Raw genomic sequence first — 71,823 nt, forward strand, 5'->3', positions numbered from 1 at the left:
GAATCTCCACTCCAGCTTAATCACCCTAACCTAACCTACCTGTAATTACCTAAAGAATCTCCATCGCAGCTTAATTACCCTAACCTAATCTAACCTAACTGTGGATCATCTGAAGAATCATCACCCCAGTTTAATTAACATAACCTAACCTCACGACCCTGGCAGGTTAATTAGCACCTGTGGCTTAAACAACACCTAAGCTTCTCCAGATTATTCATCATCTGTATCTAAGCTTATTCATGATGTTTATAAGCTTCACACTGTTGATGCCCTATATCTCAGCTTATTCATGATGTTTATAAGCTTCTGTACTGTTCATGGTCTATATATCAGCTTATTGTGTATTTAAGCTTCTCCAGACTGTTCATGACCTGTATTTAAGCTTTTCCAGGCAGTATACTTTTACATAAGACAGTCAGGTCACTAGTCATGCCCCACATACAGTCAGGTCACTAGTCATGCCCCACATACAGTCAGGTCACTAGTCATGCCCCACATACAGTCAGGTCACTAGTCATGCCCCACATACAGTCAGGTCACTAGTCATGCCCCACATACAGTCAGGTCACTAGTCATGCCCCACAAACAGTCAGGTCACTAGTCATGCCCCACAAACAGTCAGGTCACTAGTCATGCCCCACAGTCAGGTCACTAGTCATGCCCCACAGTCAGGTCACTAGTCATGCCCCACAAACAGTCAGGTCACCAGGTACTATGTTGGTAAGGTCACACGGTTTATATTTCAAGGATAATAAATAAAGTGTTACAATAATTTTATGTATTTGAAAATTATCTACATATCCCGTCATATATACAAGAATATATACATGTTAATTGGTGAAGGACACACACACATTTATCTTAATATACAAACATATACAGTATATATAAATCTATCTATGGGTATTTGAACTTGTTATTCAAATCCACGACTTAAAATCTACTCACCGAAGATCAACACAAAACTTTCATTTTAAAAAATTTACAAAATATATCTATTAAAAAACCGGACAGTTACAGTTCTTGTCTGAGAAGAGAAACACGCACATAACAATTCGCTTATTACATCTTTACCTGCGTTATGTAAGTCATAATAATTATCTTTGACAAATTAAATAAAAATATAAGGCCCTACCGTGAGCATGGCCTAACACACTTTGATATGCATGAGCAACTTGTAAAGGCCCGTTATGGTGCAGAGGAACGACTGAATAGAATAACTCAACATTATACGTTGGTCCGTCATCACCGGCAACGTCCACATCACCATCAGAATTAATGTACACGTATCTACTTATTTTGTTATATATACCCATTAATGTGAAGATAAAACACCGCCTTAAGTTTATAGTGTAGTGTTAAACCATCGCTAACACAGATTTTGAAGATTAAACCCTCAATTAGTGCATATTTAAGAAGTATATTGAAGAACGGTAAAACTATGCATTTATTGACATTATTGGAACCTGTGGTCAATAATGGTTTCCTCCCACACTCTTCATGCCATAATCTACCCCAGTAGCTTTGTTTACAAGGTGCAGTACTGTATATACGTGACATTTACACGCGTTACCTTTCTGCGTCACTCCTTTAGTAAATTGAAAAGTAAATACAAAATTGTTTTCGTCACAGATACATTTGTACGGTTATAAAAGGACGTCTTTATATTGTATCCGAGTGAAGGACTTGTTGAACGTGGTCATCTTTCACCTCACACACCCGTCCTCTCGTTAACAACTTGGTCCCTCCACAAACCATCAAGAAGGCACTGGGTTGCGGCACTGTTTAGATACATGGTATTAACTCTCACTCAAGGCTCAACACTGTCTCCCCGTGTCAAGTATTTAAATAAAATAAGAATTCACGTTTTCAACATAAATGAATATACATATTCCCATGTACAATGTGAAGTGTTCAATAGGGGTGAGAACCAGTCACTTCAGCTGCGAAGTTAGAAATTATATGTGTCAGTGTAAGAGCTGCCTGTCCGTGGTTCTCAAGGTGAACCGTATACTGTACAGTGAGGACGCAGGTCACACAACTCCGTCACCGTATACGGTACCGGACGGGAGCTCCAATAGTCTACTTTACTACCCACTACAACTGTCTTCTGTGACTGTAGACAACAGCCATCAGTGAGCTCTCACAAGTCATCTCATGCACTAGAGTAAAAATGTCGTATATTGAGAGGTGTTGGTGTTTCCAAGAGGGAGGTTGTGGCACTGCACTGTGAGGTGAGGCCTCTTGAACACCGAGCGGCGGGGATAATGTATACAACAGTCATTTGCTCGCAACACAGTAACATCTGACCCTTATATCTCTTTAAAGTCTTTATATTTTTACTGGATTCATTCCTCTTCATAAGAGATATTTTTCTCTAACGCCACCCTTCCCTATCTATCATCGAAGAACCTATATGCGTGAGAAGCGGCTGCGGCGGCGGCGGCGGCAGCAGCAGGTGCAGCCAGTGATCTGGTGAGGTGCTCAATCTTCAGTATAGATGATGTTTCTGGTAAAGGTCCAGTTTCCTTCAGAGGAGAGTTGCCAGTGGCTCGTCCACCACCGCCTGATGTGTGAGTCTTGGATGTGGTGGCTTGGGAAGAACTAGACGTAGAGGCCGATGGCAGCGATGTAGACTTGGAAACATTGTTGTTGTTACGAGCTTCAGAATGATGCCTCAGAAAGGACGGGTTAGGAATCTGTCGAACAGAGGCATTAGCGGGAGACTTGGCCACAGCGATCCTATTGTTAGATGCTGGTCGCTTAGTGATGGAGACCGTGTTGGTGTTGGTAGAACCAAGCTTCATCGATCCTAGTGTGTTTTTCCCTGTTCCCGTAGTCGAGGTAGAGGAGGAGGTCGAGGCGGGTGTATTGGGAAGTTTGGTGATGGTAACTTCAGGTGTAGGTGGTGATATTGTAGGTGCAGATGAAGTGTCGGCAGAACGTGCCATTTTGGATGATGGGGATCTGGAGGTGCTGGAAGGGGTTGTCTTGGTGCTGGTGGACACAGCAGCAGTGGAGGTGTGAGCACGACCATTGGTCAGTGGTGTTTGTGGCGCAGCTTTAGACGTGGGTGAGAGGTCCATGGGGGTGGGGTCCGATTGACGAGGTAGTGTCTCTGCTGCCTTCACCATGGCAGCGAGGTTGAACTCCCGGATGCAAGCAGCCGTCTGGCTTAGTGTGATGAGATTTCTCATAGCAGTTACATCCGTGAGGGCTGAAGGGTCACCATAAGCTGAGGCCATATAAGCTGCTGCTGCCAGTGCTGGCGGGACCAGTCCTCCGCTCATGGTATTTGGATACATGGGTGAGTTGGGGGCTGTGCTCGTGAAGGCCTGGTGTGTTGAACCAATGTTAGTGGTATTGGTTATGGTGTTATTTGTGGTTGTTGGTGGCGCCATAGTACGTTGTTGTAACTGCCGACTAGCGAGAGACTGAGCTATACTGAGAATGTTGGGAGAGCCGGTGTTGCCACGGCCTCGTCCTGGGGACTTGGGTGAGGCCTTCACTCCTGCAGTAGACTGAGTTTTGCCGGGAGGGCCTTTGGCACTTGAGTTAGTAGGAGTGGAGCGTGCTTGTGTAAAGGTCACACTAGGCTTGGACCCAGCTGACTTTCCGCTAGACACAGTATTATTCGCTGTACTTTGTCCAGCACCAGTGTTAGAATTCGCCATTGGACTGGAAACTGGCACCATCTCTCTGTTACTTGGTGTAAATGAGACAGTGGGCGTTGAAGGCGAAGACGATGTGGTCCTGGGTGAAGGTGTTGATCTTGGCGAGGGTGTGGACCCACCAACTGATGTTGTTACTGTGTTGTGTGAACGAGGGGTCATGTTACCAGCCTGCTTCTGTGGCGCTGGACTGCTTGACTGTCTGTGAGGTGCTGGGCTAGGTGGCTGTCTGTGAGGTGCTGGGCTAGGTGGCTGTCTGTGAGGTGCTGGGCTAGGTGGCTGTCTGTGAGGTGCTGGGCTAGGTGGCTGTCTGTGAGGTGCTGGGCTAGGTGGCTGTCTGTGAGGGGCTGGACTAGGTGGCTGTCTATGAGGTGCTGGGCTAGGTGGCTGTCTGTGAGGTGCTGGGCTAGGTGGCTGTCTGTGAGGTGCTGGGCTAGGTGGCTGTCTGTGAGGTGATGGACTGGCTGGCTGTCTGTGAGGTGCTGGACTACCAGGTGGGCGTGCAGAGGCAGGTGCAGTGGAGCCCTGGGATATGGAGTTAACGGGTGATCTCTGGCCTAGTGAGACGCCTGTTGGCCGTAGTGCATTAACAGTATTGGTAAGACGTTGATTGACGGGTTTTTGCATAGTGTTGCCAGCTGAGAAGTTTTGAGCACTCTGGTTACCTGATGGCCGCTGGTTGGCTTTGGTGTTGGGAGGCTGTTGAGTCACCTGTGGGCCTGGATGCCGTTGGTTGGCTTGGGTATTAGGGGACTGGTGACTAATATTGGTGACGGGTCGCTGATTGGCTTGAACACCAGGAGAACGCTGATTGGTCTGAGTGCCAGATACTCGTTGATTGGCCTGAGTTCCAGGGGGTCGCTGAGCAACGAGAGTCCCAGGAGAACGTTGATTGGTCTGAGCGGCTGCAGCAGAACGCTGATTAGCCTGAGAACCAGGTGGACGTTGATTGACCTGAGAATTGGGTCGTTGATTGGCTTGAGAAACAGGTCTTTGAGTGGCCTGGGTGGTGGCACGCTGAGTGGGTGTAGTTCCCTGCAGCCGTTGAGCGGTCTGGTTTTCAGAAGGTTGGCCAGCCTGTGTGGTAGCAGTCTGCTGCACTTTTTGCACATTAGAGTTTCCCTGAGCAGTTTGAGTGTCAAGTGGGGTGACAGATGCTTCAGGCTCCTGGGCAGCTGGTGTGGCAGGACTACTGCTGGGAGTACAGGGAGCAGACTGCTTGCTTGTGGGGCACTGGGTAGTCTGTGAGACTTGTGTGGTTGTGGACACGTTAGCTGTTGAACACGGAAGTTGGGCTTTTGTAGCTTGTTCTTCTGGCTGATTAAGAGTCTGTCCACTATCTTTGAGCGCATCATTTGATCTCTTTACGGACACCTTGGTAGCACCCAGCTTAACAGGCGGCCCGCTGATGCTGCTCAGACGACTCTGTACAGTCAGACTGGCAGACACCATCTGGTTGCCCCGAGAACCTGCACCTCCTGATGGGGAGAGTTTCTTCCCCGCTGTTAGTGGTGGACGTGGATTACGCACGTCTCCCAACCTTGGGGTTGGCGGCTTCATGGAAGCGGCAGTTATGCGAGACGAATTTGGCGGTCGTCCCAATCGAGGGCGTGTAGGTATAATTGGTTGTGGCATTTTGTTCGGGTATGATCCTGATGTGCACACTGACTTGAGTGCTGCAGTCTCTGTTGTGTTGCTTATATTAGAGTGTGGCATCTGCATCCTTGCACCTGTGGTTGATGTAGTACTGGGACAAGTGTGTGAGGTAGTCATAGTGGTACTAGTCATGGTGAGTGATGGGGTGATGGTGGTGTGTGAGGTCATGACAGGTTCACTTATAGGTACAGGAACAGAAGCATTTGGAAGGGGGTTGACAGGTGAAGGTATGCGTGTTAGAGCTACTCTAGGTGTAGTTGTTGCTGGAGTTGTGGTAGTAAGAGCAGGTCGACCCCTGGTGGGACCAGAGACACCACTACTACAGCTCTTACCAACAAGACTTGTGTTAGAAAAACTTGGGAGGGTCTGTGGACACACAGATAATGCTGCTGGAGTCACATTCACAGTACTTGAGATATTATTAACAACAGTATTTGAGGTACTAAAAGGTTCCTCAACCTGGTTTGGTACATCTACCTCCATTTTCAGGTCACCAGTTTTAACCGTGGCCAGTGCTGATCCCTCGCTGTCATCTTGTCCTTTGGGTGGTGCCTGAAGGTGGGCTGTGTGGTTAACACCAGGACCCTGAGTTCTGGCAATCTTGGGGGCAGGAGCTTCAGGGTCAACAGTAATTGAAGCTCGAGTGCCATTTAGTCGAGGTCTCTTGCGCGACTGAGGAATAGCAGTTACTGTGTACATCAAGCGGAGGGGAGCATCCTCTGTCCACTTATACATGTATACTACATCTAGTAGAGTTAACTCACCAACCAAACAGTCACCACCGTGCATGATGTCAACCTGTGGGACCAAAGAAATATATTGTTTAATGAAGGAAAGTAAGAAAATCGATAAACAAATAATAATCATACACACATTACCTTCACCAGATATGGGAAAAGTTATTTACCTTATGAGTTATTGTTGCCAAACTGTACTTGAGGCGTATGAACTTCTCAAGGTGGGACACCTGCACAGCTGCTGGGCATCTCAGGTACCTTTTGTGCACCATCTGAACAAGACAACCATGATACAAGTTAATATAGGGAACATTACATTAAATCCTCCCAGTCATTAATACCTTCAAGAGTTCCACTTATAATTTAGGCTTAACATTACGTCTTCATCAACTTTGCTTTCACATGTCCATCTCTGTTAAATATCTAAATTACTTCACAACTTAGAGCTTCTCTCCATTTACTTTAAGACTGTCCTTCCCTCTCACGCTGGTAGAGTTCATACAGGGACACACACTTACCTTGACACCTTTCACTTCCTGTTCGTCACCTCCGTTGTCCTTCTTTATTTCCATCTTTCCCGTGAGTCCATCCTTGTCTTCCTCACCCCCCGCCTTCTGTTGCTTCTCCTGCTGGCCGTTATTAACCTTCAGGGGCTTCATAATGTGAGAGTGGACGTGGGAATGAGAGAGTGAAGGGGTCGAGTGAAGGTACTCTAGCGACAGGGAGATCTGGTCATCCACGTGGAAGAAGTGACGACGTTCTCTCAAACTTTGTTCCGTCTTGTCACCGCCTAAAGTGACAAACATAACTTACTGTACAAGATTGTTATAATACAGTATATCATTAACCATTATTTATGAATATGGGTTAATTCTCAGTTGTTATTAAAGTTAAAAATATTACAGTGCATATTATAAAAAAACAAGATTATATAATGAGCTGTATAACGAGGTGAAGACGACTCACCAGCTTCAGGATGTTCTTTATAAAAGCAAAATCGTCTGTTCATCTCAGAGTGAAACAGTCCAGGAACCAACTTAAACACAACATCCTGTAGTGTTCGGTCCTCACGCAGGGACATGAGTGGCTTAGTCTTGTGAACCTGTACAAAAAAAAACCCAATTAAAGAGACTTACATCATTATGGTAAATAGTTTTAAATTATTCACTTTCTGTACACTTTGAAGGATAATATTACACGTTCAAATAGTAAGACTGACCTGTACATCACAAATGGGACAGAATGATGAAGTCTGGAGGTAGCGAACGATGCATGTCTTGCAGAAGGTGTGTAGGCACTCGATAATGGTGGTGGCATCAACGAAGTACCCAGAGCACAGTACACACACTAAGTGGGCATTTAACTCAGTCAGCTTGACACGTCTTAGGGGAGCCATCATTGTTCAGCTGGTGACACTTGCCAGACTTAATTAGATGATGTCACACACCTGCTCTTGCCATCTGTGACGCCCATGAACACCTGTACTGGAGATGATGTCACACACCTGCTCTTGCCATCTGTGACGCCCATGAACACCTGTACTGGAGGAAGACACCGAGTAATGACTTTATTACACTAATAACTTTTATGATCACAATAATATAACTACTTTAGTTTCTTTATGTTAATTACAGTGTGTGTGTGTGTGTGTGTGTGTGTGTGTGTGTGTGTGTATATGTGTGTGTATGATCTGTGTGTGTGTGTGTGTGTGTATGATCTGTGTGTGTGTGTGTGTGTGTGTGTGTATGATCTGTGTGTGTGTGTGTGTGATCTGTGTGTGTGTGTGTATGATCTGTGTGATGTGTGTGTGTGTATGATCTGTGTGTGTGTGTGTGTATGATCTGTGTGATGTGTGTGTGTCTGTCTGTGTGTGTGTGTGTGTGTGTATCTGTGTGTGTGTGTGTGTGTATGATCTGTGTGTGTGTGTATGATCTGTGTGTGTGTGTGTCTGTGTGTGTGTGTGTGTGTGTGTGTCTGTGTGTGTGTGTGTGTGTGTATCTGTGTGTGTGTGTGTGTGTATGATCTGTGTGTGTGTGTGTGTGTGTGTGTGTGTATCTGTGTGTGTGTGTGTGTGTGTGTGTATGATCTGTGTGTGTGTGTGTGTGTGTATGATCTGTGTGTGTGTGTGTATGATCTGTGTGTGTGTGTGTGTGTGTGTGTGTGATCTGTGTGTGTGTGTGATCTGTGTGTGTGTGTATGATCTGTGTGTGTATGATCTGTGTGTGTGTGTATGATCTGTGTGTGTGTGTGTGTATGATCTGTGTGATGTGTGTGTGTGTATGATCTGTGTGTGTGTGTATGATCTGTGTGTGTGTGTGTATGATCTGTGTGTGTGTGTATGTGTGTGTGTGTGTGTGTGTATGATCTGTGTGTGTGTGTGTGTGTATGATCTGTGTGATGTGTGTGTGTGTGTGTGTGTGTGTATCTGTGTGTGTGTGTGTGTATGATCTGTGTGATGTGTGTATGATCTGTGTGTGTGTGTGATGTGTGTGTGTGTGTGTGATCTGTGTGTGTGTATGATCTGTGTGTGTGTATGATCTGTGTGTGTGTGTATGATCTGTGTGTGTGTGTGTGTGTGTGTGTGTATGATCTGTGTGATGTGTGTGTGTGTGTGTGTGTGTGTGTGTGTGTGTGTGTGTGTATGATCTGTGTTGTGTGTGTGTGTGTTCTCGTCCTCACACCAACAAGTAAATCACTCCGTCCCAGCCACATTATCTCCAGCATTAACCCCCAATACTTCCTGGCCTTAACCTTTTACTCTGCAGTCTATCTTTTTTTAATCATCCATCTACCGTTTTAATCCCTCCAACACGATGACTTAACCCCTCTGTTGATGCCATCTTACTCGAGGATTAAGTCATCGTACACAAGAGGATTAAGTCATCGTACTCGAGAATTAAATCATCGTATTCAAGGAGTTAAGTTATTTTTGACTCGGTTGATCTATTGTGCTGAGGTGTAGTCTATTGAGTGTGGCACCGTAGTTAAAGGTTAATGTGTATGGTCTGGTATGGTGTAGTGTGTGGTGTGGTGTGGTGTATGGTGTGGTGTGGGTGTTAACGTGCGGGCTCGTGATAGTGGCGGGGAAACAGAGTGCTCGTAGAATGAGTCGGTGGCGCCAAGTAACGGAACCTTCACCAGTCCGCTATACTGACGACGCTGCCTCCCAGAGCTCATACGCTCATCTCTGCCAGATGCTCCTCACACACCCCCCCCCCCTCCCCTATCTCACATTCCTCACACCTGTATCAGTTAAGATACTTTCCCTTACCTTGCCATAGCTCTAAGACTGAAGTTAACTCTGACAAAATATTCCTGTTTGGCAAGGTTAGGTTAGGTTAGGTTTGGCAAGGTTAGGTTAGGTTAGGTTTGGCAAGGTTAGGTTAGGTTAGGTTTGGCAAGGTTAGGTTAGGTTTGGCAAGGTTAGGTTAGGTTTGGATAAGGGTAGGTTAGGTTAATTGGCTGTAGCTAATATATATAAATTAATAGTGACCAGCAATTTAATTTATATTCTCAAATTCTGACTCACATACATTGTTTATATACAAGTCACGAGTGATTACTGCTTCCCTGTCAAATATTTGTGCATTGTGGTTAAGAGGAACTACTACCTTAACAGTTCCTCTACAGCAGCTAAACATAACACTGAGGACTCGATATAGTGGACATCTCCCCCCCCCCTAAAAAAAAAAACTTCGTTACAGTGGACACCCAGAAAAACTGACGACAAAAGACAAAATATGAAAAAAAAATCCTCGACTGTGTTGAACGTTTGTCAGTGTGAGTCTCAGGTAACGAGGGAGAACGTGGGTGTACAGTACCATAGACAATTACACCTGTACCTGTGTGTTACCTTGTGATCACCTGTATCGAGTAAGACTTCCATACTAGACCAATGTTTATATCTGATCTGTACATTTATTTTTTTATTTTTTAAGGTCATTTTATCTCAAATGTTTCCTCCAACACACACCACCCTCCCTCTCTCTCTCTCCAACACACACCACCACCCTCCCTCTCTCTCTCTCCAACACACACCACCATCCTCCCTCTCTCCTCCAACACACACCACCACTCCTCCTCTCTCTCTCTAACACATACCACCACTCCCTCTCTCTCTCTCCAACACACACCACCATCCTCCTCTCCTCCACCTCCAACACACACCACCACCCTCCCTCTCTCTCTCCAACTCTCTCCAACACACACCACCACCCTCCCTCTCTCCAACACACCACCACCTTTCCTCTCTCTCTCTAACACACACCACCACCCTCCCTCTCTCTCTCTCCAACACACACCACCACCCTCCCTCCTCACACCTCCAACACACACCACCACCCTCCCTCTCTCTCTCCAACACACACACCACCCTCCCTCTCTCCTCACACCTCCAACACACACCACCACCCTCCCTCTCTCTCTCCAACACACACCACCACCCTCCTCTCCTCACACCTCCACACACACCCACCCCTCCTCTCTCTCCAACACACACCACCACCCTCCTCTCTCTCTCCAACACACCACCATCCTCCCTCTCTCCTCACACTACCTCCAACCACCACTCTCTCTAACACACACCACCCCCTCTCTCTCTCCAACACACACCACCATCCTCCCTCTCTCTCTCTCCAACACACACCACCACCCTCCCCTCTCTCCTCACACCTCCAACACACACCACCACCCTCCTCTCTCTCTCCAACACACACCACCACCTCCCTCTCTCTCTCTCCAACACACACCACCATCCTCCCTCTCTCCTCACACCTCCTCCAACACATACCATCATCCTCCCTCTCTCTCTACACACCACCACCCTCCCTCTCTCTCCAACACACACCACCACCCTCCCTCTCTCTCCCTCCTCCCTCTCTCTCTCTCCAACACACACCACCACCCTCTCTCTCTCTCTCCAACACACACCACCATCCTCCCTCTCTCCTCACACCTCCTCCAACACATACCATCATCCTCCCTCTCCTCCCCGCACCACTCTACACCTGGCGGGTCAAAGGACAATGCGTGGGAACTTTTTATGTGAGAGGAAGAGTTACAGTGAGACCAGGTTGAGGTGGATGAGGAGAGTGGTAGTGGATGACGGAGGGAGAACAGCAGTATCATCCACCACCAGGAACTACAGTAGGCGCTGGTCACTCAACGGCAGGAACACACGAAGATGAACCATATACCTCCAGGGGCCGACATATGACTGGTGAGATAAGTAGGGGAGGAAAATAATAACTTACAAGCGAAATAATAAGGGTTGTGAGGGTATGTGTGGGTTAGGTTATAGTAGTGTGGGTTAGGTTATAGTAGTGTGGGTTAGGTTATAGTAGTGTGGGTTAGGTTATAGTAGTGTGGGTTTAGATTATAGTAGTGTGGGTTGGAGTTATAATCAAAGTGTGGGTTAGGTTATAGTAGTATGGGTTAGGTTATAGTAGTGTGGGTTAGGTTATAGTAGTGTAGGTTAGAGTTATAGTAGTGTGGGTTAGGTTATAGTAGTGTGGAGTTGGGTTATAGTAGTGTGGGTTGGGTTATAGTAATTATTGGGTTGGGTTATAGTAGTGTGGGTTGCGTTATAGTAGTGTGGGTTAGGTTATAGTAGTGTGGGTTAGGTTATAGTAGTGTGGGTTAGGTTATAGTAGTGTGGATTTGGTAACTTAACTAGTGAGTGGCGTCAGTAACTGTAATAAGAGTAGACAGTAGCGATGTGTGATGATAGCGGCCACCACCTCACTCTAGCGGCCACCACCTCACTCTAGCGGCCACCACCTCACTCTAGCGGCCACCACCTCACTCTAGCGGCCACCACCTCTGGCTCTGGCAGCCACCACCTCCTCTGTGTACCACCTCACTCCTGGCAGCCACCACCTCGCTCTAGCGGCCACCACCTCACTCTAGCGGCCACCACCTCACTCTAGCGGCCACCACCTCAGTTAATGTTTTATACTAAGGCAGCCACCCGTGAACACCACCGTGTAAAATGTAAACAACTTAATTTACACATTAATCACTTGTCTGACAGTACTATTCACCATTAAGGGATATTATCGTACTCACGTAAATATAGTATATATCTCAAGTAGTTTTAGTGGTTAAGCATTTTCATCTCCCTACTTGTCCCGTCTGCCGACTTCTTACTCGATGTACAAACAAATGGTCGAGTTGATGATGTATATTTATATGACTTTCGCTTCTATGTACCACTAAGACGTAGATTAGTCAAAAAAAAGTTGTCGTCTTCAATGCGTTATGAACCTATGATTGTATTGCCCCCTGTACCTACGTGGGCAGGTAGGCGCGTGGTGGTGAACCTTATCCCCCTCCTCTTAATAAGTTACCTCTTATACCTGTTATTCTGATGATAGTAAGCTGTAGTCTCGGATCTTAAATATAGGGACAATATTTTCAGTATATATATAAAGTTGGGTCGCACTTCTCACTAGCTTGATACACACTACTGTACACTGCGTCTGCCACACCGGCGAGAGAGTCTCTGTGTGAGGTGTATGGATTAGGAACGAAACCTTCTACCATTTGCTGACGTGTAAATAAATAATTAACTGCAAGAAGTCACGCACAACTTGTAAACCAAAATGTCTGTTTCCTCATATTTACGTGTCCAGAGCAAATGTTTGGTGAAGCGGAGTGAACGCGGGAACACAGCGATGAGGGTAAACACAAAGTGACGTTATGTTGTCTGCCAAAATATTTTACCTTTATCCAAACTTTTTAAACCTTTACGTTGGTGTGAAGAGACAAATAACTAGATATAATGCAGAGTGTGTGTGTGTGTGTGTGTGTGTGTGTGTGGCGTGTGTGTGTGTGTGTGTGTGTGTGTGTACCAGTAAATAAACAGGTGATTTACTGTATCCCTTTATTGAACTATACATTGTTTCTGGGTGATAGCTAACTAACCCCCTGTACGTGATGGGTGACAGCTAAGAACACGCACTGTACGTGGTAGATGACAGCTTAGCACACGTACAGTATAGCCTAAGGTGACCAAGACGAGCTTTCTCACCACGTAAGTACATGGGTAACTTATTAGCGTCGAGAACAGAGGATTACGTTCGCTTGTGTGGGTTAGCGAGCGTGTGGGAAGGCTCACACTTTTCCAGGTGATCAGGTGACAATGAACGGGTCAGTCGAGTGTCGAGATAATATACCTGTACCTGGCGCTAATTACAGGTAGTCCTCGTATCTCCCACGTCTTGGTGATGATTAAGTTGTCTGTACAGTTAATGCCTGAAAATCCTCACTGGGTTTCTTGTTTAACTAAAATAATAAATAAAAACCTTGTGGCAAATACGGACTCTGATAACATTCCGCACTTATGGTCTCTCTCTCTCTCGCGCACACACACACACACACGCACACACACACACACTAAATCTGTAATAAAGAGAATAAAGGTCAAATTTATGTCCAGAAACGTTTCACTGTTACCATCACACATACGAACCTTAGGTCATGTCAGAGACGCCCAGTTGACCCCACCAGCTGTCAGGGAGGCTTAAACACCTTGTACCAATTCCCTAATCTAACCTAACTTAACCCAGCATGACCTAACCTAATCTAACCCATCGTAACCTAATCTAACCCAACCAAACCCAAGTGTATTGTTTATGACACTTTCCTCTCTCCCGTGTAACACTTTCCCACTTTCGACTTATTACATGTGATCAGGGGTGCGTGGCGATGATCAGGGTACGTGGCAGTGACGTGGCGGTGATCAGTGATCAGGAGTACGTGGCAGTGATCAGGGGGTGCGTGGCGGTGATCGGGGTACGTGGCGGTGATCAGGGGAGTACGTGGCAGTGATCAGGGGTACGTGGTGATCGGGGTACGTGGCGGTGATCATGCGTGGCGGTGATCACGTGGCGGTGATCATGGCGGTGATCAGGGGTGCGTGGCGGTGATCAGGGGTACGTGGCGGTGATCAGTGATCAGGGGTACGTGGCGGTGATGGGTGGGTGATACGTGGCAGTGATCAGGGGTACGTGGCAGTGATCAGGGAGTACGTGGCAGTGATCAGGGGTACGTGGCAGTGATCAGGGGTACGTGGCAGTGATCAGGGAGTACGTGGCAGTGATCAGGGGTACGTGGCAGTGATCAGGGGTACGTGGATGGATGTATGTATGTATGTATGTATGTATATATGTTTACATGTACAGTATGTATACTGTCCAACGTAAGACACTTTCCATTACATATATTAATCTATTACGTATCGAGATGGCACTTTCTTACAAAATTAAATCATGGCACTTCCTTTCACGTAACTTAGTATGGCACTTCCTTATTTTTTGGTAAGACGTTTGTATTGGGGCACTTACGGACAGTACCTAATGCGGGCCTCCAGTACTGTCATCCACGTCACCCCCTTGTGTATATCCCGATTATAGGTACTTCCTCTTATACCGCACGACAGTACTCCTGTGTGACACTTCCCATGTTATTGTGTGGCACTTTATAATGACACTTTCCTGAATCATAACATTATGGCACTTCCTTCATTGACACTTCTTTGTACCCATTACCTTTGTCACTTCCATCACATATACTTTCCAGGGTTATAGACTGTACTATATCGTGAAACAGCCATTGACACTTCCGACACACTTTGACACTTTCTTTTATCGTTACATGACACTTTCCATATTGACACTTCTTATATCAGTGCTATAATACTTTCCGTTATATTTTCATATATTGTTATACTGTGACACTTTCTAATATGGTTATAACACTTAAAGACACTCGTTGACACATTATCTAACACTATATTATGGCACTTCTAATATGGTTGTGTCACTTTCTGCCATTGTCACTTTGTTATTAAGGTTGACACTTCCTTCGGCGGGGAACTTCCTGATTGCATACGACACTTTCTTGGGTGGTGTACTCCCTTACACGGTAATTTCCTTATATTGGGCACTTGCTAATTCCATACGTGGGGCACTTTCTTTAAGACCCCTCCCGATGTGCTTTATGACACTTCCTGTATGCGGAGCACTTTCTCAGTATGACACTTCCTGATGTAAGGCACTTTATTTATATGACACTTCCTGCTCGTGGAACACTTTTTAATGACACTTTATTTGTATGACACTTCCTGTATATGAAGCACTTTCAATGACATTTTCTGGTGTAAGGCACTTTCTTTATGGCACTTCCTGATGTAAGGCACTTTTTTGCTTGACACTTCCTGTATATGGAGCACTTTTTAATGACACTTCCTGATTTGGGACACTTTCTTAGTATGACACTTCCTGTATGTAGGGCACTTTCTTTGTGTAACACTTCCTGCACGTGAAACATTTTTAATGACAGTTCCTGATGTAGGACACTTGCTTATTAAGACACTTTCTGTATGTGGAACACTTTCCTAATAAGACACTTCCTGTATGTGGAACACTTTCTTAATATAACACTTCCGGATGTAGGGCACTTTCTTTGTATAACACTTCCTGCACGTGAAACATTTTTAATGACAGTTCCTGATGTAGGACACTTGCTTATTAAGACACTTTCTGTATGTGGAACACTTTCCTAATAAGACACTTCCTGTATGTGGAACACTTTCTTAATATAACACTCCCGGATGTAGGGCACTTTCTTATACTGTAGATTTCGTACGTAACACCACCTTATTCAGTGTCAGGTATATTTCCTGATTCACTGGGACACTTCACTTTGTGGGGCACTTCCTTAGGACACTTCACTTTGGGGTACTTCCTTAGTATACTTCTCTTTGTGGGGCACTTCCTTAGTACACTTCAAACACTGTCACTACACTACCAAGATGCACAAGTCACTTTCCCCTTCACCACGAGAGGATAAGTCACACCTCAAATCATCAGTTTCACTTAGATTCACCATTGACCAAGACAGCACAGTAGTTTGGGATCCCACTTCAAAAATCAAGACTTTTCAACGTTTTCAGGGTATTTGTGTCATTGTTATGCTTATATGTAGTGGGATTTAAAAGGTCATATTGTAAACAAACTTACCGTTGTGTTGTGTTCCATCGTGTTTTTACGGGAGGAAATTGAAACTGAAAGGACAGATGGTAAGCTGGAGACAGACATTGTAGACGGGTGTAGTAACAGGCGAAGAGACGGTAAGCTGAAGGCTGACACACACACAGTAGACGGAGTGTAATGGCAGGCGAAGAGACGGTAAGCTGGAAACACACACACACACACACACATTAGACGGGTGTAGTGACAGAGGGAAAGACGTGTAGTACAGTACAAGGTGAATTTTAGCGGGAGTTTCATTGCCACAAGTCACCATCAACGCCAACCTTCCCTCCCCGCTGCCGTCCACGATCCGCCCATCGGTGAGACGAGTTCTCCCCCTCCCCCTCGGTTCTCAGTCCTCACATGAGCGTCTCCCTCCACGTTAAGACACGGATTTAAAACATTACTATTTACAGTTTATATTACAGGTGATTTACATTTCAAGAATCGATTTATTTTTTATTTATATTTTTAAAGCGTTTTTTCTGAAATAAATTCATCACCAAGACGGATTTTTTAACTACCAGGAATAGAGGAGCAACAAACCCCCTAACCTAACCCCATGTACAGTACCCCCCATCCTCTCTACCAGCTCAGCAACGCTCCCACTATCTCAACTACTGCCTCCGGGATTACCAGTTTCACATGCTTATCACGCTGGTTGTATTGCCGCGCCGCGTACACAACACGCGGTAACCTGTCAACACTCTCTCTCGCTTTAAACTTCCTTCATTGTTCCCCGAGTCAGAAACATTTGGACCGCATTACTGCCTCATGTACGGGGGAGAGCGCCAGAGTCTGTTTAAAAAATAAAACTTGTGTGAATTTAACGATTTGTTTTGACTTTTTGTGAACAATATGTCAGTATAAATTGTTCTGTTGCCTGAAGACCCTCGGATTGTACCAGTAAGGTATAGTCCACCTGAACAACAGTCCCTTGGTCTGCTTCAGTCAACTATTTTATCGTATATGGTTGATGAAGTTGATGGCTGGACTTGTGTAGGCTTGGTTTGAGCTCCACCATTCTCGTCACCAGCAAGTTACGGAGCTCCATTCCCGTCCCCAGGCAGTCTATTCCACGATGGTGGTCGGTCGCGCATTTTCGTGTTGATAATCACTACCTGGCCACTTTTGTCAGTAACGTTTCTGGGTTTTTGTCAAATATTTTTCCACTTTGTGTCTTTACTATAACACCAACTGATGACCACACACATTAAATATCAACGTACTATATAGCCAGAGTTGACACGACATCTTGTGAACGTTAAAACATTAACTGGCAAATCCAAGCCAACGATAACATACAGGTCGGGGTGAGGGGAGGAGGAGGAGGATGATCCACGGTGTTCGTTTACAACCCTTGGCTTCAACTAACACTCATGACCAACACACACACGTTACTACACTACACACCAACTAACACTAATACCATTTATATAATAGAGATAAAACACTCACTAACGTTCACTCAAAAGGGAAAATAAGAGTAAATTAATAATGAAACACGTTAGTGCATTCGCGTTCAGGTGTTGAGACATTATTCGAAAGACATTATTCCTATGCTATAGATTTTTCGCATTTGGGTCACTAAGAGAGGATTGTGAGCCGTGAGCATTATAACTCATGGTAAATAAATGTTGTTTAGGCATAATAAGAACCTTAGCGGAGACCTTTAGTAAAGCTCAAGCCACGACGTATGCAGTAGGATGTGTAGCAAGGGCGTGAGGGGGTGTGACGTATGGGTGACCGGGGGGAGGGGAGACGCCTCTAAGTCAGCTCATGTTTTGAATGTCTGAATACCACCACACGCCCATGACTAGTGATGACATGGCTTGAGGACCCTGCAGTTTATTATGGTCACCTGTTGGTTAGGCACCCTAGTTTATTTCACCTGTTGGTTAGGCACCCTAGTTTATCTCACCTGATGATTAGGCACCTTAGTTCACCTGTTGATTAGGCACCCTAGTTCACCTGTTGATTAGGTACCCTAGTTTATCTCACCTGTTGGTTAGGCACCCTAGTTTATCTCACCTGTTGGTTAGGTACCTTAGTTTATCTCACCTGTTGGTTAGGCACCCTAGTTTATATCACCTGTTGGTTAGGCACCCTAGTTTATCTCACCTGTTGGTTAGGCACCCTAGTTCACCTGTTGGTTAGGCACCCTAGTTTATTTCACCTGGTTAGGCACCTAGTTTATCTCACCTGTTGGTTGCACCTAGTTTATCTCACCTGTTGGTTAGGCACCCTAGTTTATATCACCTGTTGGTTAGGCACCCCTAGTTTATCTCACCTGTTGTTAGGCACCCTAGTTTATCTCACCTGTTGATTAGCACCTAGTTTCTACCTGTTGATTAGGCACCCTAGTTTTATATCACCTGTTGGTTAGGCACCCTAGTTTATTTCACCTGTTGATTTAGGCACCCTAGTGTTGATTCTAGCCTGTTGATTAGGCACCCTGTTTATATCACACCTGTTGGTTAGGCACCCTAGTTTATATCACCTGTTGGTTAGGCACCTTAGTTTATATCACCTGTTGGTTAGGCACCCTAGTTTATATCACCTGTTGGTTAGGCACCTTAGTTTATATCACCTGTTGGTTAGGCACCCTAGTTTATCTCACCTGTTGGTTAGGCACCTTAGTTTATCTCACCTGTTGGTTAGGCACCCTAGTTTATATCACCTGTTGGTTAGGCACCCTAGTTTATCTCACCTGTTGGTTAGGCACCCTAGTTCACCTGTTGGTTAGGCACCCTAGTTTATTTCACCTGATGATTCAACACCCTAACGCTACCCGTGGAAAGATGGAAAACAAAGGAGAAAAAACTGAAAATAAAGGAGGAAAGGAGAAAAAATAAAGGAGTGAAGAAATCAGGAGACAAAATTACACCTTTTCTTCCCTGGGGTCTTGTCTGTCCTTGGAGTCTTATGCTTTGACTGATCTCAAGACCCACCTCTCTCCATTGTCCTCCTCCTGAACGTGATGATTGTTATCTCTCTCTCTCCACTCTATCCATCCATCCATCTTTCTATCCATTCATCAATCTTTCTATCTATCCATCCATATTTCTGTCTCTCTAGAGCATCAAGAACGTGATGATTGTTATCTCTCTCTCTCTATCCATCCATCCATCTTTCTATCCATCCATCCATCTTTCTATCCATTCATCAATCTTTCTATCCATTCATCAATCTTTCTACCTATCCATCCATATTTCTCTCTTTAGATCATCAAGCATTGAATATTTTTCTTGATACCAAAGTTGAGTTAATTTAGGTTAGGTTAATGTTGGGAGTAGGTTAAATTAATGCTATTTTAGGGTAGGCAAGGTTAATGTTGAATTGAATCAGTATATTTAGCCAGAAAAACACAGATACAGAGTGGATAATAATAACAATATTAACATGGCTGAGCCAGTTGAGAACCTGAGCTCTCTTTGAGGCACCTGATATATACTATACATTTATCTCAAGGAAGTATTATGTAACATTTAGTATCATCTGGAATAGCATGGTGGTAATAAGAACATCTCATATGTTACCACAGTTATCACTTCAATATTTATATATTTTATTTATTTATTATTTTTTTTTTATAAGTCTGTGCATAAATTTCAGTGGAAATGAAAAATATAAGTAAAATTAATGGGGGAGCAGTACAACCTGGGTTGTACAGTAATAATGTTGAACAAGAGGACAGAGCTGTCAGGATTACGTCTAGTTGGCAAATATGTTTATTGCAATGTTAATTTCTTATGTATTTACATGATAATTTCAGCTAAAACGGTTTTGATGGTATAATAAAAGCAGGTACTGTAAATATAGTAGGTGTTACAAGAAATATTAATACTTAGAAATTAGATGTTTTTTAAGAGATGATTTAAAGAGACGGAGCGTACAGTAGTCTTTGCTCGGGTAAGTTGTTCCACGCCTTCACAAAGAGGGCACAGCAGTAGGTGTTAATATCTTCGAATTTTAACATTTTCAATTTTGCAAATTTTTCGTTTGTGTGATCTGTTTTTTTCAAGTAGGCCATTGTCCGTAAAACTCTCCTTTGTGCAGTAACCAGGGATTGTGTTTTTGAAGAGCCAGAGGCCCCCCATAGTGTGTGACAGTGTATAAAGGTGTTGGTAAACAAGATGATAGATTTTTCATTGCTGTGAGAGTGAGTGACTGTCGAGTGTGATACATGATACCGCACTGTTTATTGACTTTACTGTCAATGACTTGTATGTGGTTTCTCCAGTTAAGTTTCTCACCAACAATAACTCCGAGGACTGTATTACCAAGGTACAGGGGGTCCAAGTCTGGGGGTAAGGTTTTCCTTATGTGAAAGATCGTGTAGTGGGTTTTCTCAAGGTTTAAAGTTAGTTTATTACGTATTACCCAGGTCCTGACTTTAGTTAATTCAGTGTTCATAGTTCTCATCAAGGAATGGAGGTCTGAGTTGCTGGCATAGAGATTACTATCGTATGCAAATAAGTTGTATTTTATGAGTGAGCTGGCGTGGACTATGTCGTTTATGTACAACAAAAACAGTACTGGACCGAGAATTGAACCTTAGGGGACGCCATACAAGATTGGCGAGGAGTCAGATTGGTGATTATTACAGCAGACATACTGCATCCTGTTGGAGAGGTGTGAGGTAAACCAACTGTGGGATAAGCCCCTAACGCCGTAATGTTCAAGCTTTGAAAGGAGGATGGTATGGCCGACAGTATCGAAGGCTTTAGAGAGGTTAAGTTAATGTCAGGGATAGGTTAATGTTGTTAGGAGTAGGTTAAGTTAATGTTATGTTAGGGTAGGTTAAATTAACGTTAGGTTAAAGGCATTGACTAACTTAAATTTTTTGACTGGTGGACTGTCAGTTGACTGTTTTATGACACACTTAACATTATATCGCTATCAACAACTCGTTTACCTAATGACAAATGAAGTAATTCAGTTACTTTAGTGTTCTATGTTAATTGAAGGTGAGATACAGGTAGACGGTATAAGGAGACAGACAGGTAGGACGGGGATAATTAGACAGTTAATGACGGGGATAATTAGACAGTTAACTTTGACGGGGGTAATTACAGTTAATGTTACGTGTTAAATTAATAGGCTAATAAAAAGACCTATAAGGTTAATGATGCACGTGTTATTACTCAGGTTAGGGGTCCAGTTATTACCCTGTGAGGTTAGTTTAGGTTAAGTTAGGGGTCCAGTTATTACCCTGTGAGGTTATGGGGTCCAGTTATTACCCTATGAGGTTATGGGGTCCAGTAAATACCCTGTGAGGTTATGGGGTCCAGTTAACACCCTGTGAGGTTATGGGGTCCAGTTAATACCCTGTGAGGTTATGGGGTCCAGTTAATACCCTGTGAGGTTATGGGGTCATTATTACCCTGTGAGGTTATGGGGGTCCAGTAAATCCTGTGAGGTTAAGGGTCCAGTTAATACCCTGTGAGGTTATGGGTTCAGTTAATACCTGTGAGGTTATGGGGTCCAGTTAATACCCTGTGAGGTTATGGGGTCAATTAATACCCTGTGAGGTTATGGGGTCCAGTTAATACCCTGTGAGGTTATGGGTCCAGTTAATAAACCCTGTGAGGTTATGGGGTCCAGTTAATACCCTGAGGTTAAGGGGGTCCATACACCTGTGAGGTTATGGGGTCCAGTTATTACCCTGTGAGGTTAGGTTATGGGGTCCAGTTATTACCCTGTGAGGTTAGGGTTACAACTGAAATGCCCTGTGAGGTTAGTTATGGGGGTCCAGTTATTACCCCTGTGAGGTTAGGGTTATGGGGGTCCAGTTATTCCTGTGAGGAGGATGGGGTGCAGTTATTACCCTGAGGTTAGGTTATGGGGGTCCAGTTATTACCCTGTGAGGTTAGGTTATGGGGGTCCATATACCCCTGTGAGGTTAGGGTTATGGTCCAGTTATTACCCTGTGAGGTTGGGTTATGGGGGTCCAGTTATTACCCTGTGAGGTTAGGTTATGGGGTCCAGTTATTACCCTGTGAGGTTAGGGTTATGGGTCCAGTTACCCCTGTGAGGTTAGGTTATGGGGGTCCAGTTATTACCCTGTGAGGTTAGGTTATGGGGGTCCAGTTATTACCCTGTGAGGTTAGGTCCATGACATCCCTGTGAGGTTAGGGAGGGTCCAGTTATTACCCTGTGAGGTTAGGTTATGGGGTCCATGTTACCCTGTGAGGTTAGGTTATGGGGTCCAGTTATTACCCCTGTGAGGTTAGGGTTATGGGGGTCCATTATTACCCTGTGAGGTTAGGGTTATGGGGTCCAGTTATTACCCTGTGAGGTTAGGTTATGTCCAGTTATTACCCCTGTGAGGTTAGGTTATGGGGGTCCAGTTATTACCCTGTGAGGTTAGTTATGGGGGTCCAGTTATTACCCTGTGAGGTTAGGTTATGGGGGTCCAGTTATTACCCTGTGAGGTTAGGTTATGGGGGTCCAGTTATTACCCCAGTATGCTGCAGGTTCCTGTAGTCGTATTTACTGAGATGGATCTGAGGTCTGAACGGGGGAAGGGAGAGAGGGGGAAGGTAGAATTGAATTGTAACAGTTTATTTAGCCAGAAAAACACAGATACAGAGGGAAAATAATAACAATATTAACATGGCTGAGAAACCAGAGTTTTTGGCACCTGATATATACTATACATTTATCTCAAGGAAGGGATGAGGAAAGGAGGAAAAGGAAGGGTAGGAAGGGGAATGGGAGGAGGAGGTGGGGGAATTTAATAGATAAGAAAGAAGAATTTAAGAAAGTTACAAAGAATGTGAAATAATAAGCGGAAATGACATGTCTTGTGGGCGTGTGACAGCAGGGATGGGCGTGTGACAGTAGTAGGGATGGGTGGAGTGGGAATGTAGTCAAGGAGTGGGGTTGATGTGGGAGGAATGTTATCAAGGAGGTTGGCTGTGGAGGAATGTTATCATCAAGGAGGGGGGTTGGCTGTGGAGGAATGTTATCAAGAGGGGGTTGTGGAGGAATGTTATCAAGGAGTGGGGTTGGCTGTGGAGGGAATGTTATCATCAAGGAGTGGGTTGGCTGTGGAGGGAATGTTATCAGGAGTGGGCGTGAGGAATGTTATCAAGGAGTGGGGTTGTGTCGTGGGAAAGTTTATGAATTGAAGATGGGAAGGGAGAGAGTGAGGTGGGGTAAAAGAGGATGAGAGGGCGAGAGAGGGGAGGGGTTGAACTAGCGGAAAGATACGGATGTGTGATAGAGCGGGCGGAAAGGTTTGGTATGGTGGGTGAGAGGAGGGTGTGGTGGGTGGAGAGGAGGGTGGGGGTGAGAGGAGGGGTGTGGTGGGTGGGAGAGGAGGTGTGGTGGGTGAGAGGAGGATGTGGTGGGTGAGAGGAGGATGTGGTGGGTGAGAGGAGGGGTGGTGGGGTGAGAGAGGAGGGGTGGTGGGTAGGAGGAGGGTGGTGGGTGAGAGGGTGTGGGTGGGTGAGAGGAGGGGTGGTGGGTGAGAGGAGGGTGTGGTGGGTGAGGAGGGGTGGTGGGTGAGAGGAGGAGGGAGGGAGGGAGGGGTGAGAGAGAGAAGGGAGAGGTGGAAGAGATGAGAGGGGAGAAGGGATGGTGAGGGAGGAAGAGCGTAAAACAGAGAAGGGAGGCGGAACGTGTGGGGTGAGGGAGGGAAGGAGTGGTGAGCGGCGGTGGGGGGTAGGCAGCATGTGGCTGGTGAGGGGGGGGGAGAGGGAGAGCGAGCGGGAGTTTGGTGTTGAGGGAGAGGGCCCAAGGGGTGGGAGAGGCGAGCAGCTAAGGGTCTGCCGGGGCTGACGGAGGGGGAAGGAAGACTGCTGGGGAGAAACGACCGGGGAGGGGAAGGACCATGTGGTGTAGTGGTGGAGGGAGGGGGGGGGGTGGAGGGGTAGGTGAGAGTCCGGGGTGAGGCGAAGGGAAAGAGAGAAAGAGGGAGGGGGGGGAGGTGTAACGGTAGGAACAGCTGATGTCTGATAGCCATAGGTGTCTCCCTTGCCGTGTTACCTGCCTCACCTGGTGTCAACAAATAATTAATCAAGAAACACAGGTAAAAGTTTCTTCTGCCATGAGCTGTTCACCTCACGACCCGTCATTAGTGAGCGAGGGGTAAACACGCCGTAAGGAATGTGCCTTTCATCCCCGCACGCCATCTCTCCCCGCTGAGCCCAGAATTCTTCAATATCTCCGTAACTTTGGGAGGTTTAATACGTGTACACTGTGTAACATCATCGCTACAGTGTGTACAAACTGACTGTAGCGCCGAAACACTCATTAGAAGGTAATTAAGTCTGTTAAATGAGTTAAAACACTAATACGGGACATGAGCATTATTTTCAACAAGGGAGCAAACTTACAATAATTAAAATTAACTACGAACGTTACTTGTAAATTTACTAAATAACTTATGTAACAACAACCTGAAACCCAAAAGATTAACAACCTGAGGCCATTAGAAACATAGACAAACGAGTTTTGACGTAAATTAAAGAAAATCAATGAAAAGTCGCACTGCGCTAGGAAGCAGAGTGCAGACTGTCCGCCATTTTCTTGTCAGAGGTCACGACAGAGAGGAGATATATTTCAGACATATTTACCGTTATACTTACCTCTACGTCTACGGCTTATATATAAAAACTACTCGGGTACCAAAACATTATCAATATAAGTGTGTGTAGAACTCAAACTTACCTGACAAATGAATAATCCAAAGTTAAATCCCGAGAACAACACAGTACACCACCACCACCAAGCTCCGGGAGCACACTGAAGCAGACGACGTCAACCAGGCCTTGTGCTGCCTCGGCTCTCAGCTGCCGAGTTTTATTAAATAACCATAAATCTATATTTACTGTAACTTATCAATTGACAAAAAATATAACGTAGTGATATTTTCTCTGCACTTTATTCAAGTTTATAATATATTAGTGAATGAAGGATGAAATATCACGCTAAAGAAAGTTTCTTTTATCACGTGATCAAATGGATGTTATATGGCAGAATTTGGCTCTCGGCTTATGAATGTTTTCCTGTAAACTGTTCTAGAATAACTAATACCATTTTACGTATTTAATGTTACTGAAAATAATAATAAGCAATATGGTTAAAAGTCTATCGGGAACGATGGCTTTTATTTGATGTGACAGACTTTGGACTTCATTTAAGCGGGGTCCATTGCCCCCCCTCCCTCCTCTCCTCCCATGATTGTCTTTTTAAATGCGAACTTCCTTTAGTCGTTTATAAAGCTCATTCCTTTGTCATCTTATAATTTGTTAAACATTAATTTCTACCACTTATTGCGTAGTACTTGAGGAAACCACAAAAAATGGTGTGGTATTATTCAGACAACACATCAAGCCTTGGCAAGTGACAGTTGCTAGGTCCCATCCTCAGATTTATGTACGATAATGAAGAAGATTTTACCCTTAATTGTATGTTAATGTAGGGTTGAATAATATAGATATGTATATAGATATAATATAATGTATGAGTGATATATATTAGTAATAATATATGAAGTAAAAGACGTTAGTAAGTGTGTTAAAATATTGAATTATAATGGTAATTGATCTCTAACGGAAGTTGATAGGTAGAGTTCCCACAGGTTTGAGGGGACCCTGTGTGAGGCTAGCCCGACCCAGCCGTTGTGTACCCAGGGCTGCCAACACTATGGGCTATTTAAAAACCATAGTAACTTTTTATAAGCGTTAATTGTGAATTTTGTTCATTAAAAAGTAATAGTGGTATTTTGTTGTTAATATATGTTAAACCTAATGAAATTATTTGATCAAATACGGCTAAGCATTTATTTGTTAGTTAAAAAACACGCGGGTTGTGGGAGTGTTGGCTGCCCTATGAATTAATTGCGAGAAAAGGCAGGAAACCCACTCAATACAACACAAGACTGATGACGCACTTATTACACCCGACGGACACTCTTTATCTACACTGTCTAACCAGGTGTATACATTACTTACTAATAATCAGACTAAGTCCAACATAAACAATATAACTAAAATAATTAAATATAATAAAAAGTAAAATGGATGGTGGCATCTCCCCACCCACGTTTAGCGGCTGACAAATCTGTCATTTAAGAATGAGCGAGAGAGCGGGGGTGAGTGAGGCATTTGTTGCTATTATTACTACACATTGTGCTACTGACAATCTCCAGTCCACACTAATATTAATCATTCCAACCCATTATAGTTATTAATATGTAGAGAAAACGAAATATTTATGATGTGACTTTAAACACACATTTACAGACATTTAACCGGTTATTTAATTCCACACGTAGCAACTGTCACACTGAGGCGCGGGAAATTAGTGAAAAATAAACAGACCCTGACAAGAGGGGGCGCCGACCTGACTGACCTATTGAACCTTTAAACCATATCTTGTTCACATACACGGGATATTGTCTTATCTTCAGTGATGATGATTAAAGCAGAGTTCACTAACACTTGATAATTACCATGTTTATACACAACACACTGTTACTGTGTGATACAAATTAACCTACGGTAAATTTTTCACACTTTTGAGAAATGCAACTCTCCCTCTTGAAACGCTTTGTGTGTACTCATAAATACTATTGATGGTACAGTAAAACATTATTATTATTATTATTATCATTATTATTATTATTATTATTATTATTATTATTATTATTATTATTATTATTATTATTATTGTTGTTGTTTATTATTATTATTATTATTATTTATTATTATTGTTGTTTATTATTATTATTATTATTATTATTATTGTTGTTGTTATTGTTGTTGTTGTTGTTGTTGTTGATATTGTTTATTATTATTATACAGTATAATCGTAGGTAAAAGTAGAGTGTAGTCTTAACTTGGTGATTAAGGTGTTGTTGTATAAGATTTATTCCAAGTTCCTGACAGAGCCTTGAGGTGAACGGGTCCGCCTAAGACGCTGAACATGTAACATTGGTGTTAAATTAAACACATTTAGATTTACCCGCGAGTTATGTGAACACTGGTTTAGAAACAGTTATGGATAGACAAGTTACCAAAGACCATCATTAACTGGAACACGCTGGGAAGCTTCATATATAGGTTGGGCGGATATATGAGTGATAAGGGCTTGGTGTAAACAGTGCTGCCTAGTATGAGTCAATAAACCTTCTGTAGTTTACTTTATTCTCATGTTCTTATATGACACATCTGACGTCAAATATAAACACCAAGGCTGATATTTTAGGCCCGACGTGTGGAGAGGAGAGGCTACACCTTCTTTAACGTGGAACAAATAGTTACCAGTTTAGAGTCGGGTTTATTGTCACGCCATAAGTTTCATGTTGTTGGCTTTTATAAAAATGGAAGTTAAAAATATAAGATTACTTATTATAATACTAAAACTGTGACACAAATGATGATGATGGTACAGCGCACAGGAAGAGGGTCTCGCCTCACCAAGCACTGAGGACAACTGACTTAACATGACAACAAGCATCACCTATTGGCGGGAGAAGAGTCCGGGGTAAACCTTCCCCCAGTGAGGGGTGTTCCTCCCCCAGTGAGGGGTGTTCCTCCCCCAGTGAGGAGTGCTCCTACCCCCATTGAGGAGTGTTCCTACCCCCCAGTGAGGGGTGTTCCTCCCCAGTGAGGAGTGCTCCTACCCCCAGTGAGGAGTGTTCCTACCCCCAGTGAGGGGTGTTCCTCCCCCAGTGAGGGGTGTTCCTACCCCCAGTGAGGAGTGTTCCTACCCCCAGTGAGAGTGTTCCCTCCTCCCCAGTGAGTGAGGGAGTGTTCCTCCCCCAGTGAGGGGTGTGAGGGGTGTTCCTTTCCCCTCAGGGAGAGTGTTCCCTCAGCGAGGGGGTGTTCCTTCCCCCAGTGAGGGGTGTTCCTCCACCCAGTGAGGGGTGTTTCTCCTCCCAGTGAGGGGCGTTCCCCAGAGAGGGGGTGTTCCCTCAGCGAGGGGGTGTTCCTCCCCCCAGTGAGGGGTGTTCCTCCCTCCAATGAGGGGTGTTCCTCCCCCCAGTGAGGGGCGTTCCTCCCCCCAGTGAGGGGGTGTCAGGGAGAGTGTTCAGCGAGGGGTGTTCCCCCCAGTGAGGGGCGTTCCTCCCCAGTGAAGGGCGTTCCCAGTGGGGTGTTCCTCCCCCCAGTGAGGGGCGTAACTCCCCCCAGTGAAGGGCGTTCCCCAGTGAGGGGGTGTTCCTCCCCCAGAGAGGGGGGTGTTCCCCCAGCGAGGGGGTGTCCCTCCCCCAGAGAGGGGGGTTGCTCCCCCAGCTTAGCAGCACAACTCACACCTCGTACAAAAATATCTCAGTATTAGTAGTTCGGGCAATTTAGTTTGTGGGTCAGTGTGTTGGTCAGTTTGTCTTTATGATGGGCTCTCAGGGTGTACCAAAGACCTCCATAGGGTGGAGGTTACTCAGTAATGGTGAAGGCAGGAGGGAGAGTACAGGTGCGAGGGGGTGAAAGGAGAATGAGTGTGAGAGGATAGAGCAGTGCGTGAGAGGTGTGTGTGAAAGAAGCGTGAGGGCGAGAAAGGAGCACACACACACACACATCACCGCTCACTATCCAACACAACTCCGGCATAAATTAATGAGTATTAACGTCATTTCATTCAGTGACTTATTGTGAGCATCTATAACTTCTTTGAAACTAAGAAAATGGTATTATCATAATTGGTACTGGAGTGATATTTTAACGTAAAGTCATTTTTTAATATATTTTGCCAGCTGGATATAGTGTAGTGATCTTAGAGCCGAGGGAAGCAAGTGCAGTGGAGAGAGAGAGAGAGAGAGAGAGAGAGAAAAGGGACCACACGCGCCATCTATTGAGAGGAATGTTAACCAGAGCGGAGGCAAGCACTATGGCGGACTCAACGAAATATTCACTGACCAGAAAAGATTATTGTTATTCGTTGTGATAATCCCTACAAGGTGAAGATTATTGTTAATATTATCTGTCATGTTTGATAATTATAATACACTGTTAATTCATCCACTAGGCTCATCCGGATGTTAAATAGCAATTAAAGTATAACAAGATTGAAATAAGTAATAATTACGGCCAGAAAAATACAAGATTAACTACACGAGGTACAGGTTACAGTAACTACACGAGGTACAGGTTACAGTAACTACACGAGGTACAGGTTACAGTAACTACACAGGTACAGGTTACAGTAACTACACGAGGTACTACACGAGGTACAGGTTACAGTTACAGTAACTACACGAGGTACAGGTTACAGTAACTACACGAGGTACAGGTTACAGTACACGAGGTACAGGTTACAGTAACTACACGAGGTACAGGTTACAGTAACTACACGAGGTACAGGTTACAGTAACTACACGAGGTACAGGTTACAGTAACTACACGAGGTACAGGTTACAGTAACTACACGAGGTACAGGTTACAGTAAGTACACGAGGTACAGGTTACAGTAACTACACGAGGTACAGGTTACAGTAACTACACGAGGTACAGGTTACAGTAACTACACGAGGTACAGGTTACAGTAACTACACGAGGTACAGGTTACAGTAACTACACGAGGTACAGGTTACAGTAACTACACGAGGTACAGGTTACAGTAACTACACAGGTACAGGTTACAGTAACTACACGAGGTACAGGTTACAGTAACTACACGAGGTACAGGTTACAGTAACTACACGAGGTACAGGTTACAGTAACTACACGAGGTACAGGTTACAGTAAGTACACGAGGTACAGGTTACAGTAACTACACGAGGTACAGGTTACAGTAACTACACGAGGTACAGGTTACAGTAACTACACGAGGTACAGGTTACAGTAAGTACACGAGGTACAGGTTACAGTAACTACACGAGGTACAGGTTACAGTAACTACACTGAGTATACACACCCAGTACAGTCACACTAACACCCACTACACAAAACTTTGGTTCACCTGAAGATTAGGCACCCCAGGTAAATTTGGTAATGTTGTGAGGTGTGGTGACGTGGTGTGGTGAGTGACGGTGTGGTGTGGTGAGATTGTTTTTTTTTATTGCCTCCGAGGGGGCTAGTTTATTGGGCACCCCGTTACATCCTGTGCAAGGTGAAGCGCAGAAGCGTTTACAGCGCCCATCTGGGAAGCATGCAGAGTTCATGCTTGCCTTTATGACCCCTGCATTAAGGGCGTAAAAGGCTGAAGGGTCATGGGTTTTGTCAGCAAGTTACATAAAGTGACAGAATGACGAGTGTGTGGGGGGAAAATTCCCGGTACAATTTATCTGTTTATGGAAGTGTGGCAGGTCCCTAGTGCCAGGCCTGTCACTAGGAGGAGGGATAACCGGTCAGGGAGGGAAGAGGTGTTGGTAACGGCTGAGAGTCTGGTTGACCACAAAGTTTACAAACAGTGCGTCCAGGCTCAAGGTTGCCAATGTACTAGGCGTGGCGGAGTACAGTGGAGGTGATACGGTGTGGTGGGACAGGTACAGTAGGGGTGGAGGGAGGCACATATTGAGGGACATACCTCTAAGTGTGACTGTGATGGCGTGTGCGTCGACATGCCGGTGGGGTACGGGTAGCCGGGGGTGGTGTCCTCAGGTCCAATAGGTAGTGAGTATGGTGAGGTCGGTGATGCGGTGACCTCAGGGTGAGTTTGTGAGTGAGCAGGTCTGCCTCTGACCCATTTGTTCCCGCGCTCATCGCTCCGCCCAATAACCAACCCCGACCGTCTGGGCCTCTGCGCTGATTGGCTAATTACCGCGCGAGCCATGACATCATACAGTCCGGTCGCAGCTAATGGGTAGGTCAAAATAGGCGGAGCAAAGAGGGAAATAAAGGCATATTAATATTACTGGATTGATGTTAGAGATTTGGTGTTAGGTGTTCAGTTGAAGCTGGTGCTGTGCTATGTGGTGGCTGGCTTCATGTAAAATAACCTGTTTGTGGTGAAGCTTATTGCACCCTAACCTAACCCACCACCCCCCCCAAAAAAAAAGGTTTGATTCAGTCAGGTAAATAATCAGTCTGTTTTGTAAATGTTTTCGTGGTGAAGAATAAAGTTATTGGAGTTGTTTCATCATTTGTGTTTAATCTCAGCCGTGGAAATATAACGTGATTATGTATTTTGGCGTTTGTGAGGAAGTATTGGTAAAAAATTGATAATACTGTATGTAGAAATTTATTGATTATATACATTTCAGATTAATCATGTTGCATTTTTTTTTAATTTTGTTATTTGAGAATCCATGATAATAATCTGGAATATTTAATTTTTTTTGTCAAGTCGTGTGTTTGGGTTTAAGCCAATAACTTATACCACTTACAACTGCTTCAAATAATTGTACATAAAAGCCTGAACCAGATAATTTGAATGTGTAACCAATCATGATAGGTGTTGGATACGCCCCTATTAACACGGTGTTATTGATTGTGTGTCCCCTGGTGCTTGAGAGGGACCCTTACCTCAGCACCTCACCGCGCCGCCATTATCACCATATAAGACTGGAGAAAAAAGTCTCTGTGTCTTGTAGGGAGATTCACGTTGTTATATTTGTAGTGAACATTAACACATGTTTCTGGGGATATACTAAGGCAGGTAACACCAAATGAATATTTCTCTTTACACCTACAGTGAGTGAAGCTGATCTGCCTGTCCTAAACCTTTCCCAGAATTTATTTACGCCCCAGAACAGTAGCGAGTGGAATTGTCTGCCACCGAGGGTTTTCCTACATCATATAATGTAAACAGTTCAAAATATCCTACTTCAGATTTAACTTTACCTTCAATTTAAAATAAATCATCCAAACGTAAATTATGAGCTATACGGTATATGTAAAGTTTGTGTTGTTTAGGTTCCAAGAGAGGTGATGAACACGAACTCTATAATGAACGTTCAATAACTGAGGAAGTCTTAATTACGAGAATCACTTTTCAACATTTGATATTAAGTGTTGGTATGGTGAAATATATACAACATATAGGGTGACGTTATCTTAGATAGTGGTTGTGTACTGTATGTGTGTGTCAGTGAGTTGACGTTTGTGAAGCTCTATGAGAAATTATTGTGGCTGTTTGTTGTTACATACAGGTAGTCGAGAAATCCTTATGTAAAGAAGACAAGGGAGGACACCGTATATAAGACGCGCAGAATATCACATTCCACACAGTGCATAGTTTACCCTTAGTGGTGATACTTTATTAACCCCCTGTGTACGGGAGTCTCTTGTGATGAATAAAATCTTCTGGTGTTAAAGCGACGTCCCCATAATGAAGTGCTTAATGGTTGTGGGGACGACCTTCATACTCCCGCTCCACCTTCGACTTTTACCACACGTTGACAGTTTTCAGCTGCATAAACGCACTGAGTGACTCACAACATGTCTCGGTGAGAAGCTGCTACAACATGCCAGAAAGTTAATATATCTTTTATGCAGTAAACTGAACTAAATTCAACAAACTTTAGTACATTTCACAGCAGCAGCCGCAACAAACCTGACATTGACACCGTCCTTCTTTCATTGGGAAAACACTTTTTAGCGTTAACCTTCAATTCACTCAACAAATGAACGCTACTAAGAAAACACTAACTTACAACCTGTAACTGTTACTAAAGAAGGAAGTAAACACTGGCTAACATGGTACCCACGCTTGGTGGCTGCTAACTCATAGTAACAAAGATACAGTACTTAATTCTTAGCTTTTGTCCGTGCGTCGATAATCTCCCCCGTCCCCCTCCTTCCGTCCTAGATCCACACTGAGACAGCTTTTATCATGAACGGCGAAGAGGCATTATGGTTAACAGAAGACTGAAAATGGTGAAATATATGGACTGAGTTAATAGTGTTGTCATGGCAGCTCCAGCCCCTCTGGCCATTAAATTCCACCGACAAAGTCATATCCACTTAGGGTATTTTTATTATTGCTCTAAACTTATAGATATTCTTAGACTCACAAAAACGTTTTCTTATAGATAAAAAAAAAGGTTGTCAAAAAAGACGAATACCTTAAAGTGTTTGTTTAATGACCACCCAAACTAGAGTTGGCCATGGCCAGTGTAGGATCCCTCCATTGTTCTTGACGGTCTTCCCAAAGGCTATTTTGAAACCCATTACTGTATTGTTCTTGATTCCATAAACTGAATGACCGGTAAATAATAAACATAACATTGTCGTAAACTACGCAAATAAAACTCCAGATGATCAATGAACTATTTACATAAAATATATTGTACTGAAGAGCAGGGAGTCAAAAGTGGGCAGTGGAAGGTCCATAGTTAATGTATTGTGTGAGAGTTTTGAGTTCGTCTGTAGGAGATATGTTAAACTTGTCCATGAATAGCTCCAGCTGTCTTCTTCCTGGCTTTGCTCTGAGGCAGCTTGTGCACTGAATGGCTGAAATTTCTAATGGTGCTGTGTAACAACACACTTGGGGAACATGCCATCCGGGCAACTGTTGAAAGTACATAGTGATGAACCAAGAGTACAGGAATATTAAATGGAAAATAAAGTAGATACAAAAGGTGAGAAGGTTAGAAATTGGGTAAAAAGTTAACACAAATACTTAAAGACAAACTGTTTTGGATGGAACAGCAATTAAAAATGAAAGGGAGATATATTAGTAGGATAAACTTATTAGTGAGTAAAATACAAGTGTACAGCACAGTATACATACAAGTAAATTGATCAAATGAAAGTGTTTGTATGTTGTACCTGGCAGTGAGTATGTTAGGAAAGAGAAAGAGGAGGCCCAGGGAGTACATGGCAATAGTTGATACAGCATCACTGTTTGGGTGTAAGAGAATAAGACATGAGGAATATATGGATGTACAGTATAGTTTAGGCTGACGAAAATAAGAAAATTGAAGTGAGAGGAGTAGCAGAATCAAGTGGGCTGCTTCTGTCCAGTACAGTACAGTAGTGGTAAAATTTGATGTTTGGAAAAATATTCAAGGGATCTCTTTTACGTCATGTTGGTAACACTTTTATTCGCATGTGTGTTACTGCAATCATCTCATTTGATCCCTTGTATTCTTTGCACACACTTCAAGTAATAATTGTCCTTTTTCTGCTAGTCACCTGCATTTTTTCCTTGATCTATCTGTCTCTCTGTTTTACAGATGTCTTTATGTATTTTGCAATAATTTCCTTAATCATGAGTTGTAGTGTGACTGTGACTGGATTTTACATTACATAATCAGATTAACTGTATATGGGTTTGGTTGACTCCACATCAGTGTCAAATACTGTAGGAGCTTACATGGTGATCACATCCCCTTGACAGTCTCCTATAGTATTCAATAAATAGAATAAGGTCATAGATGGGTGTTAAATAGCCTCATTCTTCACTTTGATTCATCATCAAATTTCATTTCTGGAATAAAAACTTGCCCACACTGGAAATTGGGCAGCCTACAGTACACAGGTAAATACAGTACATACAGATGGGTATTCATGACCTTTTAATGGCCAACAAAGAAGCTGTAAGTCACACTAAACGACCATGTTACACATCATATACTGTATGTCATGGACTCAAAATTATTTTCCACATTTGATTTAAATTTTACAAAATAAATGTTATCCTTAATGTCAAACCTTGAATCACTGTTTTAAATGAAATTTGTGATCATTTTGCACACTTCTTGTGTTCAAGTGACTTGTTGAATAACACCAGAAGATAAAATAGGAAATAAACAGAAGGGTTGACACACCCTGAGCCTTAACCCCCTCTAGTCCTGTGCTTTGTTTATACTGTACATACTGTGTCTTTCAAGATGCAACCTTTTTTACTTGATATATAATTTAGTTATGCATATTTTAGTTGAAATGATTTAAACCAATATACAGTATTTTAACCTAAAACACCAAAACTGCATCATTGATTACAGGCAGTCCCTGGGTTATGAACAAGTTCCTTTCCTGGGGAGGTTAAGTAAAAAATGTAAGTAAGTCGGAACACCAGCTATGTGCATACTGTACTTACTGAACAATGTTTAAAACTCTACTATATAATAGCTTAAGTCCTTATATACATCTATAATCACTTAATTTAAGAGAGAAGAAGAAATAAAATGACAAAATACAGTAAACAAAAGTAAAAAATAAGTCATCAGGTTAATACTGTAAATTTAAAGTTTAACCTCGTTCATATCAGTGTATGTTCGTAGATGAACTTCAAATGATTTAAGAACAATTAGCATACTGCAGGGGTCCTCAGGTTAAATCTTGCCCGTAACATAATTTCACCCTCCGTTTATTAGTCTGGTAGGCACATCAACCATAGCTTGTGATGAGATAAACTGAATACACTAACATTCATAACTTTTATTACATACATGATTAACCTCACGTGTACCAGGTAATGGTCAGACACTTCTGTAATACTGTACATTCTTATTTCATTCTTCTGTTAACTTCCACATTGTCAAATAATTCTATCTTTTCCATTAAGTATTTTTATAAATTATTTTATTTGTTGTTTTGAATAAGATAAAAACCAACTTCATATTCATATTTTATTCAAACTAACTTAACAATATCATTGGTTTATCTTGCAGTCACTTACCAACTTTACTACAGTACAGTATATTATTTTGATGAGAGTTTCACATTTTAATATTTATAACTCAGTCACACTAACGGATTCTAATGAACAGGTTGCCATACATGTGTAGCACAACATTAAGAAAAAAATAACAGTTGGTGGGTCAGATATTTTTTCAAAGAATGCATGAGTTAAAAAAGTAGAAATATACAACTTGAGGATTTGGTAAGACCTTGGCATCGACCATTCAGAAGACATCATCGTAAACCACCAGATCTCTCTTGTCCTTGTGGGAGCCTTTCTGTGAGTGACTGGCAGCTGCAAGAATCATTAATGGAATAAATATATCTTGTAAATACATCAAGTGACAATTAACACTGTTTATATAAGTTTAAATAATGCTTATAAATAAATCATGTGACAAATAATACTGTTTATATAAGTTTAAATAATGGTTGAAAAATGATTATGGATAAAGTAGTCACATCATGTATGAATATACAGTATACTTAACAGGAAGTACTGTATTATAAAGTGATGTGAATGGTCAAGATTACTGGTCAGAATATTGTATTATTATAATTGTGGGAGTTTTTAATCAAAGTTCTAGTAAGTTTGAGAATCGATGACAGTAACCCTAAAAACAATACAATATTCTTTAAAAGGTTATGTCTGTTGCATAATTGTGAGTTCTGTAAGATAAAAAAGTTTAAATAACTACAGTATATACTGTACTCCTCACCAAAGGCATCATTAAGTGGTTTGCCAACTATATCACAAACAATACAACAAAATATACAGTACAGTCTTCAGGCAAGACTAAGGAAAAGGTGTATGGTAGTGTCCAGGTATACTATGGTTAGAGATCAAGGGACCTGTTGCTCAAATAATGTACAGTATATTAAAGGGCACAATGACTAAGTGATGAAATGATGCAATTATCATTAAAAATTAAGTTAATTCTGTTTAATGATTTTCCAATCATATGATACATGAGAGTTTCTTCTGAGAACAATTTGAACCATCCCAATTATCATTTGAGCCAGTCCATTGGCCTAGAGGCCAGGCAGTACATACTGTACATCAGAGTAGAATTTGTATAAAAACAATAATGTGACTCCTGAAACTTGCTCAGGATTGTAAAGGAAATGAGTTAATCACTTACCAATTGTTGACCATGTTGCTGATGACGATGCATCATTAATGGGATCTATAACTGGCTGGCGACGAGCAAGAGATACCTTGAGCTGAATACCTGACACCATACTGCCATTCATCTGTTTTTGAGAAAGGGGTAACATTAGTTAAGCCTCTTGCTAAAACTTTGTCTGGTGGACAGGAATTTATTCAATATAGCTGTAACTAACTACTGTACTGTATAAATGTGTAATATTTGCATACGTATGCTTTGACAACAGAAGGGTGGGGTCAGTTTGCCTCAGTAACCCAGGGCAGTACTATTAAAAGAGAACTGTACTGTACTGTACTGTACTGTACTGTACTGTACTGCACTCTGGTTTAATAATGGATCACCACTTGCTGGTTAGTAGTATAATGCACAAATTTACAGCTAATGGCTCTGTAGTTCTTTGAGACTACAGTTAGAATAACCAAAAATTCAGTGAAATTACCAAAAATTTTGAAATTATCTAAACTACTATATAATCCTTTTATGTTCACACCTCACTAATCAATGGCCTTCATCCCTGAAACTTAAAATAAAATAAATATATCATCCAGTTAATCACAAGTAGAGCTTTAGTAAAAGGAGTGGCCACTGTATAATTACATTCAGCAAATATGACTTTATTCCTCTAACACAGTTGTGAAAAGCTGCTCAAAGGGTATGGGGACCTCAGAGTATAGTGCAAGACATGTGGTGGAAATGACTAAGACAAGAAATAGAACAACATTTGCTCGTGTCCTCAGCTCATAATTATATGCACTACACAATGAAAATATTCAGCCTTTACATTGCTTCACAATCCCTCAGTAAAGTTTTATCAGTTCACTTCACCTCCAAAGCCTTTCCATACCGAGCCATCCTTCAAGCATCGTGAAACGTCGTATACTGTAGCGTTCCACCCGACTAACTAGTCCGTGTCTTTCTCTGTCTTACTCCTGTTCTCATGCATTCTCCCGTACTGTTATAAATCTTTCTTACCAATTTATCACTAGTCATGTGCTTCAAACAGTGTTCCTATAGCCCTTTAATATGCTCTCATCTTAGAAAACATTTGCAAGACAGCCCACGGGTCCTTGTTACTCTACAGGTGAAGCGACACATACTCGTACAGACACTGAAAGAGTAGTCCTGTACAGTGTTCTCCTTATCTTGTGCACTGTTCCACCTCTAATAGATGAAAAGATGGAAAATAGATATCACTGTGATATTTTAACTACAGTAGAATCCCAGTTATCCGGCACCTACGGGGATTGAGAGGTGCCGGATAAATAGTTTTTTCCAGTTGGTTGAAACTCACTCTTAGGATCCCCCAATAAATCCTACAATGCTCAGTGCTACAGGCTAACCTCGCAAATTTGTGTCTCAGAAAAAGAAACTTTTTTAACACTTATTCCATTATATAAACGATGTGGCTTAGAAATAAAGATATAACAATAAGATAAATGAAGAACATGGTGTGTGGAGGTAGTGGGCTATTACTGCATGGTTCCCCTCCTTCCCAGTGTGGCATCTTGGCATACTGTACACACAGCCAGCGTGGCATTTTGGTGCCGGTTAGTTGAATCTACCGGTTGCTCAGATACTGTACTGGATAACTGGGATTCTTCTGTATCTAGTAAAATACCTGTACTGTACAATGGGATAAGGCTTTTAGGTACATAAGGTACAGAAGCTCTATCACAGTACAGTACAGTATACTGTATAATTCTTACTCATGAATACAAATTCCTAAATAAGCTTCAAAGCCAAACAAACACCTAAGAAACTTACGTCCGCAATAGCCTTTTCTGCAGATTCAACTTTATCAAATGTAACAAATCCGCAACTGCAATAAAAAAAAAAATTATTCACAAAACTATACTTTATTGAGATGAAGAAAAATACATACACTGTACAATAATAAAATATAAGAATAATTTCTCCTTTATAAAATTGATATCACTGACTAGTTCCTGGTCATGTACACTCACTAAAAAAATATTCTGCACCCTTGGCACTGATACCATTTGCACCAATCACTGAGACAGAAGCCTTGATGAGTGTTATCAGATTTCTTGGTCCGGTGTGCCATATTGTACAGTATAACCCCATAAAGATGCACAATAATCTTTTAGCGAGTGTACACACATATTAAAGTTGGGTTCATAATCCCATCAAAAATAATAACACACAGAGGAAAAATAATGGCATATTTCATATCACCACATCACAAGCAAGTCATGTCACTGAAAGATTGACCCACTCTTATAATTATCTAACTTGTGATATACTTAAGAACCTCCTAAAGGTAGACATATGATACAAGTCTCTCATACAAGCACAATCACACACACTCTGACAAATTAATATAAGTGACTGACCATAGGAATCATAACAAATTAATGAAGATGGCACAGTTGTCAACACTAGAGGGAAGAGTCAGTTTAACACCTAAAGTTTGTCATCCACCTGGTCATCCAAGAATCATAGAAGAACTAAAGCACATCACATCTGAATACAGTAACATTACCAAAGACAAGCTAATGAGTGTTAAGACATTGTGTTCTCTAAGAGTCAATATGTTTCTGGAAGTAGAAGGTGAAACATTTTAAAATTTACTGTACTGTAATAATGTATTTTATCTATGATGTGCAACTTATGAGCCACCCTGTACATACAATATTACTAAAAACATACTTTTTCTCAATCTCCATGTTAACATTAACAATATTTCCAAAAGTTGAGAAGGCTTTCTTCAGGACTTCTTCTGATATATTATGACCAAAGACGTATATAGTGTGTCCCTGCCGAGGCTTGCCATCTGCCCCTCTTCCATCTCGGGTAAATTCTCCACGTTCCTCTCGGTCTCGGGCTGTCACAAAGCTGTCGTATAGGTTCTGCTGTAATGTGAACAAATATTTATACAGTACAGTATAAGAATCTACAGTGTACAGCAAATATTTATAAAAGTGGAAATAAAAACAGACTTGGATTAAAGGAACATTTTTGGATTTGGTAAATAATGACTGAAGGAAATGTGTTTGAACACATAGAGGAATGAGTGAAAGCTTTGTAATTCTTGTTGCGATGAGAAAGACACACGTAAATGCATCTTTATAAGCAGTACATATTGTAGGACGTCTCAGCTGGTAATATTGAGTACAGTCCTGAGGTTAATAAAGGACAGAAAAGTATAAAGGCAAGAATTTTAATGAATATGAATGGGTGAAACAAGGCAACAGCTGTACAACACTGCTGACAGAGTTTGGTAGATTATAAAACATGAGAGTACAGCACAACCTTTCTTAACTGAGGGCAACTTAGTAGATCTGGACATGTGGTATGGGACAGAATTGTTGCCTTTGAATAATTTGTTAAGTTTCTTATTCTACTTAATTATGTTTGATATTCCTATCGTATAGAAAATAAACTTGGAGGCTGGAGCCAGTCTGATGATATTGTACTGAACTACTTGCATGTACATGAAAGAAGTATAAGTTAATAGCAGAAGATGGAAATAATAATACAATTACAAAAAAATCTGGGGCCAGTACAGGTATAACATTTGGCTTCAGAGATAATAGTTTACAGCAAAAGGGTAAATTTATATACAGTCTCTCCTCGACTTACGACGGGGTTCCGTCCCGACGACATGGTCGCAAGTCGAAAAGGCGAAAATAATACATAGAAATTCTAAAATGGGAGTCTCTTTTTCTTCTCAGCACCATGAGAACTCTCACTTTTAAGCTTGCCCGCCATTTTAAAGGGAATTACAAACAAAAATTTTGTCAGTACAAAGCGCCATCACTAATGTCGGTACTAGAAAATACGTAATTTGAAAAATAATTTATACGACCACGGCTGTCGTATGTCCGGGTTGTCGTAAGTCAAGTATGTCATAAGTCGAGGAGTACCTGTATATACTGTATATAAATCATGTTTTTTTTGGGGGGGGGGGAGAACTTGAAATGACAATAGGTAATAGGACTGGGATATAAGGAGGCAGATATACCCTTCAGAAAATTATTAAGGATAAGACTGTGAATTTAGATGTATGGAAGAGTCAGTTGAGAGTCACACAGTTTACTACATGTCACAGGTGTAGTACAGTGTATATGAAAATTGGAACTTTTACGTCTCCCTCAAAAACTTGTGGTTCAAATTTATACTCAGCTTACCTTGACCTTCACTCTAGATTCATGGATCTCTTCTTCTGGATGTATAGTGGAGAATGGCTGATACCCAGATGGAGCTTTATCTGTCCCGGATAATTTTCGTTCAAGTCCCTGTAAAGATTAAAAAGAAACTTACTACATACTGCTCTGTCCACCACTTGAACTGTCCACCTCTCCATCTGTCTCTAACAATACTAAAAAAAATCTTCACCAACTTGTTATTGTCATTTGTGTCTACTATCTTCACATACTTTCATCAATGCAGATTGCTAATTCTTTTAACCACCCAAATTTTTATTAATTCACAATATTATACACAGCAGAATAGTCAAAACAAAAGCATTAAATATCCTTATCTTTGGCTTCATACTGAATCCCGTACTTGCCCACAAGGATTTTGTCAGTAGCTCTCACGCCCTCACAGCATCCTTCTTCCCCCTTTCAATATCTTCATTCTGTTTCCCATCTGATGTTACTATATTCCCCAAACAGACCAATTTTCACTATAACAATGTTTGTCCTATCATACTTATTTCTGTTAATTACTCTGTACCATTATAATTTCAAAGTTTTGTATCATTATTGTCCTCATCAATATCCCAACTACATATCACCAACCACACACATGCTAGTACAGTAATCTCACTCATCGGCAAAATCAAGATCTGCAGAGAGTCATCAATTCCCATTCCCTCCTCCTTTTTCTTCCCTTCTCCATTATTTGCCTCATTACGTGGTCGCTGTAAATCTTAAAGGGTCTAGTATGATTATGCATTCATCTCAGCAATCCCTCCACTTCAAACCAGTCAGTGTATTCTCCATATAGTACTTTCAGTGGCACACCATAGTTTTGGCACTTTACTTTTCTCCATAGTAAGTACAGTACTATGCTTTTCCACAAAAATTAAAACACAAGACATTGGTCATACAAACTCCCATTTGTTGCCTCATTGTAAATTTGTTACATCATTGGCTTTCTTGATCTAAATCCCTCAATTTTCGTCTATGATGGCTTTATCCTGTCAGATAAAATTATCATGAATACCTATCTGGTACTGTACTAACAAACTGATTCCCTGAATATATCTGCACTCTCCAGTTTCCTTTATTTTTATATGGGAAGATAAGTCAGCAGGAATTAATGGTAGTACAAAAAAATAATACAAATAAAAAATGTGAAATACCTAGGAGATGAGATTACAGATTAGAGTATTTAAATGACTATATGGTGAGAAAAGCCCATTATATCGAGGGTCTGTTACATATGAAACCTCCCATTTAACGGATTATATGGAGAGTGAAGTCCGTTATATGGAGGTTTCACTGTAATATGATATACTGTACAGTACTGTATAACCAATAATCCATCAGTAAGTGAACAAGGAAATGGGAGAAAAGAGTTTACAAAGAAGAACATCTTTATTTAAGACTAAACCTATTACTTAACTGTTTTGTGTCATGGTACAAGGAAACTTGCCTCACTCCATTGTATCCCATTTGTCATTCTATTTTTTTTTCATTTATCAGCTTACTAGCCATTCGAGTAGTTTGTCTATCCAGTGTTAGTACAGGAGGAAACTGGAGAGTATCAAACTTATTGGTGGAAACACACGCGTTACCGCTGTACAGTATCATATTAAAATAATGGCAAACTGTATAGATTTTTATATCATAAGAGAGACACTTTTGTTACCATTGATCGTTTAAAGGTCGTCTTCTCAGCTGCTCCTTGAGGTCTTTCAGGTACTTTGATAGCCCCAGATTTGATGAGCTTCTTTGCCATTTCTTTAGCATCTTTTGCTTCCATGGGTCGTTTTAGTGGCACAAGTGGTTCGGGTTCTTGCTTTGGTGCTTTCAAGGCATGCAATGCTTTTTTCTGGAAATATAAAATTAAAACGATGAATAAAAGAAATAAGAATTGCTGACATAACAATCTGATGTCCACTCAGAAGGGTTTGTATTCTGCCTTAATACAAACATACAGTATTTCTAAAGCCCCATCAAAAATTATAAAAGATAAAATGGCGACCCTCTCCTTAACCATTACTAATATTATGACATAGTTTTCACATCACATATCATTTATCATTTTAGCAAGTCCCAAAGTGAACAATTTTATGTTTTTTATTTAGGGTACATGGCTACACAACTCAAAAAGTAAATATATTTTAATTTTAGAAGAATAAAATACAAGATAACCGTCCAATCAGAAACACACAAGGAGGACACGATGAACTTATCGGTGTTGCCTATAAATAATAGTAAAAGTTATTTACACATTGTGTTCCTTGTGCAATTTTTTTTATTCCCTCAAGAAATTTCCTCTAGTTAGTGTTAGGGGCGTGCATGCCACCTGGCGCATAATATATGACGACATTTACCTTCAATCAAAATATTTCCTCCTGTTGCTGGTTTATGTACACAAACATCATCCAGTATTATCTTCACTGCTGTACACAACTACCGTGAAGCTCAAAATAGGGCAAATCTTCGTTTAATGGCTGTGGCTCTATTCTCATAACAATTTCAACTATTAAACACTGTTGAAACCTAACGTAATGTAACCTAACCTAACGTTAATTCTAATTTGCCAAAGGAAAGAAATATATTCGTATTTTTTTTATTAATCCGAGAAAATACAAATAAGAAAATCTTACCGCAGCCATTAAACGAATATTAGCCCAAAATAGTTGGTTTAAGTGCAACTCTCTTGGCCTGTATTCTGCCAGAACAGCTAGTTTAGTGGAGTTTATTACAAACATATACTACAGTACTGGTAAAATTATAGTTTGTCATCCGTGTATTTACATAACCTGACCTAACATAGCCACAGAACTATATGCACCCGAAGATTCCCAGGATGACCGAAACTAAAATAATACCTAAATTGTCTTGAACATCTCTGGAACCTATAGCACAATACCACCCAACCAGTCATGTTACGTTGTCATGATAGATGGATGGATATTCAGTAAAATCTTCAGTTAACAATTAGCTTGGCACGTATATAGGGGTCCGACTAATTACCCAAATGTACCCAAATATAGCCGGAATGAAGTCAAATAATGGTCCTAGATGAATAAATCGGACTGCAAATCACTTCTCGACTAGTATTTGGTGTCAGAAAGTCACAAAAAATTGGTAAACTTAATTTAATCTGAGTTAATAGATCGAGTGCATGTACCTAACCTAACCTAATCTAATCTAACCTAACACAACACAACTCGGATTAAATTAAGTTTACCAATTTTTTTTTTACTTTATGACACCAAATAATAATCGAGAAGTGATTCACAGCCCGAATTACGGTTGTACGACCATCATTTGACTTCATTGCGGCTACATTTGGGTAATTAGTCGGACCGCGTATATAGACATTGTAGGTATTGTAGACATGTCAGGTATAGTAGACCAGGTATAGTTACTCTTCTTTATTACCTTCCTTCGTAGTTTTTGATACTTAGCTTGAAGCATTTGTTCTTCTTCGGTTAGATTACTTGGAAAATGTAAATACACCATTATCTCCGCTTTATAAGTCACTTGACTGAAGTTTGCCACAAGTTGTCTCTCCTCTGTTACCTTCTTGTGCTCATTTGTTGTGATAAACAATAAATCCGGATCTGAAAAGGTTTACATTTTTATTTTTTTTAACTTTAGTAGTTTTATATATAATTTTGGTATCCTGCAACGTTTAAAATATATCCCATTATGCGGGATTACGATTTACGAATAAAGTCCACATTTGGGGAATTGTGATCCCGTCACCTTTGTCTCAGCTGTATTAACTTAGTCCTTAAGTAAAGGCAATATATTATACGATTAAAACAATCACACTACGTATCTATACATATGTATCCGTCTACTCATCTATCTAAACATATGTATCTGTCGACCTATATATCCATTACTAATCGGTAGTAACAAGCCGTAATTACCACATTATTTAGTCCAGGAAGTAACGCTGACTGTGAAAGAGTATTCAGCAAAATTAATCTTTTCAAAACCAAACAAAGAAATAGGCTAAACACTAACACTGTAAATGGAGCTCTCCTCTCATAGGGTGCCTCAGAAGTTGAGGGTCAGGTGCCAAATTTTCGCCCTCTTAAGATATGCTTGCGCGTATAACTAATAATGTACAATTGTTTCACAACTTGACAGAGGAGGATCTTGAAGTAGAGGGCTAATGATAATCACTGAAAATATATATTTTTAGTGAGGTCTTACTGAGTTATTAATCTGCATGAGTAAACACATTTAAGAATGATGTGAGTTTTATGTAAGTTGCTGCTTACTCTTATTCATATTGATTCTCTAGAAGGGTATATATTTGTTTTCCTTCTAATATTTTTTGTAATAAAGGATATGATGTTACTGCAAAATAAAATTGGTAAATATATATCTGATTAGACGTCAATACAAAGGTACCGGTCTGATGAAGAAAATTTTAATGGATAAGTTTTCAATAAATAACCCCAGGTACACGTAATAATGATGTTAGGTAGAGCAATAATTAAAAAATATATATATTTAATAAAAACGCACGAGAATTCTACTGGAAAAACGACAATTTTGAAGATCCAGTACGGAAACTCTCATCTGCCTGGAAGTTAACAAAGATTGCGCCTGGTGGTTGATTTTGAAAATTTTCACTGGACTCTATGCTCCCCTAAAATGTCTGAACCATACATGTAACTGGTAATTACATTTTCATTAAATGGTGAAGTTTGCGGCTGGCGACAGGTGATAAATAAGGCTTTCTTATTTCAAGATTGCCCTCTTATAGGACGAGGATATACCATTTTCATTATTTTGTATTTTCATAGTTCGTGTTATAATAACCCAAAAGGCTAATCTTACGGCCAAACCTTGTAACATTGTCTCGATGGCCAAGGATTGAATTATTAAAAAACTGAACTTCGAGCGTGAGCACAATTCTTGGCCATGGTGAGAGAGAGAACGTGACGAGGTTTGTCTGTACAATTTAGCCTCCGTGTGTTTCCTGTATGTCAGCCTCGTCCATCTCGTCTACCAAAATTGAGGTGATTATTATCGTTTTTGGGCATGCAGCGAATTTTAGAATTTTAAGTAGGTTAGGCGAGTGAGTCAATAATCAAAATTAGTTTTAAAGCTCTGCAATTTCACTATTACAGTGGAGACTGGTGTAGTTTGGGGAAATGTAAAAATAGCTTATTTCTAAATCAAACCTAACCTAACCTTAGTTGATAAAAAAAAAAGCGACCGAAGCTTTGTTAGAAGACCGCACCAAAGAAACTTGTTTAACCTTGTTCATAGTGGACATGTATTAGTTGTTTATTCACACAACCTACTTAACCTTACCCAACTTCCTTGCCGTTGGTCTCCACACCCTGGACGTGTCCGGCTCGTAAACATTAACAGAGCTGAGGACAAAATTGAGTCAGTCGGGGTCAGTGATGAATATACAGTAAGAAAAGATCCATCAAAATAAATTAGATTGTGATGGGTATCTCGATAATAGTAACCCTAAAATGATGTCTCTACGTGCTTTGTACACCAAGAAATTTGTTATTTACCGTCAATACAGGGTACTTGTATTTAGAATATTTAAGATGTCAGTTACGCAGTGCCTGTAAGATTTAAATCACCTCTACTGTATATAAATTTTCTTAAAGATATAGACTGTCTTTACTATATAAACACGTTAATTTTCACGTTCCCAAAACTATTGTTTAACGTAAATAATAATCCTGACCTAAGACCTTGCATTTCGGCACTCAAGGTCCTACCATGGGTTGTGAGCGCTACACAAAGGTACAGTAATGCTTTACTTGCTGAGTAAGGATTTGGGCTCATAATTTAAATTTGCATAATTAATTTTAATTAAAGGTATTTAGAGTATTTAAAAAGTAAATTATTCTGTGCCTGTAAGTCTTAAATCACCTTTACATATATTTTCTTAAAAATACAGTAATGATCGTCTATATTCGTAAGATAATGTATGTAAAGGGGATTTAAAACTTAAAGGCTCAGTGTAATTAACTTTTTAAATATTCTAAATATACTTAATTATTTCAAAGGTCATTAATAACATTAGATATTATAACTTTTAAATCATGAACCCAGATCCTTAACCAGTATACATGCTTCACTCTTTCTTCTGTACAGGTGAAGGACTACAGTATACAGTACATGCTTTAGTGACTTTCCCACTGTTTTACGCCTTTCCTCTCCTTACTCGGCCACCTCCCACCCAATACAGTATATCAATTGTGATGGAATTTTATCTGTTTAAACTTTTCCCTCTTATTGTAGTTAATTGTTTATGTTTATAAATATATAGTAATATGTGTTAATATGGTATAGATAACTAATAGGAAGTATTATCTTGCAGATATCCCAGTACAGCATACACCTGATGTTCTTACGTTGAAGGAAGGTTTGGAAGTCACACACCAAGTGATCACCAGCCGAAGGGTAAGTGTATTGAGAGAGATTTATTGACCAAATTATTTTTATTTTATGACTTGGTACCTTCTGTTCCAGGGGTCGGCTATATAGGGACACTTGCTGAATCTATATTCAAAGAACACATCAGTGGATTGTGGGATTTTATAAAAATTCTGGTCTTGTGGTTATTGATCTTCGTTAAAATTAGTTCAGGAAACTGTCATCAATGATCAAATGCTGGTACAGAACAGTACAGTACAGTAAAGTACTGCAGAAATCACAGATAGGAAAATAAGGAGCATTCACTACTGATTCCATCGTCATCTCTAGATATCATGGGTCAAATTATTTGGTCTCCTAAATTATTTCTCATAACTAAAGTTGAATGATGGAGATGACACCAGACACATACAGCGCAGGTAGTGATAATATCTTCCAATGTTTCCTTGAAAATATGTCAAAGAGACTCACTGTACTGTGGTAAATACTCGATATTTATAAGCAACTATTGCACTGGTTAAATAGGATTTTACCACCAAAATTTTGTTATACAGTATTACATGTTTAAGCAAGAAACAGTGAACCTATGAATTACTGTTAGTGATGTAATTTGTTGACTCGGAACAATTACCAGTATTAAAATGGCGAGATGAAGCCCATTGGTCCATCACAAGGGAGCATTAACTGGGTAATGAATTGGCCTTGAAGTAAACTCTGTGATTTGCAGAGGTAAAAAACTGTTTTATGGATTAGAAAGAATTGCCTTAAAATTTTGAACTACGGCATATAGTTTAGTAGGTTGACTATAACATCCTCTGAAGGATTCCACTGTTGAACACTAAACACAAGGGGCCTCAGTATACCGTAACAAGAGTACAGTATATGACGCACCTGGCAGAAATATGAGTCCCCTCTTTGCTCTAGCCGACTTTTTTTCCTCTTGATTTACTCCCTTGCAGCTATGCCACTTCTCTTCATTTTATAAGGGATGTCTGTGGGTGATAACTGCCCCAGCTAACATAATTTAACATGGAGTGTATGGTTCCTGGTGTTTGCTTTTCTTGCTCTTCTTGTCTCACAGTATACAGGTTTATCACTAAGTTGATTGTCTGTTGAGATGACTGATCAAAACTCTCTGAATCACTTGTTTTAACCATTACTTCATCACCAAATACAGTACTGTAGTGGTGAAAGTTAATAATATCCAGTACTACAACCTTTCTAAAAACTCCAAAACAAATTTTGTGTCTGGAGGCCATTGTTGGAACTATCAATTTTGATTTCAATGAAAATAGTGATTTAGTGGCTATTGCTCTATCATAGAATTGCAGGTTGTAAGATGAGCTGCTGTACCCCAGTTGCTTTCTGTGACTGATCTCTTTAATGTTAGCAAGTGTCTTGTTTGGTCTTGTGGTCATTCACTTTGGTTTTAAAGTCAAAGAATTTAATGTTGCATCATAGTAGGTCGGTCATTGCCCGCAACACACTATACTGAAGACTTTTTTCTGACTAGTTTAACATTTGATATGAGCACCTGTTCCTGTAGGAGTTGGTTTCACTGAACATAGTTACAATTACTGTATACTGTCAACATGTAGTGATGACAAAATGATTGGCATGGTCGTCTGCAGAGGTTGGGTGTTCTGAGGGCAACATCTGATGTGGAAGAAAAGAGTGTGTGTACAATAGTGAAAGTGAGAGCTTCTGCCAAGCACCGGTGACCTTTACTCGAGAAAGTGTATCCCTGTTGAACACACCTGGTCTTCAGCCCAGCCACACCCTCCCTCACTGTATGTGTGTGTTATTGACTAGAAACATACCAGTACGTGATTCAGTTTTAATCATACACAAAGGTAAAATCTGATGTAAACTTTAGCGTGAAAGTGTTGTATATCTGGGATTAAATCTGACATAATGCGAGTGTTACATTAAGGTAAGGGTGGTGTTAGGGGTTTTATTAAGGTAAGGTAAGCGTGGTGTTAGGTGCACCTTTAGGGTAAGCGTGGCGTTAGGTGCACCATTAAGGTAAGCGTGGTGTTAGGTTTAAAGCACTAGTCTGGTTAACAGGTGTTGTGTGAGTCGTCCCTGTCGATACTAACACACTGACGTGTACAATATGTGTAATGTTATTTCCCAGTAGTTCATATGATCTCGATTAATAATATGAATTTTAAGTGCAAAAAAATATGTGGGTTTTTGGTCATTAAGTCACATTGGCTGTTTGATGAACGTTTCAATGTCAGTGTTTTATTGATGTAATAAAGGTGTCAAGGTGAGAGTCAGTTATGTTGGTAAGAGCGACAGCAAAAATAACAAGAAATGTGTGGAAAGTTGTTACGTATAAGATGTTAAGTTGTATTGTTTGGGTGAGTCACGTTGGAGAAGACGCTTGTCATGGCTTCTGACGCTACAGCCCCATGGTCTTGAGGGGGTCAAGATCATATACAGTTGGCATTACTTAGTATATATGGATCACTTAATGGTTACACCCCTCAGCTTATTCCACTTTAATCATCTAGCACGACTAGTGGGGTGGGAGTGAGGCTAGATTATGTTAGGTTAGATTAACTTGGGTGTGTCTACTTCAGGATCTATATAAGTTAGGAAGTCTTGGCAGTTGTGTATATTTTCCTGATTGGGAGTCCTTGAAACTACTGCCGCTATTGTACCATTTTCATGTCCAGTTAATGTAGTGATGTTTTCCAGTTGAGTTCACAAGTTTAGTAATGTAAAAAGATTGATTTTTTGAGGTTGTAGATAACATACACTTGTGGAACCCAGATCTGTGTAGCTTATTGGGCAGGAATTGTCGACGTTGGTTGTTTAACAGTGTACTCAAACCCCCTTGAGTTTGTACTGTACAAGATTTGCTCCACAGTGTTTTCAGTTATGTAAATGTTTTCTAGCATGTTAAGATATATGTCAACACAAATGTTTACTAGTTTAAGATGTCTCCTAGTACATACGGTAACTATTCTCCAAAGATGACTTCTTGGATACACACATTTTCCTGTGTGTATTTTACCCTAAACTTTTACTAGTATAGTTAAGTTAGTTGAAATATCTCCTTGAACATACACCAACTATTTCACTATCTGCCTGTCTCTTATATTTTAGTGAGGTGGATAGTGGTATAGGAGCCTCAGAAAAGTGGGTAAAATAACAGGGATGTTGAAGCAAGTATAAAGGGAGACGGTACAGTCACCCAAAAAAGTCCTGTCGCGAACCACGAACCCCGAGATTAAGACTCGTGAACCCGAAGCAGTAGACACATATACATTATTCTGTCCATAAATGCTTCGGATTCAAGAGTCTGAATCTCGGGGTTCATGGTTCGCGACAGGACTTTTTTGGGTGACTGTACCGTACGTTATATGAAATCCCCAGATATTGTTTGTATTCTCAGCTTGCCCAGTGTAGACGGTGAATCCTTGTGTTCGCACTGATGCACAACACGTAATGATTTTCTTCATAGATGATGATAACATATGTTCACGGGTCCTTGAGGGTTTACCTTACCTGTGGTGGGTCGAGGAGATGTAAGTCAAGGATAAGAGACAGTAGGATAGTTCACCAAGCACTTGTTTTACCCACAATGCACTGCTCGATGGCGCCACTTTTCATGTGCTAACCTCCGAGTGTGCGCGCGTCTGCTCCCCTGATTAAGTTTATCAACAATTATTGTTATTTGTGCAATATACGGGTGCAGCAGCAAAGCTCAAATCCCAAGTAGAGAGCACATCAAGTATTACAGATATCCCAGAGGTAAGAAAACTTGTGATAATTGGACAAATATCCGAAAGCGTTCTGATAACAGATTAGGCAAGCCGAGATACTTGTTCATATTTCTTTTGTATCTCCTGAATTCTGGAATGTTTGTCAATATCCTGGTAGCTACAAGAAGGTGAGACATTCATCTTGCTATATGTGGCCTAAAAGAACTAGGAACTTATTTAATAATCTTGAAAAATTAAAGTTAAGTACATCGGTAAATGGGTTTCTGGTGTCAATACCACGCATGTTTCAAGACGTGAGGGAAGATTTCTTACGTTTCTTAATTCTGCTTACGTTTCTTAATTCTGCAATGTCAGCCAATATCAGGCCATCCAGAAGACTGTCTGACAAAAAACACAATAATGTTGCCCCAAATATAAGAAAAAACCAGTGTTACATCACTTAATTCACCATTGACGCTTTACACCTTGAGAAACTTGCTATATTTTCTGAAGTATTCAAAGTAAGGCAGTTGTATGGAGTACCCTCAGACATTCACCTGCCATGTCTGGCAAAAGGAAAATCTGTGCATTGCTAATAAGTTCAAAAAATGAGTTGCTTCGTCCATTTCATCAGCGAAATGGCCGCCCCCCCCCCCTAGTGTTTCCTTGTAATATTTGTCCTTTTGCTGTACTGTATCACTTATTTTGGGGGACTATGAGAACATAAGGCACCATTTTGTTATACCCGGCCAATTATAGTCCTTGGTGTAAGTGGCCAGTTACTTGAAGCACAACATCGTCTCTTCGGATATTAATGCTTAATTTCATTATAGTAATTAGGTTATATGTCACTTTTTTAATGGCTACATAAATACTTTCACTGCATTTAACATTAGCTGTACAGTACAGTACAATATATGCAAAACAAAACATAAATTAATAAAAAAAATGTGATAGCATTTTGCTTCGGGCTATAATGGCATTTGTAACATCTTGTGATTGATGGTTCACAAAACATTTGGTAATTTAGCTGTTGAACCATGATAATGTCACTGTTTTAGTGTTCAACTTTGCTCTTAGGCAGCTTAAAGTTAATTGAACAATGTATATGAACTTGAACACGTTAAGTACTCTGTATTTGTTCTTACTATTCAAGCTTTTAACCACGTGTACAGTTTTGTGGGCGTGATAACTTTGTTGAGTAAACACTTCTCATTATACCATCTATTATGTCAAACTCGTTGGTTTGTTTATTAAAGCCAAGTAACTCCGATGTTCTTAACATTTTCTCGATGATTATGATCGTATAGTGATGATAATGTGTAAATGTCACGCCTTACTTTCATCTGGATTGGAATGTTGGCTTATTGTTTAAATTTTGTATCTAATCTGAAAGTTTTCGTTAGTAATATATTAAGTATAATGTATCCTTTGAGTATTGTATTGGGTTGTACAGTAGTTGAGTTATACTGTAGCTGTGTTTAAGAGTACCGGGCAGGGTTATCAGCTGAGGATAAATGGGAGAGACCCGTTTATGTTATACAGAACCTGAGGTAATGGTAGACTCACGTGTAAGATGTAGTCTGTACCGTGCCAGGTCTAGACTGTAGGATACCATATTTTTAGATGTACTTAGTGTCTGGGGTAAAGATATACTAGCATGGTATCTGCTCACAAGTCCCACGTTGGTTCCAAGCACAACTTTCACTTTGTCACCGGTGATCGTGGCTCCTGGGCAATAACGTCTAGTGAAAGTTAAAACTTGATCATGTTTGTTTATCTTCTCGCTCAACATAACCTCCGAGGTGGTTACTACTCCTGGATGACTATGGACTCAGTTATACAGGGGATGTAGGGAAGATGGTGATGAGTTTCCTGTTGATATAACTGAGAGAAATCTTGAGGTTTTATTAATCATACTAGACAGACCAGTTATTCCACCTTTCTTGTTACAAAAAACTTGCCGCGTCTGGAGTGGGTGAACAGCCTCTCTCTTGGTTATTTCTTGTCTTGCTTCACCTCTGCCTAACACACACACTTACATTAGGTGTATTACGTTGTGGTGTCCAGTGGTTCTCACGTTTAATATAGTACATCTTGCCTCGTGTTCGTCTTTCTCTACCTCGGGGTCCAGCTCGCACACACACACACACACACGTCTCTCTCTCTCTCACTGTAGGTGCGCGTGATCCAAGTATATGGGAGAAAATAAATAGAAAGTCAATGTCAAGCTTTTTCTGCTGGGCTGAATACCTCTGTCTAATGAGATTTTAACAACGGTATAAGGTGAGGTATTAAAGTGGTTCTCAACCTGTAGGGAGGTGTGAGATGGTCGTAGTAATCCTTATACTATCAGAGTCACAATTTTCCTGAGGTGATTGTTCATTGTTACTGGTGATTATAACACCTGTCTGGTAACTTAAAAAAGGTTCCACCAAATTTTAATATAAGTTACATAATAAGTTTTGACCTTAACTTGATACATTCACTTTACACGAGATAACTTTAAGTTTTGTATATAAAAATAATTCCAGAACAGAGTTGGATATTAGAGAAATCTCATAAAATGTCATGTTAAATGTTAGTGGGCCATTTTGGAGACGTAGTGTGTGTGTGTGTGTGTGTGTGTGTGTGTGTGTGTGTGTGTGTGCGTGCGCGTGCCACTAGAATTAGTTGTGTGCAGTTTAGGTACACTCACTCCCACAAATTGTTCGGCTAATAATGTGTTGGTGAATCACGAAACTAGTGGGAAAGAACTGACAGACTGGCTAGTACATTGACTGGCAGGGGAAGAGGCTAAAACAAAGCAACATGTGGTGGAAGGTGACTAGTAATTAAGACACAATTAGTTGATTGGAGTTTAGGTCAGTAAGAGCGTAGGATAGATGAGTGATCTCTATTGACCGACTATCGAGACTCCTGTGAAGTAATCGTGTCTTCGCCACTCGTCATCTCATGCCATGGCACAGTGGGTATGATCACCAGGAAACTGAACTCACTCGCCACTGTGGTCCTTATATATCTGCCGTAGCTGAAGTCCTGTTAGTTGTCGTTTAGCGTTAGTCATTTATTTGATGGGATAGTTACTTGTGTTCCTGTAAGATAGTTTCTAATAGTTACTTGTGTTCCGGTAAGATAGTTTCTAATAGTTACTTGTGTTCCGGTAAGATAGTTTCTAATAGTTACTTGTGTTCCGGTAAGATAGTTTCTAATAGTTACTTGTGTTCCGGTAAGATAGTTTCTAATAGTTACTTGTGTTCCGGTAAGATAGTTTCTAATAGTTACTTGTGTTCTGGTAAGATAGTTTCTAATAGTTACTTGTGTTCCGGTAAGATAGTTTCTAATAGTTACTTGTGTTCCGGTAAGATAGTTTCTAATAGTTACTTGTGTTCCGGTAAGATAGTTTCTAATAGTTACTTGTGTTCCGGTAAGATAGTTTCTAATAGTTACTTGTGTTCCGGTAAGATAGTTTCTAATAGTTACTTGTGTTCCGGTAAGATAGTTTCTAATAGTTACTTGTGTTCCGGTAAGATAGTTTCCTTTTCTGGCCGTTTCCCTGCCGCAAGATGGTCGTTATCAGGAACAACATGGATCGTCTCCCTCGTTCTGTGCTGTAGAATGGTCGTGTCTTTGAGGCTTTAATTCAACTTAATCCTAAATATGAGTTGACTTGGGGAGTAGTGTTTTGTCGTCTTGTAGTACATGGAACAAACGATAGTAGTCAGTGACGTCTTCAGTCAAGGGTAGAGTTCACCAGTTACATGTTCAAATATTAAACAGTAGTGTCCAGGTGGGAAATAACTAACATCTTCCACTCACGCAGAAAAGAAGTTGTCTGGTTCACCTTATTCAGGTTTTTGTTAGTGTCATTTCTTGAGCAATAAATCAACTTCATGAGTCTTGCTTGACATGTGGGGTAGTGTTTATTCGTCTTATAGGATACAGTGTATATATATATATTACCTCCAAGAGCTCCTAATGGGTTCATGATATTTAATATTTGTCGTTGTATAGTGTAATTATGTTGTGAGGTCATTATAGACACGCGTACTGCCAGGTGAAGCACGACTCTCCCTGGCTGTTAAGTAGAAGGCCCAACGGTCAAACAGTTAATACAGTATTGTGCTACACTACCGGGATATTTCTCAGCTATCATCAGTTAATTATATGAATGAACCATAATAACACCTTCACAGATTAAGGTTCTGCTTATGGCTTATGTGATAGAATATATATATATAATCTTTCCATGCCACATTTGTCAGGTTCCATGTTATGAGGACACGAGGGAGCCACACTACGGAAGGGATAAAAATATATGAAGTGTAGTGAGTGAGATGACAGAAGGTGTAAATTGGTGAGCGGATAAAGTGAAGCTTACCGAGTTGGTGTGGGCATGTGAGGAGGACAGTAAACAGGGTGGGTAGAGGAACACCGCCTCCCTACACCATGTGAGGAGGACAGTAAACAGGGTGGGTAGAGGAACACCGCCTCCCTACACCATGTGAGGAGGACAGTAAACAGGGTGGGTAGAGGAACACCGCCTCCCTACACCATGTGAGGAGGACAGTAAACAGGGTGGTAGAGGAACACCTCTCCTACACCATGTGAGGAGGACAGTAAACAGGGTGGGTAGAGGAACACCGCCTCCTACACCATGTGAGGAGGACAGTAAACAGGGTGTGTAGAGGAACACCGCCTCCCTACACCATGTGAGGAAGACAGTAAACAGGGTGTGTAGAGGAACACCGCCTCCCTACACCATGTGAGGAGGACAGTAAACAGGGTGTGTAGACAATGCCTTACACCATGTGAGGAGGACAGTTGGGTAGAGGAACACCGCCTCCCTACACCATGTGAGGAGGACAGTAAACAGGGTGGGTAGGAACACCGCCTCCCTACACCATGTGAGGAGGACAGTAAACAGGGTGTGTAGAGGAACACCGCCTCCCTACACCATGTGAGGAAGACAGTAAACAGGGTGTGTAGAGGAACACCGCCTCCCTACACCATGTGAGGAGGACAGTAAACAGGGTGTGCTGTGTGTTGGGTAGAGGAACACCGCCTCCCTACACCATGGGGCGGATCAGTACACTCTTTCAACAAGCAGTGTGGGGTTTTATTTGCCATTAACAACATGTGTACCTTTGATAGTATTTATACACAAAATTTTCTCCTTGACAAACTTAGATATAATTATTAAACAATTTGTGTCTTTGATTCTCATATAAAAGGTCTTTGGTCTTTGTCTTATATTGAACCAGATAATAAACCCGTGTTTTTGTACGTGGTTCAGTAGAATAGTTTTAACACAACATTTTATACTAGATAATTCTGCTCCTGGCCCGAGTATCAGCAAAAACAGACAATATTAAAAGTTTTAGTCAACGTGGATTTAATATTATTTTGTGGAGTCGGTGAAATTATTCCAGTTGTTTGTTTAAGGGTGAGTGGCGGCAGCGCTGTGGTGCCTCAGAGGGTGACCTTCACCCCTAGTATTTTGTCGCCCTCTCAGGACAAGGAAGACACACTCTTTATCTCAAATATTGGTGAGACTATTGACCTGATGTCATGTACCATTAACATCAATAAATGGTTCATGTTCATATATTGTTCACATAATCAACAGTACAGTATTGTATTAAACACAAACACAAGTTTAAACTGCATGTGTGGTCAACATTGCCGACACAGTTTTGATCAATAATTTGTTCCACCAATCTCAATTGTTTGTCCTGTAAATGAGGAAAGTATGAAAATTGGTGATTATTGCCAATTACTCAGATGATGTGCAAATTACATATCAACATTTCAAGTACAGTACAATACAATGTGCTAGTGTTGGCTCTCACCAATAGCTGCACCCACCCTCCCTCCCTCCCTCCCACTGTGCCTCACAAATTGAGAGTAAACATTTTGAGAAAAGTTAGAAGCTGTACTTTTACTTTTTTGCAATATTGTCATGGGAGATATTAGCCAACAGAACAACGACAGAGGAGTGTGGTAGTGATGATGTACACACCCCAGCAGCTGTGAGCGGAGGAGTGTGGTAGTGATGATGTACACACCCCAGCAGCTGTGAGCGGAGGAGTGTGGTAGTGATGATGTACACACCCCAGCAGCTGTGAGCGGAGGAGTGTGGTAGTGATGATGTACCTGTGAGCGTTGGTTCATACGGCGGCACTACATCGCTACTTTCACTCATTGATATTCTTGAGCTAAAAACTTGACTTGAGCGAGGAGTTGTCATCTCGCTTCTGTCTGTCAAACACAAGTTAACCCGGTGAATGTCATGAGTAGAAATTCCCACCAGTATTTGTGGAATGTTAAAAATTATCAGTTGTATTTTATGACAGCCACAGCGTCTTGGCTACTTGTAAGATATCCAGTAATGTGGGTGAAGAAGGTATATTGCTTGAGCAAGTGTGGGGACAAATATTGAAGTGTGAGTCTTGAGAGAGAGTTACTGTTGAAGTCATTCTTGTTACCTGGCAGTTGACCTGAAACAAACTTTGTGAGTACCTGATGTACGAGGTCAGGCAAAAATGAACGTTCATATTTACTGTTCAAAAGGATGGGAATAATTTGCCTATCCTTATTAACCACTTCACTATGGGGATGCCACTTATTAACACCTTCACTATGGGGATGCCGCTTATTAACCCCTTCACTATGGGGATGCCACTTATTAACCCCTTCACTATGGGGATGCCGCTTATTAACACCTTCACTATGGGGATGCCGCTTATTAACCCCTTCACTATGGGGATGCCACTTATTAACCCCTTCACTATGGGGATGCCACTTATTAACCCCTTCACTATGGGGATGCCACTTATTAACCCCTTCAGTATGGGGATGCCACTTATTAACCCCTTCACTATGGGGATGCCACTTTTAGTATTTTATTTGCCTAGCCTAACTTAACCCCAGACACTTTTATTCAGTTGAGAGGTGAACCTGCACAGTTATATAAATTATTTGTGATATACTGTACTGTGTGCAGCAGCTGTACAAACTGTGGTTCATTACTTATTGTGCTCTATGTTTGGTATCATTTGTTTATCTTTGTTTTATGTTTGGTACAAAACAAAGAAAGAATGAAAACATCATTCAAAAGCGAATTTCATCTTTGACTTGAACTTTTTAAAATGTTCTAACATCCTCTCTGAGGTGCTAATGCCATGAAATGATTTTCATTTTGATAGTCCAGATATTTAACACTAATTTACTGTAGATAGTAACAGATCTGATTACCAATTGTGTACATATTTAGTTTGAATAAATGGACAGCAATACGAACTTTTCCTATGAAACACTCAGCTATTTGTAACTATAGACTAGGGGCGTGGCTCATGAGCCAGGCTAGCTTAAGAAATGCTGTACTATACTGTAGTCTTAATCTTAAGTACAATGTAGTACAGTACTTGTTACATTTATTCACAAATTTAAAAGTATAAATTTGTAGAGACTGATAAGTCCCCCAACGTCATAAAGGACTGTGGAAAGTAACTTATAATGGTTTTCCTGGGCCACCCTTAGTCCGACTGACATATGGCACAGTTTACTATTGTGATACACTATGTGATGTTGCTGGGCCAGTCTGTACTGTACTGAATAAATGTCATTCTGTCAATACCAGTGACATTGACGCCCTTAACTACAAAGGTCATTTCAAGGTCACCATCATTATTAAGTTGATATCTTGTTCACCTTCTCTTGACACCAGACCTGTGACCTGTGACCTGTAAACTGTACTGTAATTTGTTTGGTCATCATTAGTGCCACCACATCACCCTTTACTCTATCTTAGAGACGTGGAAAATAAATGAAACCTCGTCCATGGCTGGGAAACTATCCAAATACTGTAGTGGGTAAATACTGTAGTTGGTAAATACTGTAGTGGGTAAATACTGTAGTGGGTAAATACTGTAGTGGGTAAATACTGTACTCATTGTGTGTTATCATTCTGTGAACCGCTACCAGGATGTATTTGGTACATTTGACGCGATCTAGTAGCAGTCACACGTCATGTATGGAGTCACTTTCCAACACTTGCCGACACGAGAGTAGCGGCATTTAGTAGGATCTTGCTTGCCGAGTAAAGTTAAACCCCAATAATAACATTTAAAACTGTGTATTAATCCGGGAAATTACTCAAGTGAAAACATTTAAGTCACATATGTACCAAGTATTTTATTACCAACTGTAAACCAAAGTACATGTTTTAGAAGTCTTTCCTAAATACATGATAAATAAACAAGTTGATCCAAGATTATTACATTATTAAATATCATCTCACGTTCTTATTACAACAAACTACAATATAAGGCAGTGTAACTCAGTAAGCCACTACTATCATTAACCCTAGCTAGAGCTGTTAGTACCGGTCTGTACAATATTTAACCATTGCTCAACAAATTATAACAAATTAAAAGGTAATGGATCTTCAGTTATCTAACATTTTTAAGTCCATATTACCTTCAGAAACTGTGACAACATCGTTATAACAGAAAATAAATACAGTACATGTAATGAACATAAAAAGATAAGTATTAACTAAACAGTTACTAATGACTAAACATATATCTCACACACATTAAACCTAAGGCAGTAAAAAATGGTCTCGCCATGACAGTGTTCTTTATAATAAAGGCCAAGGCATAACAAGTGGTGAAGGCGCGGGTTCTTCAAGTGGCATAGACGAGGCAAGTGTTGGCTGGGGCAGATGGTCTCACACATCGTGGTATGAAGGTTTTATCGCTCGCTCTCTTCACCATTACCAACCTCCACCATGGCCTGTCTGACGAGAGTTGTACATTACCAATATCCTTGGCAAATTATGACTGGATGAGCGTTGTCAACACTTGGCGCATGGAAGCCTTTAGACCCGCTCGATCCAACTGCACGAACTTATACAACCTGTAGTGTTGTTGGTGGTGTTCCTCTCTCTCTACTAGCACTGAGGAGACTGCCAGTATTTGAAGCTCCTACAAGAGTATAAAACCGAAAGGGACTCGTCGTTTGTGGTGCACTTTGCAGAGTTAAAGGGTTATAGTATGGGGATGCCAACTGGTTTTGTGTTGGCACAGTAAATATAAAAGGAACTGAATTTACAGGAGTCGCAAAGGTTCTTGTATTAAAATTAATTGGGTTATTAAAAGAACTTAAACCTGGAGAAAATGTCTGAATATTTGTGTCATCTGAAGAAATTGTCTCTGTACTAATGACAGCTACAGTAGATGCCAGGTTACTCGCCACATCATCAGTACCCGTTGTCTGTGTGCTGATAGTTGCTCCATTAAGGTATCCCAAAGATGTGTCAATGGGTGTTTGAGAGTTAAAGCTCACTACACCACTATCATCTGTACCAAGAAACACAGAATTATCGTCATGTACACCTGAGTTTGTATTAGTGAGAGGTGAGGTTTTACCACCAGATAACGAGAATAAGCTTAAGCCTGGAGGATGGACGTACAAATTATTAACTACATCTGGGGTGGTGTTCGGCTCCAGCACTTCAATTAGAGCCTCACTAGCCGCCTGGTCTTGAGTTGGAATATTCTCGATCTGTATTTTACGACCAGTAGATTCCTCTTCGCTGTCATCCGTATAAGAGTCTTCCACTAAGGACACGACACCATCTAGAGATTTTAATTGTTCTTGAGAGTCAGGTTCGGAAAATCTAAATGCTGGTGTACTTCTTTCTTGAGGATCACTGGTAATAAAGACGTGGGTTACTGGTGGTCTTGGAGCTAGTAACAAAGGCTGGGTGACTTCTTCACTATCATCATCATGAGGATCAGTTGCCACAAGGAGATTTATTTTCCCTGGAAGCAAATCAGGTGTTGGTATACGTAACCCAGGATTAGTGTTACCCGTCAGCTGTTTAATAATATCAGCAATTGTGTATGATAAGGAAGTAAGTTCTGCTGGTTTGTTAAGGTGGATGGTTGACCTTGCACTGGGTGCAGTAAAGCTATTGCTATCCAACTGTTGTTTTAACTCTCGGACTTCTTGTAGAATCATTTGTTGTTGTCTCTGTAACATCGCCTGTTTCTTAAGTGCATTTTGCATAAAGTCTTTATGATTGACTCGCCTCCGTGGACTACTGTATGGAGGTGGCTTCGTCTGTCCGTAAGTGATGTATGATGAGTAAGGAGCCGCATGTCTTACGAACCCATTATTGCTGGGTGCTCCCACGACAAAACCTGCAAATATAAAACAATTAATAAAAGTTTCCTATAATTATTGTGGTGATGATAAAGGATAATGAGGCAGTCTCCTACTAACCAGTTTAGTACAGTGTTGGGTAATCACATTTGTTTACATATACAGTATTATTGAGCTTATGAGTTCATGGTGGAGTGTGAGGTCATTTCTTCACTAAACGAGAGTCAAAAGTCCATTGCCAGAATTAGGATTTCGTGTGTTGGTTTCTTTCTTTTTCACTAAACGAGAGTCAAAAGTCCATTGCCAGAATTAGGATTTCGTGTGTTGGTTTCTTTCTTTTTTTTTACAAGAAGTATAGAACTTTGGTCAGGATTTGATCCATTGAGTGTTGTACTGTAACATTGCACGACAAGTTACAAATTGATCATATAAGGTCCCAATACAATAAGAATTAAGTTGGTGTACTTATCGTCGTATGCCATTGGCCAATTTCATAAACATTGTAATGTACTGTACTTCCTGCTCTGATTTGTAAATTTGGGTTATGAACTAACTACCTCGGCTTATCTTTCTTTGTGGCGTGTGTGTGTGTCATTAAAATATAGTTAATATGCAGCACGATATACAGTATTGGTAGTTACAGACCCACGGCAACCATTTTAAGATGCTAGCTCTTGGTTTAATACAATCTGTGGTCAAGGAACACGTCCCTAATCTTGAGGCCTTTGATACTTCATTAACTTTGTTACACTAAACAAAAAAATCAATACTAGTGTTGTTTTAATTATGTTTTATTATTGTACATATTGTAATGTAATATATATTCTGACATTACTCTTGCTAGATACTGTACACAAGATACAGTTGAAGTTACAGCCACTCGACACTCGTTTACTGTAACTCTCTCTGGGGCGTGAAAGTGGGCGTGTAAAGTATTCATGGGAGCTGTAAGAGTTAATGTTTGTCTTATAACCGCGTATTTGTTTTATTAGCAGTAGTGAAAAGTTCGTCCGTCCTGTATACTGGTTCCCCATTTGCTTCATAGTTTGTATAGGATCGTTGGTTTACTGAGCATTGGTGGGTACTGAGTGAAGAGCTATTTTCAACCATAACTGCCGATAAAACTTTAATTACTTGGAAAATGGACATGGGTAAGGTAGACAGGTGCAGGTAGGTAGGTAAATGAAGGTATAGACAGGTGTAGGTAGGTAAATGAAGGTATAGACAGGTGTAGTTAGGTAAATGCAGGTATAGACAGGTGTAGGTAGGTAGGTAAATGAAGGTATAGACGGGTGTAGGTAGGTAAATGAAGGTATAGACAGGTGTAGGTAGGTAAATGAAGGTATAGACGGGTGTACATGGAGTAGGTAAATGAAGAAGGTATAGACAGGTGTAGAGTAGGTAAATGAAGGTATAGACCGGTGTAGTTAGGTAAATGCGGGTGTAGGTAGGTAAATGAAGGTATAGACAGGTGTAGTTAGGTAAATGCAGGTATAGACAGGTGTAGGTAGGTAGGTAAATGAAGGTATAGACGGGTGTAGGTAGGTAAATGAAGGTATAGACAGGTGTAGGTAGGTAAATGAAGGTATAGACGGGTGTAGGTAGGTAAATAAGGACGTGGACAGGTGTCGGGAGGTGAATAAGGGCGTAGACAGATAAATTAGGGCAAAGACAGATATAAGTAGGTAAATAAAGACGGAATATTTCTTACCTGCAAGAAGCACAAGCGGTAGAATCTGCATCGCTAAAACCGGTCACCTCCTCTGGCTCTCTCCTGTACAAATAAACCGGTGATGAGAAAGTTGTCTTATATCTATTTCCTATATAAAACACTTTCTTAGTTAACGTGGTGGCTCTTACAATAGTTAACGTGGTGGCTCTTACAATAGTTAACGTGGTGGCTCTTACAATAGTTAACGTGGTGGCTCTTACAATAGTTAACGTGGTGGCTCTTACAATAGTTAACGTGGTGGCTCTTACAATAGTTAACGTGGTGGCTCTTCTAATGAATTAACGGTAATTTGGCTCTTACAATAGTTAACGTGGTGAAACAATTACAATAGTTAACGTGGGCGGCTCTTAATGAATTAACGTGGTGGCTCTTACAATAGTTAACGTGGTGGCTCTTACAATAGTTAACGTGGTGGCTCTTACAATAGTTAACGTGGTGGCTCTTACAATAGTTAACGTGGTGGCTCTTACAATAGTTAACGTGGTGGCTCTTACAATAGTTAACGTGGTGGCTCTTACAATAGTTAACGTGGTGGCTCTTACAATAGTTAACGTGGTGGCTCTTGGGAATTAGATTTTGGTTTGTTTACGTTATTTTTGGTAGTGTTTAAAGAAAGAAAATAGTGAAAATTTAAATGATAATTGATGTTTGGATTTCTTTGTCTATACCTGTGATAGATTAAAGTTCTCTAGCATAATTTATCTTTGGTTATAGTAGCTGGGGTAATAAATAATAAGTGAAAGTTTGCCGGCGAAAGTTCTTGCACACACACACACACACACACACACACACACACACACACACACTAACATTTGTGGAAATTTGTAACTGTCTGTGTAGTTTTCCTTGCTGTAGTGAGTGGTGACTTACCTGACAAACAGTAGAGATTGGAGATGGTTGTGGTGTGTGGCAGCTGGGAGGGGAGTCTACCAACTCTACTTCCTATCCTGTCGTCTGCCGGGTGGGAACTGTCTTGACTGGCTTGGTACTCCTTATATATACGCGCCCTTCATCACAAAAACTGGTTCATTACTCCACACACACACCAATAAGAACCACATTTATAAAGTCAATGAATATATTTATCCCGTGTTTGTTGTTCTCGGATTCAATATATTTAATTTTCAAAACGTAAGTCTAAAATTATCGTTATTTTTGAATGCATCATAACTGAATTCATATTTTCCTTATTATGTAATGTGTTCAGGGTAAATTATACAAAGCAGGTGTGAAGGGTAGTGAGGATTTTGCTACCACGTGTGAAGTAAATAAAGTGACTCTAACACCTGACGCGATATGCCGTATAGAACTGATGTATTGTGAAACTTGAAATGTAAGGGAAGATTTTATCGTTCTGAGCCTAACAAATGTACTGTGGGTTAGGGTAGAACGATGGCGCGCGTGTGTGTGTGTGTGTGTGTGTGTGTGTGTGTGTGTGTGTGTGTGTGTGTGTGTGTGTGTGTGTGTGGGTTACTCCCCGTATTCCCAGCTACGAAACCACTATCCAAATTTTATCGTCAAAAGCATTAGTTACTCCTATTCATTCCTCACCGCTTGAGTAATTTGGAAATAAATGTCAAAATACGGAAAAAAATGCATAAAAAATTGGTACTGGTGTAGAATGAATTTGTTAGTTAAATCTTTAGTGAAAGCTTTAACAAATGTCATTGATAAAAGTATAATAATTCCAGTATTTGGTAGAACATCATTGACAGAGAAAATAAGATATCAAGTGCTCGGTGCCGTCACATTTTATTAATAGTTACTGTAAGTCAATTTGTCACTTTAAGTTACATTAGAATTCTCTTAAAAATTAATGAATGCACACACTGACTTTTTTCATGCCAATTACCTTCCGATTGCATAAAGTTTTCAGTTACATTCTTCAATAGTATACTTGTATGCAACGGCTGTGCGGGTGTACAGTAGTCCACCATCAAACGCCCTTACTGCTCACTGAGTCACCTTGCCAAAGAAGATGTATACAGTATTATTGTGTTGCCTTATGAAGAGGAATACTACGAGAAATGTTGCCAATACTTATTACACATACTGGAAATACGTAGTGCTATTGTGTTTACATTATATATAGCATCTTCTTCAACTGTTTTTTAAATCCGTCATGTGGAAGTAGAAACTGCTCTCATAAAGTGAAATATTAGCCTAATATTACAATATGTGGTATTTGATAACTGTTTGCGCCACTTTATAATGAAACGCTTGTTCGAATTCAAAAGTGAAACTATCATAGCTTAAGTTATCTAACTTAACACTTGTTTATAATGTGAACAGCCTTGAAAAACATATGGGACTTGTAACTTCCAACCAGTGTGGCGCAGCCTCCAGGCTCGAACCCGTGTGTTGAAGCCTCGTCCGGCACCTCCCTGATATTGTATATATATTATTTATTTTGTTATATAATATCTTGTGGTCAGTTTGTGTTGAGTTATTGTTAAAACACAATAATGCGGCCAAAAATGTGGAACGCTTCACGATTTTGCGTGTCATCCTTGCGCAGGGGCCATGCTAATCTTCTCTGTATCGTTCCAATTTTAGTATATGTACTGCCGAAGCAAGTACATCAAGTGAAGGGAGGTCTGGCGGGCAGTGCTAGATGTAAACTCGTTATATAGTCTACATTGGCTGGATGTGTACATGACAGTACAGGATAACTATCAAAGCAATAACACAAGAAAGCCGTACATAACTCTCACCATTGTGTATAGTGTTCAGTCCCCGGTGTGGCTCGTTGATATATACTACACACTGTATTGATTGAAAATGTCCAAAGGTGGGCCACCAGACTGGTGCCTGCACTCCGGCACCTCAGTTATCCAGAGAGATAAGAACGCCTGCAACTGCCTAGCTTATACTACAGACGGACGAGGGGCGACCTATTAGAAGTTTAAAAACATCTCGGGGGCACTACTCACTGTCCTTACCTAGAGCTGGCGGACGCTCGCCCCACACAAGAGGTCACAGCTTAAGCTTGAAGAATTAAGCCACAAGTCAAGAAAACTGTGAAGGTAAACTTTTTCGGGGGTGAGGGTTGTGAACTCTTGGAAAAAAGTTACATTTATTCTATTATAATTAATGCTGCTGTTTTTTACCATTGTCTTAATTATTATGCTGTATCATAGTCAAGAACGGCAGTAAACAGTGGTTGTGAATATCTCCCAAGCGTCTTTAGGCCTCCAATTTATTTTTGGAGTAATTATTTATTGTCATTTCCTGTTTATTTTATTTTGATTAACTTGTGTAACTATCTTGTTATCCGATTATATAAAGTACTGGAGAGGTGACTCCTGCTTGAATAATATTACCTCAGCTGTTACCTGTACACGTTACGTTTATAATTATGATCTAGTGTGGTGGCGGAGAACTCAGTTGTCCATGTTGATGTGTTGGTTATACACGTGTGTACGTCAGATTGGTTTACATCTTAAACATATGAACATTACACGCCATTTCCTTCGTGTTGGTAAACATTTAAATCAGTTTGACCTAATTTGTGACAATAACATTAAAGACATTGAAGTATTGTCTCTCAAAATCTTACAATGAAAGGTTTTGGACGGCAGACAATGGCAGCAGGTATTGAGGAACAATGAGCGCCCCTAAACATTTACTACTATGAACTGCTTAACAACTCTACATTAAGGTGATGTGCTAGCGCAGAGCCACCACATACAAAACACTCGCCTCTCTGCAACTGTGAAGAACTGCATTGATTTAACTAATTTGTGTCGAGTATTAGTATATAACAGTTTAGTGTAAATATTACCACTACTTAGTTGAAGCTTCAATACGAGGAGAAAGTGGTTATATTCCTGACCTGGATATCTTGCTGTGAATGTGTCCACCAGTGTGATTATTGGCTGTTTCTAAATACATAATAATTTATTTAAAATTTTTACCACTTATTAACATACGAGCCATTCGGACAGTTGGCCCTTTCTTTGTTACGGCCCGCCATTATCCTCTGAACACAGGAGGAAGCCGAGGAGAACCCGCCATTTTTTTTTTGGCCTTTCACCGGATAACACTGCCAGCGTCTCACAACTGACCCGGCCAGGGATTGAACCGAGGACACAACGGTTAGTTAGACGCAACATCCTGTATGGGGGTGAGAGGCCAGGGTGTAAAGCTTTTAACGGCTTTCTTGGGTTATCCTTTCTTTAAATGGACCTTGTTTACCTGGTCTATGTACGGGATATGTTAAACTAGTGTAAGTTTTATGACAGCTCACGGAACAAATCCATTTATCACTTCCCGCCAGACCTCCCTTCATTTAATGTACTTGCTTCGGCAGTACATATACTAAAATTGGAACGATACAGAGAAGATTAGCATGGCCCCTGCGCAAGGATGACACGCAAAATCGTGAAGCGTTCCACATTTTTGGCCGCATTATTGTGTTTTAACAACAACTCAACACAAACTGACCACAAGATATTATATAATAAAATAAATAAGATAAATATCAGGGAGGTGCCGGACGAGGCTTCACCACACGGGTTCGAGCCTGGAGGCTGCGCCACACGGGTTGTGTTGAGCTGTTAGTCATGTCTTTTACGCACCTGATAAGTACTGGTCATGTGCTGGCACCAGAACGTGTTTACCTGCGCCTATGTTAGTTAAGTTTGGTCTTAATGAGCTAACACTTGGTGCCGAAGAGGATAGTGTATATAATTATAAAAAAGAAAGTAAAAGTAACACGTGGCGCAGCCTCCAGGCTCGAAGCCGTGTGGTGAAGCCTCGTCCGGCACCTCCCTGATATTGTATATCTTATTTATTTTATTATATAATACCTTGTGGTCAGTTTGCGTTGAGTTATTGTTAAAACACAATAATGCGGCCAAAAATGTGGAACGCTTCACGATTTTGCGTGTCATCCTTGCGCAGGGGCCATGCTAATCTTCTCTGTATCGTTCCAATTTTAGTATATGTACTGCCGAAGCAAGTACATCAAGTGAAGGGAGGTCTGGCGGGAAACCATTGTTGGGAATCAGTGATCCCGAACTGACAAACGAACTATGTACAGTACGTCCCACTTTTAATAATCATTGTGTAGGTCATTTAGGAAGGTACTCTTAATATTAATATTTAATCAGTAAAATTGTCTTACAAGTTTATAATTGGTACTGTATGTACAGTATATAAGCTGTACAGGTATACATCTCAGCATGAACACAGACAATACAGGTACACGGTGTCTATAGAGCGTGGTGATAGAGTTTCGTGTGTGCCGAGACAGTGCAGGTGAAGGATGACAGACAAAGCTCTCAGGTGTTTATTTCTAGGAGAGACCTTTGTTTAATATCAACACTAATGTAACACTTTAATGTTCACTATTACTGTTGTAATAGACTTACATTAAGAATACTGTACAAGTACGGGACCATGACACACAAACAGAGAACTAGTGTAACGAAGTCCTTCCTGCAGTGAGTGTACAATATTGTAAAAGAAAATGAGTATTATTCTATTTTATATGTAAGGATAACTATGGTAAATATTACTGACTAACTCAAGTCTAATATGAATATTGTTTTTAACATGAAGTAGTGAGAGCTCTGCCACCATGGGTAACTGGACGACGAGGAAGAAACCTTTCATCTACAGTAGAATTACATAATACAGTACAACCAAACACAAGCTTTCACCACCGACGGGAGAGCCTGTTGTTTCTGCTGGTCATCTACACGTGGGTGTTGGTGGGGAGTGGTCCTACCATAGCTATATAGATAAACAAATATTCAGTCAACTCGTCACACAAGTTTAACGCTGGTTCAGCAGGCTACGATTTGAACCAGTGACGACCAACATAATCTTGTGGGTTTTTTTAAGTACGTTTGAAAAGGTTATCTATTTTATCATTATCTCGAAATAAATTTGAATTTTAAAGTCTTCTGTGATGCCAGGAAGTGAAAAACATAGTTGTAGTTTAAACATAATTGTAGTTACAGTAGACGAACATAAACAGTATTTTTTTTTAATAAATTGGGATTGTCGTTTGTATCGAAAGAACAATAGATTTGATCTTGTATGAACTTGTATATAACGACTTATAACGTACAGCAGTGTGACGCAGCCTCCAGGCTCGAACCCTCTCAGTGAAGCCTTGTCCGGCACCTCCCTGATATTTATCTTATTTATTTTATTATATAATATCTTGTGGTCAGTTTGTGTTGAGTTATTGTTAAAACACAATAATGCGGGCAAAAATGTGGAACGCTTCACGATTTTGCGTGTCATCCTTGCGCAGGGGCCATGCTAATCTTCTCTGTATCGTTCCAATTTTAGTATATGTACTGCCGAAGCAAGTACATCAAGTGAAGGGAGGTCTGGCGGGAAACCATTGTAGCGGACTTCACTAATCAAATACAGTATACAAGAAATTAACTTGGATTGTGTGGGGCTCATAGTAATATTTAAACCTCCTATGACCTTAATTAACCTGATAATTATTTCAAGACAAAACAACTATATTCGTCTAGGGGATAATTGTTTGACCTAACACGAAGCTATGGTAGCCACTGTTATATTTTGATGGTAAATACTATACTGGGGATGAAACAGACATACAGTACTTCTTTTATTATTATTATTACTGTATTATAAAGACTATTTTCTGCAGGTAAGTGTGGAGCAGTGTTGTGCTGGACTAGGGTAAGTATGACATTTCAATTATTTATTTATATTTTAAGTTCGATTGTTTATTCAGTGATCAGTTAATTTCCGTAAAGTTGACCGACTGTCTGTCTGTCTGTCTTGGTTCTTACATAACTACAGTACAAGGGGTAATAAAATACAGTGTGGTAGATCATTCTATTAACGCTACAGTAGGCTACACTTATACACTCCTTATTTTCGTTGTACCAAAGTATCTCTGTACATTAAGAACACTTTGTACAGTACCTTTGGCCATTATACTGTTATCGTGTACAGTACCTTTGGCCATTATACTGTTATTGTGTACAGTACCTTTGGCCATTATACTGTTATCGTGTACAGTACCTTTGGCCATTATACTGTTATCGTGAACAGTACCTTTGGCCATTATACTGTTATCGTGTACAGTACCTTTGGCCATTATACTGTTATCGTGTACAGTACCTTTGGCCATTATACTGTTATCGTGTACAGTACCTTTGGCCATTATACTGTTATCGTAGTACCTTTGGCCATTATACTGTTATCGTGTACGTGTATCCCATTACCTATTATACTGTTATCGTGAACAGTACCTTTGGCCATTATACTGTTATCGTGTACAGTACCTTTGGCCATTATACTGTTATCGTGTACAGTACCTTTGGCCATTATACTGTTATCGTGTACAGTACCTTTGGCCATTATACTGTTATCGTGAACAGTACCTTTGGCCATTATACTGTTACTGCTGCTCACGTCTCATCAACACTCATCTTGTTGATAATTGTGGGTCAGTGTGGCCACCAATTTTTCATCATCACTCAGTCACTACAGTTTATGATAGTTTGGCTGAAGTAATAAGGTGGTTCATGGTAACGTCTGTTGTTTATTACTGTGACGGTAAACAAATCACTCATGAGTTTGGGTCCTCTGAGGGAGTGTACAAGTTGTGGTGGGAGTATGTGGTGCATGGTGTGGCGCATGGTGTGGTGGTGATGTGGCGCACCAGCCTTCAACTCACTCACGACACAACACACACCATAACTTTCCTATTAGGTGTGCATACAAGTTACAACTGATAACATTATTCCTGGAAATATATAAGAAAAGGCACTTAATTTATACTCAATAGTTCCTAATATTACTCTGTGTGTGTGTGTGTGTGTGTGTGTGTGTGTGTGTGTGTGTGTGTGTGTGTGTGTGTGAAGGTTATCAAGCCATACCGAGGTGTGTACAGTAAGGGCTGATATCAGGGCTTCATACTTAGCATGGTGCTGTAGTTAGAGCCTCTGTGTAAGTGTATAGAGGAGGAGCGACGCCTGTGGTGTAAGTGTGGCTCCATAATCAAGTATTAATCCAACTCTGAAGGTTTGGATCTGCTCTGAAACATTTAGAGTTATTAAAGTGAGTTGGAGGCTTGTAGTCCTTAACACAGGTTATTGGACCCGTACACAGACTGGTGAGAGGACCAACTATACACCTACTAAAGATACTACCAGCATTATACATAGATTTATATATTTTTTTATATCCATTTTCTTAAAGGATCCTTCACTTAATTGTACTGTATATACACATTTACAAACACAGTATGAAGCCTTTCGTCGTGACTAGCCACCTGCTGTAACGCAAGCTTTCTCACACACTAAAAGGTCAACGGTGAATATACTTTATATTAACACCAGGGGGCAGTTGAGTAGTGTCGTTACAAGTTAATATATCACTATCAGTCTCTTCACTATCTTCATCTTCATCACTAATTGTCACTATCACCAGAGTGTTACTTCACTATCACTATCACCGGGGTGTTGATACTGTACGTGGAGGTACTGTACGTGGTTAAGTACAGTAGGTGGTGAACAGAATTACACAGTATGTCACCACCAGCTCGTCACATCTCACTAACACTGTATTATTCATCATGTCTTAGGTGAAGGCCTTTGTTAACGTTCACTGTAAAAGTTCATGTTTCGTTCCATCGATTCACACTGCATATAATAGTTATCTTGTGTTGGTCTTTATGGTATTAGGGGCACAAGACACTTAATTCGGTGTATCTTAAGAGAGAGAAACCATGAAGAAAGGTCCTAGGTCTTTCTGTTCTCTGATGTAGAACGGGAGACCAGAGAGGGCGGGGGAGGAGGAGGGAATGTCGACTTTAGGGTAAGGAAGACCTCTCCTCCA

At 40.8% G+C, this 71,823-nt stretch overlaps 3 protein-coding genes, 1 long non-coding RNA gene and 4 other non-coding genes across 12 annotated transcripts in view; 1 reads left to right on the top strand and 7 right to left on the bottom strand.

The window, feature by feature from the left end:
- Positions 1–763: 763 nt before the first annotated feature.
- LOC121879733 (mucin-5AC-like) lies at positions 764–24,846 on the bottom strand. Of its 2 annotated transcripts, none has more exons than XM_042386500.1 (6): positions 24,778–24,846; positions 7,284–7,600; positions 7,031–7,166; positions 6,583–6,854; positions 6,235–6,336; positions 764–6,125 (listed from the first exon to the last, which is right to left on the bottom strand). In XM_042386500.1, the coding sequence occupies exons 2-6, from the start codon at positions 7,461–7,463 to the stop codon at positions 2,394–2,396; spliced, it is 4,422 nt and encodes a 1,473-aa protein (XP_042242434.1). In that variant the 5' UTR covers positions 7,464–7,600; positions 24,778–24,846; the 3' UTR covers positions 764–2,393. The 2 variants fall into 2 exon arrangements, with proteins under 2 accessions (XP_042242434.1, XP_042242433.1); XM_042386499.1 differs by having other exon boundaries at positions 7,284–7,605.
- Positions 24,847–35,552: 10,706 nt separating this feature from the next.
- LOC121879747 (negative elongation factor E-like) lies at positions 35,553–52,715 on the bottom strand. Of its 4 annotated transcripts, none has more exons than XM_042386516.1 (8): positions 52,647–52,715; positions 46,273–46,334; positions 42,629–42,811; positions 40,939–41,046; positions 39,458–39,660; positions 38,552–38,606; positions 36,761–36,872; positions 35,553–35,913 (listed from the first exon to the last, which is right to left on the bottom strand). In XM_042386516.1, the coding sequence occupies exons 1-8, from the start codon at positions 52,693–52,695 to the stop codon at positions 35,843–35,845; spliced, it is 843 nt and encodes a 280-aa protein (XP_042242450.1). In that variant the 5' UTR covers positions 52,696–52,715; the 3' UTR covers positions 35,553–35,842. The 4 variants fall into 4 exon arrangements, with proteins under 4 accessions (XP_042242450.1, XP_042242448.1, XP_042242451.1 ...); XM_042386514.1 differs by lacking the exon at positions 46,273–46,334 and adding an exon at positions 44,374–44,555 and having other exon boundaries at positions 52,647–52,708; XM_042386517.1 differs by lacking the exon at positions 52,647–52,715 and adding an exon at positions 44,374–44,555 and having other exon boundaries at positions 46,273–46,328.
- A 6,538-nt stretch (positions 52,716–59,253) lies between these two features.
- On the bottom strand, positions 59,254–63,961 carry LOC121879755. Its single transcript, XM_042386525.1, has 3 exons — positions 63,853–63,961; positions 62,962–63,024; positions 59,254–61,288 (listed from the first exon to the last, which is right to left on the bottom strand). The coding sequence occupies exons 2-3, from the start codon at positions 62,990–62,992 to the stop codon at positions 59,991–59,993; spliced, it is 1,329 nt and encodes a 442-aa protein (XP_042242459.1). The 5' UTR covers positions 62,993–63,024; positions 63,853–63,961; the 3' UTR covers positions 59,254–59,990.
- Positions 63,962–65,455: 1,494 nt separating this feature from the next.
- Positions 65,456–65,562, bottom strand: LOC121879800. The gene has a single exon (XR_006091428.1). It is a non-coding gene; the product is annotated as a U6 spliceosomal RNA (small nuclear RNA).
- A 1,716-nt stretch (positions 65,563–67,278) lies between these two features.
- LOC121879802 lies at positions 67,279–67,385 on the top strand. Its single transcript, XR_006091429.1, has one exon. It is a non-coding gene; the product is annotated as a U6 spliceosomal RNA (small nuclear RNA).
- A 457-nt stretch (positions 67,386–67,842) lies between these two features.
- LOC121879798 lies at positions 67,843–67,949 on the bottom strand. Its single transcript, XR_006091426.1, has one exon. It is a non-coding gene; the product is annotated as a U6 spliceosomal RNA (small nuclear RNA).
- The window catches only part of LOC121879759, a 4,315-nt gene continuing 334 nt past the window's right edge, over positions 67,843–71,823 (bottom strand). Inside the window, exons 1-2 of the long non-coding RNA XR_006091412.1 lie at positions 70,233–71,823; positions 67,843–70,134 (exon numbers count right to left, since the gene is read on the bottom strand). The exon at positions 70,233–71,823 is cut by the window's right edge and continues 334 nt beyond it. This is a non-coding gene — a long non-coding RNA (uncharacterized LOC121879759). The remainder of the gene's footprint in view (positions 70,135–70,232) is intronic.
- On the bottom strand, positions 69,206–69,312 carry LOC121879799. Its single transcript, XR_006091427.1, has one exon. It is a non-coding gene; the product is annotated as a U6 spliceosomal RNA (small nuclear RNA).

Source organism: Homarus americanus, unplaced genomic scaffold (genome assembly GCF_018991925.1).
Source record: "Homarus americanus isolate GMGI-L3 unplaced genomic scaffold, GMGI_Hamer_2.0 scaffold42643, whole genome shotgun sequence".
Lineage (NCBI taxonomy): Eukaryota > Metazoa > Arthropoda > Malacostraca > Decapoda > Nephropidae > Homarus > Homarus americanus.

What these genes read in the sequence shown, in the direction of transcription:
- LOC121879733 (XM_042386500.1), bottom strand. Translation starts at nt 7,463, where the DNA reads ATGATGGCTCCCCTAAGACGTGTCAAGCTGACTGAGTTAAATGCCCAC. An exon ending in TAAAGAACATCCTGAAGCTG is followed by an intron (nt 6,855 to 7,030) that starts GTGAGTCGTCTT and finishes TTGTCACTTTAG; the next exon opens with GCGGTGACAAGACGGAACAA. An exon ending in TGGCAACAATAACTCATAAG is followed by an intron (nt 6,126 to 6,234) that starts GTAAATAACTTT and finishes TTGGTCCCACAG; the next exon opens with GTTGACATCATGCACGGTGG.
- LOC121879747 (XM_042386514.1), bottom strand. Translation starts at nt 52,695, where the DNA reads ATGGTATCCTACAGTCTAGACCTGGCACGGTACAGACTACATCTTACA. An exon ending in GTACAGACTACATCTTACAC is followed by an intron (nt 44,556 to 52,646) that starts GTGAGTCTACCA and finishes AAACCTTTTCAG; the next exon opens with ATCCGGATTTATTGTTTATC. An exon ending in AGCAACATGGTCAACAATTG is followed by an intron (nt 35,914 to 36,760) that starts GTAAGTGATTAA and finishes TGATTCTTGCAG; the next exon opens with CTGCCAGTCACTCACAGAAA.
- LOC121879755 (XM_042386525.1), bottom strand. Translation starts at nt 62,992, where the DNA reads ATGCAGATTCTACCGCTTGTGCTTCTTGCAG. An exon ending in ACCGCTTGTGCTTCTTGCAG is followed by an intron (nt 61,289 to 62,961) that starts GTAAGAAATATT and finishes TTATATTTGCAG; the next exon opens with GTTTTGTCGTGGGAGCACCC.